General features: G+C 37.3%; 1 protein-coding gene across 1 annotated transcript; it reads right to left on the bottom strand.

The window, feature by feature from the left end:
* Window positions 1-38,289: 38,289 nt before the first annotated feature.
* On the bottom strand, window positions 38,290-71,879 carry Nepl16 (Neprilysin-like 16). Its single transcript, XM_085948319.1, has 16 exons — window positions 71,673-71,879; window positions 67,848-68,033; window positions 64,488-64,612; window positions 63,135-63,265; window positions 62,866-62,967; window positions 62,432-62,655; window positions 60,814-60,927; window positions 60,588-60,719; window positions 60,124-60,219; window positions 58,890-59,014; window positions 56,519-56,708; window positions 54,655-54,831; window positions 53,579-53,735; window positions 52,503-52,783; window positions 39,353-39,588; window positions 38,290-38,550 (listed from the first exon to the last, which is right to left on the bottom strand). The coding sequence occupies exons 1-16, from the start codon at window positions 71,766-71,768 to the stop codon at window positions 38,451-38,453; spliced, it is 2,472 nt and encodes an 823-aa protein (XP_085804445.1). The 5' UTR covers window positions 71,769-71,879; the 3' UTR covers window positions 38,290-38,450.
* Between the last annotated feature and the right edge of the window lie 210 nt (window positions 71,880-72,089).

The raw sequence follows: 72,089 nt of genomic DNA, 5'->3' as shown, positions 1-72,089 counted from the left end.
TGCACAATTTTGATGTATCGCCCAAAATATACCAAAACTGACTTATGGTTTCAGGGTTTAATTGATTTTTAAAAACTAACCAACACCATCTGTAAATTGTAGTCTTAGTTCAATAAAAACAAATACGTACGACTACCAAAGTTTAATGTGCACTATTTAAGGCGGCTCAAAACAGTCTACCTCTTCCCTTAGCTACTGATACCCAGTGGCGCACCCAGGATTTAATATTGGGGGGGGCCCAAGGAGGAGAATGTAAATTAGTCCCATAGGCTCTTTTTCTTCTTCACAGTCTAATTTCTCGTTTATCGGTCTTTTGTCTATTGCACTCGGTGTACCTACACCATAGTCCCCACATCCTGAAACGGGCCCTCAGGCTAGGCTATTTGGCAGCCCCCCTACCTACCGCTAAGATTAAAGGCAGTGTGAAACACTAAATAACGTTTTCCAAATTGTGTTTTAGTTCAAATTAAGGGTACTTATACGGTGAATTATTGGCGATTTTTAATACATCTACTTTAATAATGGAGCTGTCGAGTATCGACACATAATAATCAAAAAATATATTGCACAATTATATAAGTAATTGAAAATGTTTATGGCCATTAAAGTTAATTTACGATGTGTGTTTATCTCACTTATCTGGTCAACCCGACACGCCCCCCATAACCCGGGCCCCCAGGCTAGAGCCATGTCAGCCCTCCCAAGCTATGACCTACACCACTCCGGAATTCGGGTTGACACGGAGAATTTTTTGACAGTTCCATTAGGGATTGGGTTTCTAAAAAAATCCGACATTAGTATTTCGAAATTTTTGTGTTAGAAATTAAAATCTAAGAAAATTTTCTAAAAAGGGTGCTGAAGAATAATTACAAATCATTTTTTTGCCGTCTTTTTATTTGTCTAAGCCCAAAGGTATAGTTTATTGGCTTTCAATTTCAATGTTTAAAACGGGGGTTTGTTAAAGTTTGGTAAAAGTTTAAAATGTTTTAAAATGGGGGTGCCAGGGCCCCTTGCACCCCTCCCCCTGGGTGCGCCACTGACTGTTGTTCACTAAAGACTAAAATTTTTGGGGAGGTGAGCCTTGAATTTTTATTTTCTGATTTCGGGGGCCCGTGGTATGAAAAAGTTTGAGAAGCACTGGTCTAGACTCAAGAGCTACAATATTTATGCCAAATTCCACCGAAAAAAATGTTCTTTTGATTTACACCACCGCCGACTGTGGTGGTTGTAGTCGTTCTTTTCGCCGAATTTTTATTGTCGATTTTTTAATATTGAGGTTCCAAAATATTAATTGACAATGGACAAAATAAAGTATTATTGCATTTAACTTATACACAAACCTCTTCAACACAATACAGACTAATTTCTCGTTTATCGGTCGTTTGTCTATTGCACTCGGTGTACACCACTCCGGAATTCGAGTGGACACCGAGAATTTTTTGACAGTTTTATTAGGGATTGGGTTTCTAAAAAACCCCGACATTTTCGAAATTTTTGTGTTAGAAATTAAAATCTAAGAAATTTTTCTATAAATGTGCTGGTGAATTACATTCTGATAATTTTTATTTTGGGGGGTGCCAGGGCCCCCTGCCCCCCCCCCCCCCCCCCCCCTGGGTGCGCCACTGCTGATACCCACCTAGTTATAGGTATATTATAATATCAAACTAAACTATGCATATTATATGCTATTTTATCAAGATATTTTTACATCATATTTATTTGGCTTTTAACCACATTAGTAAAAAATACTTTTTTTAAAACATGGCGATGGAATGTGTAACAATGTGTTAATTACTATATTATGGAATAACTGGCTCCTAGATGAGCGAGTGATGACCAAAAATTATATAAATGGAACCTTCAAATACTCTTCATTTCACGGGGTTCGAGGTTTTCAAGATTTAGAATCAAGGGTTCCGGTGTCAGAAACTTTTAACTCGACCTCTATCGAATCATGTAGCTTTATTTGTCTTAGCAGACACAACAACAATAATAATCATCATTATCAGCCTGAATCTATCCACTGCTGGATGAAGGCCTCTTCAACCTGCTTCCACTTCTCTCGGTCTTGTGCATTGCGTTGCCACGTACTTCCGCAGAACTTTATCGTTTCATCGATCCAGCGGCCTCTAGGTCTACCTTGCGGACGTTTTGTACATTTATTCCCGGAGATAAGGCGGATTTTTATTCTTGGATACCACTGGATGACTATGTTTGTCCAACGATTGTCTCTTCTTCGAGCTATGTGTCCAGCCCATCTCCGTTGAGGGCTTTATAAAACTCTATTACATCGCAAACCCTTGTCTGCTTCCTTATCCACTCATTCCTCTTTTTCTCCTTTCGCGTTATGCCCAGCATGTACCTCTCCATACCACGTTGTGCTACTCTATGTTTCTGGATCTCTCTTTTACTTAGGGTCCATATTTCACACGCATATGTGATCACGGGAAGCACACACTGGTTGAACACTTTGCGCTTTAGACACAGTGGAAGGTCGATAGGTGTAACTTTTCACCTGTTCGAGCTGAGTGCCATTGATGAGGATCTATTGTTGGCCCGCTTAGCAGTTAAACATGACTTTCGTCTTTGTTACATTTATTTTCAAACATACTTTGTTGCTTACTTCAGCGAGTTCCTGCATTCTGCTTTGGAGGTCTTTTGAGTCATGTGAGAAAATTACTATGTCATCGGCAAAGCGCAGATGACTCAGGTATTCTCAATTTATGGGGATCTCTTTGTCATTCCAGTCAAATTGCCTGAATAAGTCTTCAAGGGTAGCTGATAATGGTAGCTGATGGTAGATGATACCCAGCGGAATCCGATCCCGCATCCATCGGATTCTGTCTAATATTAAGCTTTACCAATAAGCCACCTACACCATATGTGATCAAACCTACTTTGTTGCTTACTTCAGCGAGTTCCTGCATTCTGCTTTGGAGGTCTTTTGAGTCTTGCGAGAAAAAATAATAATACCTGAACGCTATTACTGAACTAAGCGTTCACTAAGAGTTGTTTTCAGTTCCGGTAAATGCATGGCTGTTTGTTATATCTTATTTGCAAAAGTGAGTAGGATATATTCTCTCCAGTTTTGTGTATAACAATTGGCAACATTACCCAGGGCATGGCAGGGCATGACAAGGCAGGGCTGGAAATAGAACCGGAACTTAACTATTAAACTCTAAGAACCCCTTAATTATTTTGGAACAGGCACTGTAGCTGAGACCATTGATCCCAACTCTTAGAGAAAATGGCAGGTTACCGGAAGTTACATTATTTTATTGATTTTTGTCAACAATCGCGTATGTTAGAGTCAGTGATCCCAATAAAGTGTGCCGAATAAATGTTATTATACATTCGAACTGTTTTACAAAAGTATTTGTATCAGTGTATTCGAACGGCTTATAAACAGTGACGTCCCGTGGGGGTAGGCAGATTGGGCGTCGCTTGGGGGCGGCAGTTACTCGAAGGGCGGCAAATGGAGAATCATTTGGAATATAATATAGAAATAGCTAAGTAGTTAAACTTAGTAATAACGAAAACACCTGTCCATTAAAAAAATAGCTCACTGGTTTTGTCGGGTTCGCGATATCTAGTATACTTCCGTTGCCCTTCGACGTCCTTGGTGACTAGAAACGACACGTGCAGATTTGCGAATAATTACAGTCTGATATTTTGTTATTAAGGTATCCATACAATACAAGTACAACTCATTTCTTAGATATGGGACTCATTACAGGATAATAAAAATACTGTATAAAAAATGGGGCCGCATTTTGGCGCTGCCTAGGGCGGCATTTTATCTAGGGACGTCACTGCTTATAAATATAATATTATGCAGTATAGTAGACTCCTACTTTTTACCACATTTTTATTAGCTCGTATTCTTGTTTGTCCAGTATAAATTTTTTCTTGTTTGTCCAATACAAATCTTGCAATAATCGATTTTTAACTAACTTCCCGACTAGCTAGACATTTGAAGCTTTTAGAATATATCATAACACGGTGACAATGCATTCTTTTTTATACTTTTAGCCATCTTGAAGCAGAATTGAATTCATTTTCAGTTAATTCTGTTTTGTATGGAAAGCTATTTCGGAAAAAAATCGTAAAAAGTAAAACACTATTATTGGTTGCTACGGGAGTCCTCAACTAAATTATTAAAATATATGAAATATCAAAATGACATTTCAGTATTCTATATTTATTCATTATTTCTATGAAGTACAAAAAAAGTATTTATTAATACATAGAATTGTCAAGTTTATATGATTCAACAGAAAATATAAAAACGTGGTATATAAAAAGTTCTTTTTATCTTGTAATTATTTAGTGTTGAGATTTAAATTATATAGTACATTATATCTATGAACCTACGTATTACTAGTTAGTTATAAGTATGTTGATATTTACGAGTATATAACAGGAACCGAACTCCGGTAGTTTCAATGTTTCATTTGATGGAACCGAACATAATTCAATTTTTCCACATGAACCGAACGCTTTTAAAAAAATAAGGGTTCTAACAGCTCTGATAGTAACGCCAAAAATAATGGCATATAACGTCGTAAAAGGGCGTAATTGCTCGTGGGAGAATTTCTCGTGAGGATAATTAACAAAGTTTTGCCTACGAAAGAGTTTCTGGACCTCAGATCGGGTTTGGAATGCTCATTGCTTGATGCAAGTATTAAATAGTTGTCAAAAGCTTCCCGGTCGTTCGGCCAGGTGTAATATGTCACGTTACCCTTTACTATGTCGCACACGGGTTTGTGTTGATCATATTATTTTACTTTTTACGTCGCACTTTCAGTTCAAAGCTTTGCATTGAGCGATTGCACAATTTTATTGCATCAGTGACAGTTTAAGCTGCGCTATCGCCGACTGATAGCGATTAATGAACGGTACAAAAAAACATAATTAGATATGTACTTACTTACCTAAAAAAATATATATTAAATATTAGACGTTAGTAAATGATTGATGATATTGTGTCTGCTTACGAAAACGTGAGTTGCGGGTTTGAATTCTCATTTTGGTAAATGCACCTGTTGTTTTTCTATGTATGTTTGGCAGTGGCGAAGGGTGACTTTTGGAAAGAGGTAGGCCGTGGAGTAACCAAGCTTATCAGTTATATTTACAGGAAAGAATAAGAAGATAACCCTATATTACTACTAATGAATAGGTACACTAAATCGATGAAATTTCAAAATCTCAATTAGTTTGATATAATTAGTTTATAAATAAGCAATTCGATTGAATTATGTATTTTTCCTAAACATTTATTGAAAATATTCATTGTTGTGTATAATAATATTATGTTCCATAACAATTTATAATTTAACCCGTAAAGCTAGACATTTTAAAACACTTCTATATTTAAAAGACAGACTTAGGTATTAATAACTGATAAATAAAAATCGCGAGATAAATTATTTTATATTTTTAACAACAATCAATATTTAGGTATATGTGATTGAATCCCATGGAAATTATTTTTTAAATTATCTTATTATTAATTATTTTGAATAAATGTGCGGATGTAGGCGCTAACTAAACAGCCTATGATTTCGGAATAAAAAGACAGACAGAGACTGGCGTCAGTGGCGTCACGTGACTAAAAACGCATACAAACCACATCTTAAATTCCCATCGAATATTTCATAACATAGTTGAATCCATGCGGCAGTAGTTATGGTTATAAGCCTTACTAATTTATAAAATAAAGCTATGTACTTCTGAAGTTTGACGATAGATGACTATCAATTACCTTGGGTTTTTCAGTGTATTTATTTTTTTTAATTTAAATTATTTGCTTGAAGATCTATTTTTCTTAGTAGGTAGGCTTTAAATAATCGCCTACTATGGAGCCTTCGCCACTGAATTGTTTGGTGCCAGAGCATTAACCTAGCCGGTTGATCACATGACTAACATCCATTTCTATTTCTGCTTGAAAAATCTGTTCCATCTTTTCAAATTTTGAGATGAAGCGATTGCCTCCTCCTCTTCGCCAATTCGCCAAAATCTCCATTGTATTACATTGAATTAAATTAAATACATTTAAAATTGCAAAACTGAATAGCTAGTCTACTAATTACACCAGTTTTGTCGAAACATTTTCCGTAGATATTTATTTTTATTCAGCGAGACAACTTTCCAAGTATTAAGTACAATAAAATGAATAAATAGGAATTCACACAAAATATTACTATCAAGCGCAGAAAAGCTGCATACTTTGGCCATAGTTTTAACTGGGCAGCAGAAGCGTAAAGCCCCAACTCAAAATAGACGTTAAGACGATACTTCAGTGAAACGGCAAATAATTTTCAACTATATGCGCCACGAAATTTTGGACTCGCTGGCATTCGGAGAACGAACGTCGAGGTGTGAATACGTCAATTTGTTTCGTGATGGCGATGGGGGTATTAATTCTTAAATCGTGTAAAGTCGACTAAAAACGTTACCTATTTACTTGAAAAAGAAAACATGTCAATGAATATATTACTATTGTTACTAATAGAACATTAAATGGACGCATATTGGATTTATATGACAAATTATGTTTCGTTCGGCATGCGTCATTTGCACCCGCGACCCGCAATCCGCGCATCGCCTAGCTACTATCTTTTTATACCGTCCCTCAACTGAGGTATAGTCTTAAGGCTTTGCTGACAGCACTCTCAATTTTCGCTACGCTCTTGGCCTCGATTACTATGTGAAAAGCAGTCATCTCTTCAACTATCTTTTGTCATACAAACTATCTTACTTACTATTATGCTATCTATATAAAACGCGAATTATAAAATAATAATATTTCTTAAAATATATAATAACATCATATAAGTACGTACTTAATTCTTTTTTTACTTTCGACCATGTTCGATCCTAATAGGATGGCCTCCATGGGCCTCCATAGAGTGGAGGTTTGTTTTTACGAGAAATGGATGTCAGCCACTTGCTCAACCTATTAGGTCCATACTCTGACTCATACACAAATTGAAAAACAATATGTGTACTAGCCAGACCTAGGATTCGAACCTGGGATACACGACGCTTTAGGCCGACGCTTACGAGATGCATTATAAAAACAAATATCGAGCGAATATATTGTATTTACAGCCTTTAGGTACTCTGATAGGTAGATATCTACTGTGAGGTATTTTTTTTTTTGAATTATTAATAACCATGTCCTTGCTTTTTCGTACAAGGTGGTTATTAGTATTTTTAAACAATCACAAACACCCAGGCTTTGAGAAAAACACATAAATATTCTGTCCTCACCGGGAGTCGAACGCAGAACTCTCCGGTGGAAGGCCTGCGCCATACGCACAGCACCACGAGAGCCGCCTTACTGTAAGGTAATTATGTCGTTGACCGGATATGACTAGAATAAAGCAGTTAACAATAGTATAAATTCTCACTTGAACTGTAGTGTCCTGAATCTGTGCAGAAAAAAAAGATGAGGGATTTTCCACTCAGAATTCATAAGTCCAAATTAGTTCCTTAAAAATAATTGACTTTCTTTGACTTTAAAGGACATGTTAATGACGACTTTAAAATTTGCTTCACTTCGGTACTATCGTAATCTTGTTATAGGTATTACGTTTGATACATACAAAGTGCCAGAGTTTTTAAATAATCATTTTATTTTAAATGGGCTATCTGCAAAGAGTCTGGCCTCGCTTTTTAGTCTCTCATTTGTAATTCAAAATATCAATTACTAACGACATCATTCTTTGATTGTTTGTTATTATTTTTGAAGCAATTTGTTTCCGCTGCCGGCCACCGGGGGCGCTCCCCACCCTCTTTGGGCAACCTCTTTTGCTAACAGAACCATTCCTTTTATCAATCAATCAAAGGGAAAACTTTCGTAATCATTAATTTATCTTGGAAGGAAAATATGATTCGTATTACTTGTTGTTGTTTTGTTTCACCTTGTTAGCGACTCCGCAAAGACATTTAATGTGCGGACACCAGGCTTTCGTGCAAAATATTTGGTAATCGTGTTCAAATCTTGTCTGCTGTCCACAAAAATAGAAGAACTGATCTACAAATTTACAGCTAGAACATTTCGCGAACTCCTTCAGAAACATCAGAGTGCTGGACAGTTGCACAGGTGAAAAAGCTTTCGAAACGACGATCCTGCGACCAAGTCGACCCAGGTAAGGACGGAATAAGGTTGGTACGTTATAAATATAGCATAATAATGTGAGAATCACACATCATATTATCTCGGTTGCACAGTTTTGGTGGAGATTAGGGATTCCAATCCCGGGATCCCGAGCTATTTTCGCTACCTATGAATCCCGGGATTGGTAAACATAATCCCGAAAATTTCGGGATTGATTTTTTTTATCAAATTTTATGGAAAATAAAATAAAAACGAAAATATAACAGAAAAAAATACTTTTAATAACATATAACTAAATTAGAAATAAACTGAGTTTTAATGAAGTTTGATTTATACCCATATGTAAGTTTTCGATTAATTTTATTTTTTCACATAAATTAATAAAAATGAGAAAGATTGGAATTAGATTTATAAAGCGGAAAGGTATGGCCTTTCACCACTATTTTCTTTACTATTTTAAATCTCGCTAACCCATTCATTAAGTCTTTACTATCAGAAACAGCAATCTCATATTAAATTCACATTATTATTTATATTATAATATTATTTACTCCATTAAACTTATGTATTTTCAAGATTGAACGTACACAATATTTACAATAAAAATGTCTTAAATAGTATAAATTATACTAGATTTATTTTTGACCGATTTTATCAATGTTATTTGTAAATATTAAAAAAATATATTAGCTATGGAAAAAATGCCAATCCCGGGATTGTCAAATTGTAATCCCGAAATCCCGGAATCAGAATTTTGGCTCGGGATTGGATTACCTAGTGGGGATGAAGACTTTGCGATTTGAGCGCAATTCGAAAAATAATTGGACGGCGAGGATTTGATCTGTTGATAACTTTCAACGCCAATGCTGAGTGCGTCGGTATCCAGGATTGATGATGCCAGATTAGGATCTGCTCCTCGAACTGCTGCCACGTTTGAGCTGTGTCTTTGACACCAGGTTCGAACGGCCAGTTTTACAAGAATATTATTGATAATTTTATGTCAGTTGGAGACAGATCATCTCACCTGAAAATAATTCAATAAATATTCTATACACAAGACTGCTTTCGGCTGCTACGGCAGCTATCGAGGGTAGGTTTGTATCGAAGTATTAGCATTATTAGCTAATACTTCGATACAAACCTACCCTAGATAGCTGTCGTAGTGGCCGAAAGAAGTATTTTGTATAGAATAGATGCGCGCATCGCTTGCAACCCACAGGTCAGCGGCGGAACTCGGTTTTATGCCAGTGTTTAATGGGCATATCCGGAAAGAAAATTACGGATGTGTCACAAAGCCAGCTGGAACGGATTTTGAAATTGAAAAGGTGGTCACCGCACATTTTTCCATTGCGTCAAATTCGCTCGACAGTACACGCAGGCGTATTTGTCTTTGAATTGTAGTCGACAAATATTTATTTTTCAATGTCGAACTTCGTCTCAAAGAGAATCCTCGACTCGCTCTCTTAGCAAAATCGTCTTAACGAATTTTATTTCCACCCCTCTCCCCCTTTCTCCCCCCTTTCAAGTCGACTCTCACTTTGAGCCGCCCCAATCTCTATTTGTTTCTTCCATCGCGTGTTTGAGTTGAACACTTTTTCCTTCTTTCGCATTTCGTGTAACAAGTTGTGTTAACAAATCATAACTCTACGGGGTGATATAAGAGACACCAGTACAATTATTATTATTAGTAGACCAAACAACGTCATCACGAATGTAACAAATTCTAAGTAGACTTTCTTATTCTAGTAGATACAATTAACGATGTTTCATGAACACTCATTAAACCCGGCAATAAAGCTTCTGTCTGTCTGACGTAAATAAACTTCTGGGCAAGTTCCACAATCCTGCTTGAATTTCCACATACGTATTTATTTGTAAAGGTATATTTTTTGATAGTTATAAATATATAAAAGTTGAGATGCATAGACTTGTAAACACAGTGACGGTTTAAGCTAAGTGGAAACATGTCCGGAAATTTGTACGTATGCAGTTCGCCGTGAAATGTTGTATCGGAAATATATAGTCGTAGGTATATTAAAGACCATCTCTTTGGGTCGTATCTATGGGTGAGATAAAATTCATATTTAAATAAATCACGGCTCTTATCGGTTTATAGGAAGCCAGCGGCAAAAAAATAAAAATAGCCGATTTACTGGATTATTTGTTAGGTTAGATTAGATTAATGTTGGTTAGGTGAGGTTTTCAGTATTAAATTCATGATGTTTGCCAAAACTTGCGGCTATGAAAATTGAATTAATGTTTATATTGAATCTAATAAAATTGGAGACCGTATGTAGTATAGTATACGGACATCTCTGTCCAATAGAAAGCTCACGGCGAACCAATTAAAAGTAAAAAATGTTTTGCGTACAATTTACATGTAGCCAAGTGAAAGCACTGATTTAGTGGATCCTGCGATAAAAATTAAACAATAATTAAACTTTTAATAATCTACTACCGTATAGGCGTATAACCAACACAATCAGTATTTTTAATAGCTGTTTCAGAATCACACCCAAATATATTTAATTTTGTTAATATTTGGATATTTATTTCATGTAATGGTAAGTGTATAAATTATTATAGACAATATATATTATTGAATAATATTATATTGTTTCCGAGAGACATTATTACTTGCATGCACAAAGAGTGGTTTTGATTTAGTGTGGTCGTATATTCACCGTGGGCTTCCCAAGAAATATACAATTTCCATAAAAAGGTAATTTATTTAGCGAGTGCAGCAACTTTTCGGTAATTTACTGCACTCTTGCCTTGCAATATTCACTTCACTTTATTCATAATGCTAATGTGTGCACCATTACACACCAGCATCATCATTCTTGGCTCCACAAACCGAGAGGTTTTCTTCTTTCCTTTCTTCAATTCCTAACCTCCCGGTCACGATCCGCCTATAGAAGCCTCAAAGGTCGAACTTCTCCACTCTTCAAAACTTTAACATGACGCTCTCATGTGTGTATAGTGTTGTACGTAGGTACCGGTAGTCCCAGAAGTACCCGACCTGACGTATGATAGCAGTTGTTGTTTGAAAATAATAACTATGATAGAAAGTACCAATCTTATAAAGCCTAAGTTTGAAGTCTGACAGCCATCAACAATGAACGCTCTCAGTGAATTTGTAAACATGGAAAAAATTGGTCATAGTTATGTGATACAATACTTTCATTTGAAATGCTTCAGCCCAACCAATATCAAAGTGGCGCTAGATTCTACTTTGGGAGTGTCTGCTCCTTTGTTTACAACAGTAACATATTGGGTGGCTGAGTTTAATCGAGCTCGAACGAGCTGCCAAGACGAACATCGCAGTGGTATGATGTGAGGTGACCATGCCAGAAATGGTGACGAAAATCCACAAAATGGTATTGGATGAACGTCGACTGAAATTGCGCGAGCTAGGAGATATGGTAAGCATTTCGAAAAGTGCTGTACATCACACATTGGCTGAAAATTTGGACATGAGAAAGCTGTGCGCAAGGTGGGTGCCGCGATTACTCACAATGGAACAAAAATAGCATCGTGAGGATGTTTCAATCGAGTATTTCACAGCAATAAAGCAGAGTTTTTGCGTCTATTCATAACCATGGATGAAACATGGGTCCATCACTCAAACATTCCTCAGACATCAGTCAAAACAATCGACTGAAAGGGGTGAATCGGCTCCAAAGAAGGCGAAGACAGTTCCATCTGCAGGCAAGGTCATAGCGTCAGTTTTTTGGGATGTGCGTGGGGTAATTTCCATTTATTATCTTCAGAAAGTAAAATCAATCAACGGCGTGTATTATGCAAACTTATTGCAGCGTTTGAGTGATGATATCAAGAAAAAACAACCGAATTTGGCGAAAAAGAAAGTTTCGTTTCATCAGGACAATTCATCAGTTCACACATCCGTTATCGCGATGGCCAAAATCAATTAGTTAAAGTTCGAATTGATTCCTCACGCACCCTGTTCGCCAGATTTAGCCCTCTCGGATTTGTTTGAGGTGGAGTCTGCGGTTGATGGCTATTTTGAGGAGCTCGACGATTCTCACTATAAACAGGGTATCGAAGCTATTGCACATCGCTGGGAAAAGTGTATCGACCTAAAAGGAGACTACGTAGAGAAATAAAAATATTTTTTCCCATTTTTTTTGTGTTTTCTTTGTTAGGTCGGGTACTTCTGGGACTACCCTCGTATACCTGCCACCCCAGGAATACGTCCGAGTTGCATAGAATGTCACTAATCACTAATCACTAATTATCCATTTTGTATGCCTATTTAGCGTGACGTCACGAGACGGATAACATGGATATCTGACAGCTATCATATTTTAATCAGTAATGAAATAAATATTTTTTACTGTTTTCAAATTTACTTATCCCCAATAATCCCGATAATTACTTTGACTAAATATTATAAACGCAAACTCGAAAGACTAGCAGTACACCAGTTGCAACAGAAACTGTTAAAATTTATTGAAATTAGCATGAATAATTAATAATAATTCAAATAATTACTAATATATTATAGTTGGCACTCTTCATCAGTGCCATTCTTCAGTGAATTTACAGAGATGGTGCACGTTCAAAATATTCTGCAAATGACGAAACCATAGACTTAATTTTCGCCGTGACAGCGTGACAGAAGGCGACATGCACCATGACATGCACCTCAATGTGGGTTGCGCTTTACATTTTTTTGTCATAACATAAGTACCTACTCAAATGTAGGATGTGAAAGCTGTCAGCGCTGCAGGTGTAAAACAAGGTTTACAATACGTCATAAATATTATTTTTTACATTGAGTCCAACAAGTTTCGTATTTTTTTTCCTAGATGCCTTTATGGATACCTCACATTTACTATCGAGGTTTCTTAAGGACTTTGGCACGCAAACTATTCTACTTGATGCTAGTCAAATGAAAATTGTGCCGGCTGAGAGAATATGCCTTATTGAAAACTATTCTTCTACCCGCATCGGGTATTGCTAATTTGAACTCGGCCAGGACCTATGAAACCGCCTTGCAAAAACCCTGGAAAATTCTTTGTAGCGCAAGGCGGTGATGATTCTGATGAATATTTTGTCGTATTCATTGGGAACTGAGGACTGCGGTTTGTAGTCGAGTTTTTTCCCGTGGTAAAATAAATGTCACATAGGACTGATATTCTGAGCATATACTTATCCTATCTTATATGATTGCAGTCACTGGATCTGAAAGGCATGAATCATCATTACATGTCACCATTTATTATTTTTATTCTTTTATTACATTAATACAGAAATTAAAAAGTGCATCTCTTCCGGCATCGTTTACCATGGTCCCCGGAAGGTCTCGAATGTCCGCATCTGCCATCTGTAATAAAAAGTTCAGGTTGTGCCGCTCCTTGCTAAAGATTTGACAATCTAGGAGTAAATGTAGGACGTCCTGGTCGCTTCCGTCGTCGCATGGACACTTTCCATCAGATGTTATTTTAAACCGGTGCAGGTATGCTCGCATGACTCCGTGACCTGTAAGTCATATCAAAACACAGCCCCTTATGCACCCTGACGTCTCGTGCTGCTGAAATCGAAGGTAAAAACTTTCGGGTCAACTCCCCTGTCGATGAGTTTGTGTATCGTGAGTTCCATTCGTTTTTCACCATATCTGAAATTGTAATTTTTGCGTAGCTCAGAGGAAATTCGTCATAAGCTATCGCGGTCTTGGGTTCAGAGGCGCCATGCCGAGCCAATTTGTCGGCTCTTTCGTTTCCTTCTATCCCGGTGTGTCCCCTTATCCACTTGAAGTGCACCTCGGGGTGGCGCCGTCTCAGTATTGCGGACTCGCTGTGAATAGAAAAGACAATCGGATTAGTAGACAAGGGATCTCCAATTGCTTGGATTGAGCTTTTGGAATCCGAATAAATACAAATACTATGGTTTTCGGTGAGCTTTCGTTGGATTGGATCTGAGCCTGCCCACTCCAGAGTGCATTGGATGACATAGAGTTCGGCCTGCATTACCGTACAATAACTGGCAAGGCGGTACTTACGAGCCGCTATCTAACCCTGCACCAGTACCGCCATCAATTTTGCTCCCATCCGTGAAAATCGGCATGTTATTGCATTCGTTGCTTTCCAACGTTGCAGGATAAGAAACCACTTCAGAAAATAGTCTAGCCGGATGTGGCAGCCTTCTATAGTCCATCGGTTTTTCGTAAAGCCTATCGTCAGGCAGAAAACCTGCGAGGCCCTCCTCGCCCTTCTTAGCTTTGTAAGTGAGAGCGATTTGTTTTAAACGTAAATCTAGAGGCATAAGTCCTGCTAGAGCTTGCGTTGAATTTAGCGAAACCGTGCGGTAAGCTCTGCATATTCGTATCGCTAGTGCTCGCTGAACCGTATTGAGTTTTTTTGCTATGTTTTTCCGTTTGGCAGCTTCATACCATATGCTGGCCGCATACGTGATCATAGCCTCAATAGCACACGTGTAGAGAATTCGAAGAGCTTCAGAAGATACACCCCATGTGGGTTTGGCCATTCTTGCTAGTTTGAGCGAAGTCACCGCTGCTCTTTTGCAGATGCTGTCCGCGTGCTTTGACCAATTTAGTTTGTCATCGATTACTACCCCTAAAAGTTTTAAATCCATAGAAAAAGATAGAGGTTGCCCATTCATCACCAGCGAAGGCGGAGAGACGCGCCTCCTAGTCAAGAATAAGGCCTTCGTTTTCTCCGCGGGGAAAGACAGTTTGACCTTCCTTCCCCAGGCCTCGACGCTCTCCAACACGCTGTTAGTCATGGTTTCTAGAGAACCAAGTTCTTTGGATTCCACAATCAGCAATACATCATCAGCAAAGGCATGTGCGTGTACACCTTCAGGAAACGGCATAGAGAGAAGATCGTCAAGAACTATGTTCCACAGGACAGGGCCGCAAGACGAACCTAACAAGTTTCGTATTAAACTTTCATAAAATATTATAATGTAACTGGATTTAATTTCTTTTTAATAAGTTACCAATCGGGACGCTATATTTATGTTTGCGTTTTTTATAGTGGGCTGTAATTTTTGTATGATTGTGATGGTGGATGTGGGTGCTGGGGGGGGGGCGGTTACACAAGATTTAGTCCAGGCAATAACCTTATTGATGTTCAGTTGTCTGGCTGAAGCTGGTACCTTGTGCATGCACTCGCACGGTACACTTGGGTTTATAATATGATAAACAGTTTGACAGGTGGTTTCATATACTGAGTTTGCGTGGAGACTCGAACAGAATTGTTATTGCTTCCACGACGGTTACACTGTACACGCTCGTGGTCTGCACTTAACCAAATATTTTTCAATCACAATCGACTAATGACCCATTGCGCCTAAACTTGTGACAATAACTTTGGATTATAGGTAGGAGGGAAATATTGGGATGAGAGCAACCATAATTCGCCCAACCACCAGACGGAGCGATAATCTCGGAGATTTCATGAACCGTAGCCAGGGCTCGAAATGGACCGGAACGCACCAGAGCACCGTTCCGGTTCGTGAAATATGTAAAGTTATCGCTCCGTCTCATGGACAAAATAATTTGACCGTTTGAGCTAGATATGCCATAAATATAACAAAAAATCTAGCACACTTATGTTCATAAAATACACATCAAATTTGATAACCTTGTTAATATCCCCAGAAAATTTTCGAGCCCTCCGGTTCGTAAACTTTTCCATTTCGAGCGCTGACCGCAGCTAACACTTAACCACAGACAGTGGAATTGGATAAAAATAGTTTTACAAATAATTAGGTGTAGGTAGGTAGGTACTAAGGATATTTTGGATTAACCGGTAATATTATGTACAATCATCCAATGACATACATGACACTTCTTTCTGGGCATATGATAAGACATAATAATTTTAACGAGTCTACATACGTAATTTCGAGAAATATGTTTAATCAAATCTATTTATGTACATAGCTAGCCTATTATAAACTCAATAACAATGGTAATATTAAGTATAATATATTATATATATAAGGAAACAAAGATATATGTAGGCGTTTCATTAAGAAATAATAATAAGTTATTCATTAAGACTAAACAAAACCATATAAGTACATAATAATATTACACCTACATGTCATGCATCGTAAAGTGAATAAAAACAATATTATCGATTTATAAAAAGACTGTAACATAAAATCAACTTTATTTAGATTTAAAAAAAACACTTCTTAGAAAATTGTAGGTATAGTTGTAGATACTATTAGCAATAAAGGATCGATCCAAGTCTTTTAATTTCAATGTTTGACCGAGGATCACTCATCCTTCGGAGCAACAGCATTTCTTTTCAAAATATTTTTCTTTTGGCTTCTGAAAAAACATTAAATATTATAAAATCCAAAGAATTCGGCCAGACAATAATAAAAATAATATTTTCGTTGTATATAGGTAGGTAATATCTCTACAGAAGCCACTGACTAATCTGAAAGCTTGTCCAGGGTGGTACAGGACCGGCAAAACTTCAAAATTTGAGTGTCATTTCCACACCCAGTGGTGGAACTTCAATATCTGTCCATGAAAAATATTATCAGCTAACCATATAAAGGTCGGTATTATACAACAGTACTTCTCAAACTGGGGGGCGCTGCTCCCTAGGGGACCCTGGACCTCCTGCCAGGGAGCCGCGAAATAGTTCAGTAAATGAAGATAAAATCATAAAAACGTGATTAATAATATCTCTCTTTGCAATACAACTCGATGAATCTACTGATATTACACACTACGCACAGTTAGTGGCTTTTGTTAGATATCATTATTATTCCAAAATTCATGACGATTTGCTGTTCTGTAGGGAACTTTTGGTGACACCAAAAGGAATAGATCCACTATAATCTAGAAAATCATGATAAATAATTACAAGATAAAAAGAACTTTTTATATACCACGTTTTTAAATTTTCTGTTGAATCCTATAAACTTGACAATTCTATATATTAATAATTTAGGACAAATAAGGCAATGTCAACAAATCATTTTTTTGCTATTTTGCAACAAACAAACAAATATAGAATACTGAAATGTCATTTTGATTTCCATAGTCTTCTTCTTCTTCCACGGCGCTTCCGGGGTGGGATTTGGCCTCCTTCACAACCGCTCTCCACTCACTCCGGTCTCTCGCCACACTTCTCCAGTTACCGGGTCTTCCTATATGAAGCCAGTCCACTTCTACGGCGTCGGCCCATCTCCTTCTTGGACGGCCTCTGGGTCTCTTCCGTTGGGGTAGCCACTTCGTCATAATCCTTGGCGCTCTAACTTAAGGCATTCTCTCCACATGTCCCGCCCATCGTAGTCTTTGGGACATACAGTACGTTATGATTGTTTGCTGTTATATATATATATATATATATATATATATATTAATAATTTAGTTGCTAGGACCACCCTAAAAGAATGCATTGGCATCGTGTTCTGATATATTCTAAAACTTTCAAATGTCTAGCTAGTCGGGAAGTTAGTTAAAAATTGATTGCAAGATTTGTACTGGATAAACAACCACCGGACAAACAAGAATACGAGCTAAGAAAAACGTGGTAAAATGTACATATAATAATAATTAATGGCAGCGCTCGAAATGGAAAAGTTTACGAACCGGAGCGCTCGAAAATTTTCTGAGAATATTAACATGGTTATCAAATTTTATGGGTATTTAATAAACATAAGTGTGCTAGATTTTTTGTTATGTGCAATATCTAGCTCAGACGGTCAACATTTATTATAACCACGAGACGGAGCGATAACTTTACAGATTCCACGAACCGGAACGGCGCTCCGGTCCATTTCGAGACCTGATTAATGGTAAATAAAGTACTGTTGGGGAGGGGGAGCCTTGGATTTTTTTTTCTGATTTCGGTGGCCGTGGTATAAAAAAGTTTGAGAAGCATCACAGCAATACGCCATTGCATATTTATTAGTGAAAGACTTTGCTTATTTGAATAAATTTATTTTGGTGATAATTAAAATTGGCCCTTTTATTGTTTTATAGTAAAACCTTCTCAGAATTTCTCAGATCCCCATCTTACTTGATATGATGCAAGGGATGCATTATTTATTTTGATGCAAGGGATGCATATTTCATGGCATTAAAATGCATTAAATGGTTTTGTCTCAATTGATCGATGCATTTGAGTCACCTTCAATGCATACTTTGACAGACCGTGATAGGAGAATGTATCTGCTTACAATTAACTCAATTTTATATGGTTATTGGTATCAAAAATATATTAATTTGAAAATATATAATTGCATTCAAAATGGGCCACTATGCAATTTAACCACTACTAAAATCTAACCTAACCCAACCTCTGCTCGAACCGGAGGCAGATTTGAACAAAAATGAACCTAGCCTTTGCATCGGTTTACAAGCGTCGCCTACGCATTAGGCATAAAGCCCACCAAGAAAGCGCTCGGTACGCTCACTACTGAGTAGGCCCCCTCCCTCCCGCGCATTACCCTTCACCTATGTAATAAGGGGCTCAAGCAGCACAAAATAATTATTATTATCAGCGTCTCTCATAACAAAGCAATAAAAATATTATTAAATTTCTCGGGGCTTGTAATTAAAATCGGACACGCAATAACTAAACAAAGAGTTCGCTGTTCTTAAATAATGGCTTTTCGCCCGTTGCATCGACGACGCTTCGAGGAGCGTGATTTTGCTCGCCGTTTTCAATGAATGGACTACGTTGTATTTTCGTTAATTCGTATCGCCGAGAAGCCAAAAAACGATGACTCATGGGGCAGGCGGGCATAATGCGTCGTCAAATCCAGTGTGCGCTAGCGTATTTGATTACGTTGTATTTTCGTTGATTTACGCGCTACTTGTGAAATTTTGCGCGAGAGCCCCACTTGCTGCGTTAGGTGGGTTTTACGCCTTATACTTAACGGTGATAAAACTGCCTATGCATCCGATACTGAAAATTGTATTAGTTGTTATTCAAAATAAAGTATAGACTGCCGTATGCCGATGATACTGTGGTGATTGCCGATAGTTTAAAGAGTTTACATCAACTGGTAGAAAAGGTTAATGAGGTCAGTAATTCTTATGGTTTAAAAATGAACCTCAAGAAAAAACTATTACTAGTATCAAAAACAGCGACCCCAGACACCAACACAATTTTTGTCATTAACAGCGAACCAATCGAACGTGTGGCCCATTATAAATATTTAGGTACATGGGTCAATGAGAAATGGGACCAGTCTCAGGAAATAAAAACTAGAATTGAGATCGCAAGGAGCGCCTTTCTCAAAATGAGACGCCTCCTTAGCAATCGAGACCTTAACCTAGGTGTTGTGAGACTGCGTATGGTACGTTGTTATGTTCTCTCAATTCTTTTCTATGGTATGGAAGTATGGACGCTAAACCAAGAGATGTCACGGAGTCTTGAAGCTTTCGAGATGTGGCTGTATAGACGCATTCTCAAAATTCCTTGGACTGACCGGGTGACAAATGTTAAAGTTCTCAATCGAATGGGGAAGGACCGAAAAGTTCTGCGTAGTATCAAAACCAGGAAACTACAATACCTCGGCCACATTATGAGAGGACAAAAATACAGCATTCCCCAACTTGTCATTCAAGGAAAGATCAACGGTAAACGTAGCAGAGGACGCCGCCGCATTTCGTGGCTTAAGCAGGGGTCGAAATGGACCGGAACGCACCGGAGCGCCGTTACGATTAATAAAATCTCGTAGGAAAATAATTTGACCCATTTGGTCATAAAACAAAAAATCTAACACTTACTTTTATAAAATACTCATAAATTTTGATAACTAGGTTAATATTTTCATAAAATCATCGAGCGCTCCGGTTCGTAAAATTTTCCATTTCGAGCGCTGGGCTTAAGGTAATACATCAGTGAAACGGCAAATAATTTTAGGCTATAGGCTATAACTATAGGCGCGACGAAATTTTGGACTCGCTGCCATTCGGAGAGAGAACGTCGAGCTGGAAACACGTCAATTAGTTTCGTGAGGGCGACGGGCGTATTAATTCTTAAATCGTGTAAAGATGACTAAAAACGTTACCCATTTACTTTAAAAAGAAAACATGTCAATGAATATATTATTATTGTTACTGATAGAACAATAAACAGAACATTAAATGGACACATGTTGGATTTATATGACAAATTATATTTCGTTTGACATGCGTCATTTGCACCCGCGACCCGCAATCCGCGCATCGCCTAGCCACGATTTTTTTAGACCATGCCTCAACTGAGGTATAGCCTTAAGAACCTCCGTGATTGGTACGAGTGCAGCTCCACTGAACTGTTCCGGGTAGCAGATAACAAAGATAAGATCGCCTTGATGGTGGCCGACCTCCGCTAGGGGATGGCACAATAAGAAGAAAGTATAGACATTATAAATGAACTTATTCACCTGATGTTTAATATTGATACAAGGATAAGCAGGTGACGGTAAAACTCGTCCATTCTTTTTCATCTCTTCACTTGATACGTAGTTGAAGGTAAACTTCTCGGCATTAAGCGGACGGGGGATGTGCAAACGAACCATTCCTCTGTCATCATTGCAGGTCCAGTACTAATTATATAAGTAGATACATTACTTTGAAGTTATTAAATTAAAAGATCACGTCGATTAGGTGCAATAATAACAATACCTGAAACATGGGTTGGTCTGGTGAAAATGTAACGGTGTCATCACGCAAAGCAGTTGTGAATCCTCGAACGGAGTATCTTAGACTCGCCCGCAGTCCCTCGGCTCCACCCAGCGATGCCTCTCTTTCGAACACGGTTAGGTAAGCCACTCTGCGCTTAATGCCACCCGACTCTTCTTAAGTCATTTGAAAATATTAGCAGGATCGACTGATACAATACATTTTAATTTTAATTGGTAACGGTTTTGTACTACAATGGATCTCTACGGAAGTACAAAACACATATTAATATTTTACAATTCAACATTGTTCAATTTTATGCTAGTTACTGGTAATCAAAATTCTAATAATAATAAGGCCCGTTTCAGATGGGACACCAGTGTCGCGCTCGTATATAATAAGGAGGCCTTTGTATTCGAATAAAAAAGCCTTTGTATTATGTTTATGAACGCCCCGAGCTAATGAGTCAAAGCATGTCCGGTACACTTTTCCGTCGGCCGCTACATTCTCAAGCCGCCGATACACATGTTTTTATGACCGCAGCCAGTTTTATGTTCTAATTTATATCGCAAACTTATGCGTTGACTCATTCATTAGCTTTGGGCGTTCATAAACATAATACAAAGGCCCCTTTATTAGAATACAAAGGCCTCCTTATTATATACGAGCGCGTCACCGGTGTCCCGTCTGAAACGGGGGTAATTGTAGTGAAGACTCGGTATAAAGTGATTATTTAGCGTTTAGGTACCTACGTCCTACGTTGATACAAATACAAGCATTTAACATATTTGACCCATGTTTGGAGCAACAGGTGAATGTAAAACTTTAATAAACCAATAACTATAATGTAGTATATAATTAAACTGTACATGTTTCATCAATATTGGTCCAGTAGGTTTTTAGTTATAAACAGTAAATAAGTTAGTAAAGATATAAATTGATGTAAATAACCATCAATATTGAACATACATAATTCTGAAAACACTCGTGAGAAAATATAGTCAATAGAAAAAATCTTTTTGAAAAAAGTAAGACACCTGGCAGGAATCAAACCTGCGTCTCTTGGGTATCACGCCCTGTGCATTACCACTATGCTACGACTGCCATGCTTCATTACGACAAATTTTAATTTGAGTTAAATTGAGTTAAGCTAGGCGATCTGTTTTTGTATTCTAAAATAAAGTATTTAATACTAACCGACGTCACGGATCACTCCAATATTATCTGTTGTAACTTACTTGAACTTGCTACATAATAATTTTAATTAACTATTTCTTTTATTCAACGAATAATTCACAAGATTTAAGTATGTACCATTCTAATTAATGAACATACATAATTCTGAAAAACACTTCTGAGAAAATATTATAACCAATAGAAAAAATCTTTTTGAAAAAAGTAAGACACCCGGCAGGAATCGAACTTGGGTATCACGCCCTGTGCATAAAAAAAACCATCAATATGTTTAATTTTATCCAACTATTTACTGTTAGTTTACCAAATGATTGATCATTTGTGAGAACGCTATTCTCTTTGTCGACCGAGGTGCTTTGCTGTGAAGCAATATCCATTTTATTGCCATCAGTTGACAATCTGCCGCTTGCAACAGAGACGGTTCTGTAAATACTTGAGGTTTGTGTCTTCTGCAAATATTAAATTATACAACAAATTATAAATTGTAAATGCATAGCAGATACACTAAAAGTAGTACAATGTTTTTTAAGCGGTGTGTGCCAACTTCCAAGTAATACTTATAAATAACAAAACATCAAACCTTCTAACCGAGCCACACGCATGCCAACGAAACAATATCAACATTAAACATTGCTAAGGAAAGCACTAAGTGTGTTTATTGTTATATTATTATTTTTAATGCGGTATGTGTTTAAGAATTATTAAAATGATATACAGTCGAGCTCGGTTATTACAATCACAGATATAGCGAGATCTCGGATGTAACGAGGAAACATTCGAGACAGCTTAAAACTGACCTGGTACCATCAGAATATGACTATTCTTCAGTCTATAAACCAGACAGGAAACGATTGAGTACAAAGGATGATGCCCAAAGGGAGGTTGATTTATTCTTCAGCTCGATACTGAAATAATCTCATCGCCGTGGAATTGAAATTTAAGAGCAAGATGGGATATAGTCTTAATTAACAATGTAAAGTATATATTGGATTATAACTATGTATTCAGAAAGAAAAAAATTGTTTTAAATCAACCATTCTTAAAATTTAATACCGTATCGGGTCGACCCGGTATTTATTTACTTTAATTTTCTTTTCAAATTATACTTCTGTCACTTATTCACCTATAGAGATACGGAACTCTAAAAATGATTTATTAATGACCTGATATAATATATAATGAACTAACTTTTTTTTTACGCAAATTTGTTGACTATAGGGAGCATCATATCTAATTATTATTACATCAATGCTCGTTATGCCCGATGCATACTTTAGAAAAAGAGTTGAAATTCTACCATGAAGATATTTTGTGAAGGGGGAACATGCTCAGCGTAGGTCAAAATGGAGCTTTTGTTCTATTTTCAAAGCATAACCATATACCTAACCTAACCTAACCGATTTTTTTTTTTTTTTAAACGGTACATGTTCAAACACGCGCATTAACATCATTTTACTCCCTACTTCAATTATAGTTTGTCAATTTATGGCTACGGCCGTATGTTGTAGCTTAACCACTGGGGAATGCCAAAAGAAATGGCGTATTTCAAAAAAACACTACCTTATTCTTAGGTCAATAATTATTATAAAGCAATCATTATTCGTAGGATGTTTATCACACTTGAATGGTCAAAGACATAGCTTATAATGAGTATCTTTAGAATTATCTTCAAATGTGTTAATCTTGCCCATTTTATGAATAATAAAATGCCTAATTCTTGTCACATTTGGGATCACAGATATTATCAATATAATTTTTTATCGTAAATATTTCACTATAATAATGTCAATATAAATTATGCTGATGGTTTTATAAATGTGTTTAAATATTAATAAATGTAAAAATCTTAACACCACTGCACATTTATGTACTGAAATATGACTATATTCTAAAACATTAGAGCAAGAGGTTTAAAAGAATACTATTTTATGTAATAAAAATACTTTATGCAGTCATCAAATGTTTAAAATAAATATAAAGGATAATATGGCTTCAAAATTATGTAAATAGATTATCTACAACGTTTAAGGTATGTCCAGTATCATGCTTTGAAAATAGAAAAAAAGCTAAATTTTGACCCACGCTGAGCACGTCCGCCCTTAACTGGTAGATATTTTTATGATCTCCATTACGTATTAATTATGTTTTGATAACAAAATCACTCACAGCTAACGACTCTTTACTTTTTTCTAGTTCTTTGATAACAAATAAGGTGTCATCTTCTTCGGTCTTTCTTGAATATGGACATTCGCAGTCATATTTTGGGAGGAACTAAAAGTCAATTTAATAGAAAATTATGGTACCGTTTCTAATATACGCATGTCACCTTAGACCTATTCATTTAAATTACCAGTTTATCATCATCCTCTCCTTCTTCAGGAGTACAGCACATGCAGCATAGAATGAATAACTTCACAACTCCTTTATACATCATGACTCCGGGAATCAACAGAAAGAATACAGAATTCAAAAACAACTCGGCTGTACTGAAACAAACAAATATAATATTTTACTCTGCACATAGAATCGTGTGGACGAGTGACACTATGTCGTAATTGATAAGTCAAATTGAATTTATTGAAAAGAAATAAGTTTACGGTGACAAAGTCCTGACGACACGCTTTCCGGTGACAGGATGCACGGGCCATCCGTCCTCATCGTAGGCCACGGTGTATTTCGATAGGTCAGGCTCGGTGTACCGTTGCAATCGCGGGGGATCTTGCATGAAATAATCCAGTCCCCACACTCCCACTTCGGTCATACAAAAATGTCCTACCAAGCCTTTTAATAATCCTTCAATAAGAAAATGAATATTGTATTATTACTCTACACTACAACATGGCATGGCTGCGCTTTCATAGTATATCTAGAGCAAAAGGTGGAAGCAGAGGTCGGAAATATAGGAACATATGAAAAATATGACATTTAGACATTTTCACAAAATCAGTAGCCCGTATCTCTGTTCGAACATTGGTTACTTGACATTATTTACTCCCTCCCGAGCCCCTCAATTTGGATGTTTAAGCTTATTGTGCTGCAAGAAATATTATTGACACGTAGGTCCACATAATAGAATTATATAGATTATTATATGAGCTATATTAAACTGAAACTAAACAAGTTTCGACATAGAAACCACTTGAACAGTGATAACTAAATAATAAGTAATATCCTACACTAAGCTCTACCTTGTAAATAATATCTAGGTACAGTCAAAACAAAACAATGATTCGGTGGGTCCATGGTGTGCATGCGGATGGGGAGCCGTACTAAATACCTGGCAGCCGATGAGCGCGTATCTGTAGGAACCTATTCGTACGTATTCGTACACATACAATCCACAAACCAAATCATTGTTTTGTTTTTACTGTACCTATGTAATGCAGAGTAGAGAGTGACTGCAGTAGGAACTTATTATATAATTATTAATATTGATAAAATAGGTATATTATAATATTATTATGTAATTTAAAATAACAATATTTCTAGACTCAGGAGAGAATATAATATCACCTGTGTGGAAAACGAACAATTAAAAAATTGTTAATCGGGCCCTACCGACTGATTTTTAAGAAATTTTAGAGAAACAATTAGAAAAACATATTCATATTTTTAAATCTACCAATTTATTCTTATTTTATTGATTGTTAATTTAAAATATCACTTTTTACTTTGAAAGACATGTCAACAAATATCTTACAACTATTCCTTGTCAAAAGAATAATATGGAAGATAAAAACCTCATTACTTAGTGGTTTAAGTGTGAAAAATGATATTATTTTATTCCAGCAATAGCATTCGAGGTTTTGTATACATTGGTAATAGGTCTGATGATTGTCATCCTCCGGTAGAGAAAGAAAAGGCAAGTATCTCACCAATTGCGATCATCAAGAATGCTGCTATGAATAGATATGAGACTCCGACTCCACTCGCTTCCTCATCTGTAGTTTGAGAACTGTTATTACTATCAGACAATAAATTGGCATTGTGCTCAAATGATTTATATCCATTTTCTAAAGCCATTACTCCTCAACATTCATTTTACATTATCTTCTAATAGTTTTCTCAATCTAGTCAATATATTGTTGTGTTAAATATTTCATTTTTCAAATTATATTGATAAATTTATTGATTGTCTATTGTTATATTTTGACAGATCATTTTTCAAAACAGTATTGCCATAACAGCTTGTAACTGATCGCAGAGCAGGTTTTTTCTATAAAATAATTTATGTGATCATTTTTATTTGACTAATTAAATAATAATATACACATACATCGTAAAACGATGTAATAGGCTAAACGAGTGACTAACATCAATTTCTCTCAAAAAGAAAAATCTGTTAAGAAACCTCTTCGTGAGGCGGTCTGGCGCATCTATTCTATACACAAAACTGCTTTCGGCCGCTACGGCAGCTATCTAGGGTAGGTTTGTATCAAAGTATTAGCAGTTATTGTAAAATTACAATAAGTTAGCCCTGTCAAACAGTCAAAACTGTCTATCTCGCTCTAAAATTTAGCATTGCCAAGAGAGGTGCTGTTGAAACATAGCACTTATTGTAACAATTACAACTAACTTATTGTAAGTGCTAATACAAAGTGCGATACAAAGCTACCCTAGATGCATAAGATTTTTGAGCCAATTAAAAAAATATAATATATTATTATATGTCTAGAATTCACCACAAATAAAGTGAAAAATGAAAGCTCTCTAAAAATACTCATTAAATGTATAATATTAATGAGCTGCAATTATAATCTTAATAAGCTATTACTTCACTTACAAGATAATACTTCATTAGGATGCTTCATTCATAATATGAAATCAAATTTTAGGTAGGGAATATTATATTGTTACAATATGATAACATCTATTGGGGTAGAGAATGCTCCCCACCCATTACTTACTTGATTACCAAATAAGGAAAAAAATATTGTAAGCACGGAGATGACAAAAAGGTATGGCGGCGACGGTGTCGTAAATGGTGGTGTGGACATGGTTGAGGGGACTGGAGTGAGCACTCCGCTAGATGGGCTGACATCGACGCGAGAATGTGATACCGGTGAGCCACTTCTTTATGTCACAGGCCACACTAAAATGGCAGCAGCCACAATCCCACTCGTGTTTTGCAATTACAAAATGAAGGGAGATCTTATTTATAGAAATTATTCAATAATATGATTATAACCAACCATATTATAATATCGAAGTACAAGCTATCTTTCGACAGTCTATAAAAGTTGTTAAATTTTTCTGTATAGGTATATATTATGTATGTAATGCCTGGTCCGAAAATATACATTTTGTAAGTTCACATCATTAACAACATTTTAGAAAATATTATTAAATCTGTATATGAACATTTATGTATATTTACAAACATTTAAAATGTTCTAATACAATAATTATTTATGTTTTTTGAAGTTATACTTCTTCAGGCGCGTTTGGAAAATCAGATCAGAGTGTATTTTTGGCGTGTGACATGTCACACATAATTTATTTTTTCACACGAAAAAAATCGCACTCGATTGGATTCGAACCACGATTGTTCGGTTATCAGCCGAACGCACTGCCTTTACACCACAGTATGATAATGCAATCGTGACGATTATACAGTATAATATCACAGTTTATTCCGTTGCCTAGGCAGCGAATTTATTTTTATTATGTACGAAGAATTGTTCCGTTGCCTAGGAAATGAATCTATTATTGTTGGCCAAAATAAAATAAAAACAACGAGAAATAATTAAATAATTTATTTAATGATACTTTATTGTTTGACAGATCTGGAACATGACATCTCGCGCAATGATGTGATCATAGCCAACCATAGTGACCATAGAATAACGTCGTGGTAAATGCAATAGGTCGTATGTCAAAAAAATTTCAATTTTGTTTTATTGCACCATAGTGACCAGCCCAGTCATCTACACCATCTCCAATAGGTCTTATGTCGTTAGACCAATAAGAAGTCGACTATCCCAACACTTGCAAAAAGACGAACCGACACGTCATTGATATTGGTCACGCCAAACAGTCGTATGTCAGAGCTCATCATAATGATAATAATGTTTTTGTTTGTTTTTATTCCTTGTTCTTGACTTTATACTAAATAATTCGTCAAATAATACGATGTAAGTAATTTACCAATCACTGTTTTTTAAAATCTACTTTATAATTACATTATTGTTGTCCGATTTAGTAAAATTTTCAAGATTCTTTCTACAAATAATCTAACATTACTTTTTGTCTCAAACTAAAGAAAAATTCTCCGCCGTATATATGGACCGATCAGGGACGGCACCAATTGGAGAAGAAGATATATTGCTGAGCTCTACGGGCTATACGAAGATTGCAGCGCAGTTCAATCAATTAAGATTGGGGGACTGCGATGGCTAGGTCATGTGCACCGTATGAATGTACGTACGTATGATGTCCGGCAATCCAATCGGGCGTAGAAGAAGAGGCAGGCCAAAGATTCGCTGGTTGGATGGAGCTGCCAATGACTGCCGTGTTCTAAGGGTACCAAATTGGAAAGCGGCCACACTGGATAGGGACAGGTGGAGGGAGCTGTTGGAGGAGGCCAAGACCCACACCGGGTTGTCGTGCCCCTGATGATGATGATGACTTTTTGTCTCATTTATTTATTGCCAAAGTAATTATTTGTTCACCAATCACGATTGACAGTTTTAATAAGACACTGTTTATTTAGTTAAAAATTATTTAGTAAAAAGCTATTAAAATGATTAATGGAAGTTGTGGGCGGTACTTGGTATCTTTAGCAGTCAGCAACATTACTTCAGTTCAGAAATAGAACTCGATTTAGCTGAGGTTAATAATACTTTGACTATCAAAACTCCAATTTTAGAACAAGCAGAATCATTGCTGAGGCAACCTTCGGACATAATGATAGCAGAGAACATTGTATCAACACAATCAGCCCTGAAATAAAATATAGATTGTGATATGACGATGACTGAACATCTAAGTGGAACATTTACTATCTGATATCAGTAGTGACTCTGAAGCTCTGTATCAACCTGAATCAAATCAATCAAGCTCATCAGAAGACTTAGAGGAGTTTGCTATGCAGTCTGACACCCATGGTGACGAACCTACTGAGCAAGTCAATCAAAGAAAACGAAAAGGGCAAAGCAATAATTGTAAAGAGTGGAAGAGGCAAAAAAAACTCTCAACTGCTTAGACTATAGATACATCTCAACTGCTCAACTCAACTCAATCAGCTCAACTGCGATTGCTAGGCAAGTCTTATGCGGGTTTTGAGAAGCATGAAGAGTCCGGCAAGGGCGGCAAGTATAGACAGACGTCTAAAAAAGATTCTATGACCATAGGTCCACGTTGTGGTGGGCATAGTGACATGCTCAAAAGGGTGGGCCAAAAATAGCCTTTAAGTGCGATACAATCAGTGATGAACAACGCAGCTTGCTATTCACAAATTTTTGGAAGAAAACAAAATAATACTACCTACTGTTTAAATAAAAAAATTACTTTTCTAAAAAAAAGTATTCTTTTAAAACTGTTCTTTTTTCTTTTAAGTAGGTATTTACCTGCTCTGTTTTATGCAAATACATAATTAAACTATGCTATTTTTAAATAAATCTTTTTAAAAATTATTGTGTGTTATTTTGAATATTAACGTTTAATCTTTTCTTTTAAACATTGAAATCGTTTTTATACAAGTGCCTAATTAAACAGAGATTTATAATAAAAAAAAAACTTTTTCATTAGTTTAAGCTTACTTTTTAAACGTTTATGTACAAGTGTATAATAATATGTCTATATTAATATAATATTATATTTTGTTTCATTATAAATACCTAATTTCAGTGTTTTCAATTTAGGTATGTTTGCATAAAAATTGGACTTATGTCAACAAAAGTGGCCAACATTGACGATCAAATAGTTGTATGTCAACCTAACTTTCTTATTATTCATCTTACATCAAAATAATGATAACAGTCTTAACAGGGAACAAATTCTACCAAGTAAATAAATTTGTGAAAAAAATCGGTGCATTGGGGTTAAGATGGGATAGTTTTTTGTCTCTCCTGAAAAGTTTGGTATCTTTGACATACGACCTATTGCATTTACCACGACGATAAGGAGTATGAATTATTTTGCTTGGTGAAAAATATTCTTTTGCGTTGTGAATTGTACATACTCTTATTTATATTCGATTAGCTGTCAAAACTAAACTTAATATTTTTAAGTGTAATAGGTACGTTACTTTTGTTTGGTATTACATATTTTAGTTTATGTGAAAACTATTTTCTAACTGTTTGAATATTTTTGGTTGATGTGAATTTTGACTAACGCGGTGTGCGATTATTTTATTTTATTACGCCAAAGAAGTATAACTTCTAACGCGCTTAGATAAGTACACACACCGATATTTTTTGTGTTCTTCTTTTACAGATTTTATTGATATGGACTAGGCTTAACTCTTTAAATATGTACTTTAAATATGTACTAATATTTACAAAAAACGTACCTATTATTATTGTTTTCATTTTGCCAGATGCATCCAATAATGTAAAAGCGTTTCCGGCATTATGCCTAAACAGTGGACTCACTGTTTAAATTCCCCGATAAAGCTCTCAACAAACGTAACTGCTTACTTGATTGATATATTTGTGCAATTTTTTTCATAAGTATACATGAGCGTGTTTATGATAATATCGCACAAGTATTTCGACTTTACAAGCAACATGAAAATGTTTAAATTTCTATATTATACACTATAGAATGTGTGCAGCACAGACTAGTGCAGGTCTAAGCTAGCCGCATTTTTATTTACAACGTTTTTCTTATCTCGTATTCTTATTTCTACGGTGGTTGTTTGTCCGGTACAAATCTTGAAATCGATTTTTAACTTACTTCCCGACTAGTAGACATTTGAAACTTTTAGAATATATCAGAGCACGATGCCAATGCATTTTTTTAATACTTTTAGCCATCTTTAAGTAGAACTCAATTCATTTTCAGTTAATTCTGTTTTGTATGAAAAGTTATCTCGGAAAAAATCCGTAATCCAATTCACTATTATTGGTTGCTAGTCTGGAGTCCTAGCAACTAAATTATTAATATTAATATATACGTGCGTTACTATGGAAATCAATATGACATTTCAGTATTATTTCTATCAAGTACAAATTTTTTTGATCATTTAAGCTAGTCAAGTCAAGTTTATATGATTCAACAGAAAATTTAAAAACTTTGTAAATAAAAAGTTCTTTTTATCTTGTAATTATTCTTCATTCCGTTCTTCGACGACACAGTTCAAGCGTAAGCTGGCAATGTTCAAGTGTTCTTATGATATATGGAAGTTATACGGTCATCATATCGTCACTGTTCTGGCAGAAGACACTAATTCGAAAAAATGACATATTGAGTTAGTACCAAAATGTTCCTTATTTCAAACTTTACCGTCTGGAAACCTTCTTAATAAATAAACAGTCTTTATTTTAAAGTCATCCTTTTTACGATTACTTAATAAACTCACATGATAGACCATTATTGCAAACATTTTAACAACTTCAAAGTCAAATTACTCAAAACTAGTATTCTCCAGTTAGTGTGTTCTGCCAGAACAAAGACGATATATACTTGTACAAAAAAAATCCACAAGCATACCGCTCATGTTTGCAGTTTCATTTTGTAACCGGCTTTAGGTACCTTGCATATTAGCAATGCCAAATTAAAACTCAAATTAAATCTCATAGCATGGGTGTAGGTATAAATAAAAAGAATTGCATTGAATTACTCAACATTTTATTGTTGTTATCACAGAGGGATGTTACAATAGTTAGTTAATGGAATGTGAACGAGGACTGCTTCTGCATCTCCTAACTTCGACTTGAATCTTATACACTAACAAAATACTTTTTTTTGCAATACCATTCAAATGCTACAATAGTTTCCCCCAAATAATTTGACAATTTCCCATAATTTAAAGAAGCTCAATATCGAGTCGTATTTTACGCACAGCATCACAATCGAATCCATTTTAATTCTATCGACAAACAAAACCATTTGCATAATAAAAAATGCACAATTATATATTTTACATGAACATCATGTTATATTTTAAATTAAACTCCTCGAAATCAATCGAATCCGATAGGTGTATAGACAGATCGTGAAGTGAATTAAATGACTGACCTCATTTTGCGTGCTGTGCATAATTCTGACAAAAATTTAACAATTGATTAATATTTTATAAACAACAAACTCTCATTTTGTCAACAATTTTATTAAATATGTATCTTAAAAGGCAGGGGGCGGCAAAAACTGCGTCAGACTTAAGGATAATGCTTTTAATTGCTCCAATTTAAAGTTTAATAACAATTTTAGACGCACAATCAAAATGTCGGTACAGAAAGTCAACATAACAGAACAACTATTTGAATATTACATCTATTTATATATTGTAAACAAAGGTGCTGAAAGATGTCTTTATACTATTAATAAATAAAATTATTATAATTCTTTCATAAATGGACAGTAACTACTTCACTATTATTATAGTAAACAGCAAACTATATCACACAAAACACAAATCCAGCTAAAAGTATCTAATTTAATAGAATTAAGATTTACTAAAACATTACGATTAAATAATGGGTGAAAATGTCAATAATTTATGAAATATTTCAGTGTATTTTAATTTGAACGTCATCTTGTAAATATACTTTGTAATATTATATACACTTTGTGTTGCTATAGCCATTTCAAATTAAATACCAATAAATTATGATAATAGTGTCTTAGGCCTTCCGCACACGGAGATACTCAAAGAAGATGCCACCGGTAGGTGATTGAAGTCAGAAATTATGCAGGCATGCATTATTTCTCAACTTCTCAATTTTGTTTTGACGTTTATGTTGCTTTCAGTTACAAGTTTGAGATGCACCGGTACCCCCACATTCTTTAAAACATTCCAGACGTATTCTCCAATTCTTCGGCCACATGGTAAGAAGAGATCCGAACGGTCCGGAGAGAAAAGTGATCTCCAATGGCTTCGAAGAGAAGAGGTCGCAAGGGGGTAGATGGAGTGACACCATTAAAAAAGTCAACTGAATCAAAAATAACTGAAGCAACAAGAACAGCGCAGGACCGCTCTAGATGTCAGATGGAAGGAGATTGTTGGCAATGCTCTTAATTTTAGCCATCACCGTCCTCAGAAATGAGGCAAAGGATATGAAAGGAGAGGTTTCAGTTTATAACTAGTAACCTAGCAACTAGCATGTCGCGTCTCTTGTGATAAATCACTGAGTGACACGTGTCAGAAACTGTTAGAAAAGTAGTCGCGCCGTGAGCGAACCCCCATTAATATCCATCGGTTGGTAATTTAAATTTCACATCGTCTTCTTTCAAGTCACGTCTTTTTTGATGAGTAGAATTATTATTGTGGGCGAAAGGTCTCAGTAGCACAGTTTTAAAGATTCTTTAGATGTTTCTTATAATAACAATAATATGAAGTACATACCTACGCAATGACAAAATTTGGAAACTGTCAAATGTAATTGATTTTTTTCTAATGGTTATATTACATTCTAATACTTTTTATTAAGGAATATCTAAAATTGTCTTTTCAATAAGTTGTACTATTTTTTGATTAAGGATTTATTAATAATAGGACTGTGAACAATGTTCAGATTACAAATAGTAAATAATCGATTCATTCATTCATTAGGGTGGAGTGTTTCAGTAGGTACCAAAATGTTATGTCTCCTAATTCTGTCAGTAGATGGCATCGGTGACCGTATCACCGCTACTGACTCCACCTAAACGTCTGTATTATATTCAGCATACATACACATGTTATACAGATGAAAATAATTTACAAATTTAATACACATTAAATACATAATATATTTTGTATAATCATTAAAAATATTCATAATTTAAAATATGTAATCGACATATTATTATCACTGAAGCAATGAAGAGAAATAAATTTTGAATGATTCACAAATGAAATACATATACCTATGTACTGAAATGACAATCTTTAAAATGAAGCAAACGTGAAACTATCTCTAGAATCCGCAATCTACTACAATAAAACTTTCATCTAACGCGGAGCCCAGAATCCTTATTTTATAAATGAAGCCTAACTTTATAATAATAATTTATCAGGAAAAGAATTAAATGTACTAGTAAGTATGTATAATATATCTATTATAAATACTGGAAAGAGATAATTATTATTCTATTATGAATATTTATGAAATGCTTATCACGACTATTAAAAGAAATGTTCAGTGAACACCTCTCTAATTTTATTATTGACAAGATTTTCAAATTTTACTAATCTTCCAATATCATATTGTCTCTGTTCTGGCAGAACACACTAACTGGAGAATACTAGTTTTGAGTAATTTGACTTTGAAGTCATTAAAATGTTTGAAATAGTCTATTATGTGAGTTTATTAAGTAATCGTTAAAAGGATGACTTTAAAATAAAGACTATTTATTTATTAAGAAGGTTTCCAGACGGTAAAGTTTGAAATAAGGAACATTTTGGTATAACTAACTCAATATGTCATTTTTTTCGAATTAGTGTCTTCTGCCAGAACAGTGACGATATTATCTGAGTCAATAATAATTAGAACCCAAATAATCAAAACTTCGGCTTTCATATTATTACCTATGTAATTACACTAATTTAGTAAGTTGTCCACAACTTTTTTCTGAATTAAATAAACTTTTAATAACAATCCTGTCGACACGTGAAGGTATCGTAACAGAAGGATTTTCAAATAAATTAAAATATACTTATAAAATGTGAATCAAAAATCATCGACAAAACATTAGTATTAGTTGCCGTGTAGTTTAATTTCATAGTCTTTAGGGAATTATTATTGCAATGCAATATTTGCATGAGACTGTCACCATTCTTTGCGGTAATGATAATTACATCATGTCATTATATTTTATGTGATTGACAATCTTCTATAAATACATTGCGTACTCTTACACTGTTGACAACAAAACCTTAGGAAGGTTTTGAACTCTCAGGTTATTTGGTAATTAACTTTCGAAACATATTTTTTTGTCGGATAGATCGCCTTGAAATCACATTACGGCCCCTTAGAGTCAAAGAAACCTATCTTAATTTTTAACAATTTTGAGTTACGTATGGTACTGGACATTAAATGACATGTTATGTTAAGTGACAAAGAAACTTATCAAAAAATTCAATGGATAAAAGATAAGTCAATACATATCTCCTGCAAACACTTTCTTGTTAATGTCTGTGGAATGTAAATTTACTTGTGTTTGGGGTCTCCTGTAAAGTAGAGAAAAATGAAATACGTTTCTTTGGCCCTAAGGGGCCGATCAATAATATACTCCTGTACTGTGCCAGCTTTCTATAAGTGAAAACAGAAAACGTTGCAGTGTGGCCTATAATAAACTAAAATATTTATTTTATATAATTTTTTTATATTTTGGAGCGTTTTTAACGTCCGCAGTTCAGGACTTCTCGATTATTGGAAGAAGTATTATTTTGTGAACCTAAAACTATAGAGTAAAAATTATAATTAAAAGATTAGCTAGGTCCTAGATGAATATTAATATTGGCACAGACTGTTTTATAATGTGAAATTTATTACATTTCCTTATTATTTTATATTCAAATATGACTCGAGTTATTCATGATTATCTTAATGTTACCTACGTACATAATAATCCTGTAAGTGAGCGATAAGATTCGAAAATGCATAAAACTTGTGATTTGGCATTTTTTACAAAAATTACTATCTACGTTATTCAAAAGACGGCTGTCGATTCGGATTTCTGAGCTCCGCCCCTAGCCTACTCCGCTTACTTCTATTATTTGCATTAATTTAGGTACTGGAAGCATTGCGATACATTTTATATGGAACAATACGAAACTAGGATGCCGTCACACACACACTACATTGTGTCTAATACTCGAACAAGTGGAACTAATTAAGCTCTAATACCTTTAATAATCGATTAACTCCCTCTCGCCGGCGCAATAAACTGCCACTCGACGATCGACACTCGGAAAGCAGAATACGCTTCCGTGTTTTTAACGAATCATCTCGCGCCAAAAACTTGTATCAAAACTTGAAATACACATTATTGTCGGCCGGAATTCGACGCTCGGAGGCGACGCATTTCATTTCTAACGATTTTAAAAGCTTCAAACTATCCATTATGGCACGTATTGATGATTTTATAACTTGGTCGTGAGCAGGGATTCCAATATTAACCCCTAACATAATATAATAGCAACAATAATTGCAAAATACTTTCGATTGCTTATTTTCATGACTATAATAATAATTAATGTAAGATGATAAAATTTCCAGTTAAACCTCTCCTTCACAGAAACAGCAATTCAAAAAATTAAATCAACCGATTCATCATTATATAAATCATATCTATTTCAGGCGATACATGTAATGCATACAATAAAATTTCAAATGATAGATAAAGATGTATAATGAAAAGGTATTGTTTCATCATATCATTTCATCTACATAAATTATTATGTCAATTTAATAATTAATTATGTATTTTTATTTCACTTAAAAGAAAACATAATAATATATAAGCAAAATTTCTAAAAATAAGATAGGACACAAACCTCACATCAGTCATCGTCAGGGTGAGTGCTCTTATCCTTTGAGCTATCGGTCCGCCTATCACTATCATGCAAATCAAATCTATTATTCAAACTTGGTTATTAAAGATATACAAATATTTATTTTCAGTTTGATATTTTATGATAAATAAATAGTTTACGACTTTGCAAGTAATGTGGAATAATAAAAAAAAGAATCTCCTGTCGGTTCCTTTATGTAAAATAGTTTCTAGTGATTATTTGTATGGAAAATGTCATAAAGTGAAAAGGAACCAACTGTATTATTGATTAATATCCTAAGATATTTTACTGTATTTTATATTTTTTTACTGGTAATATATATAGATATATTAATAGTCACAGTATTTAATAGTTTTCATGTTCACAACATTTACATAAAGTATCTAAAAACATGTACAGACTTTGAAGCTCAATATCTGCATTCAGCAATTTTTCAGTTGGGTCCTTTATGTTTATCTCAATCCAACTATGACGTCTTTAGACTCAGGAGCGATAGGTAAAAGGATTAATGCACTCATTCAGATAATAAATGATGTGAGATTCGAGTTCCGCAGAATATTTCTGATGTTTGTGTTTTCTGATGTATTTCAAAATAATTTATTTTCAATAATAAGAATCTAACATTGCTTAATGTTGCATGTATTCGGTATCGAATAAAAAAATAATAATTCAGTATGGCATTTTAAATATTGGATACAATAATAATCTCACAGGTACGCAGTGTCGGCGCATACCGATGTAGATAAGACTTCCACGGTGATCGATCACTATCTTTACGATTAAAGTAAATAAAATCATTTCAAAATAATATCCTCTTAAATGCAATCTGAAATGGAGTAGATGTAACTTTAATACACGATTAATTATTCAGCTGAAAATACTGTTGAACGATAAATATAATAATTTTATTCAATTTTCAAGAATAATTATTATTTGTTAGCCAATAATTTAAAATATTTTTGCAAACATTCGATCACAGCATATTTGCATATCAACAAATAGAGGTACGCCGAGGATCCAGTCAAACATGACAGCGTCCCTGTATAAATTAATTTGTCTCATTCTATTCACATTAGTTATTAGTTAAATCTAATCGCCGCATGAATTGTCATTATCTACTCATTCGAGGAAGACCCTCCCCCCGTGTGGGCGTAGCGAAGCCCCTACTCGGCGATATGCAGATAAAATTATTGACAATGAATGCAAAATAGGAATTGTTCCGTCGAAATTTCAGAAAGATTACACAATAAATGTTACTCGGAGGAACACACAATTTCATTTTACGAAATATCGCTTTCCTAACAATAAAAGACTTAACCTGAACAATAAAACCGAAATCTTTGTTCTTGTTTGGACCAATTTCCTGTTGAATTCAAGGCACAAATTAAGACCAAAAAATTTCACAATCACCGTAACGGCGTAACCCATAACATTTACTTTATACAAAAATATCTCAATCCGATTATATTTCACTCAAATTTGCCTGTCATATTTTTGCTGATTTATTACTGACATTATTTCAATGAAATCTTTTGATCAATTTCTCAACATTGACAGATTACTATTCCCTCCTCGGAAATACAAACTATTAGGTACTAAGTACCATTACCCAACCAAAATGTATACTTCATCTTCGTAATTGATGCTAATTCAATTATTCTTCTTCTTCTTCTTCTATCGAATGGCGAATGTTTGTGGGGATTTTATTTATAAGAATTCACTTTCAAATCGAATCTTCACAATACACATAATTATTATTCAAAATGAACGTAAACAATTCTGAAATTATTAGTTCTCATTTTGCTTTAGTAGTATTTTTGCAGGACGTGGCGGTTTCACCAGATGACACACTTATTGGCGGGGTTCATGGGACTTCCGGCGGGACATTGAAATACTTCTGCGAATGACGCAGCGTTGCGGACCAAAGTGTTCACTCTGAAATGAGACATGAAACCGTTTTTAGATCATTACATTATACATAATTAATAATTGACACTACGATTATTTATATACGCCATGAAGTATCGGGCGCCTCCAGGAAACTTTTCCATTCTAAAACTGCATGACGCAACTCTGGTACGTTGGGATGAAACTAACATATTATATTGATTGACTTTTGATGTCTAGAAAGCAGATTAAGTCAATGTTCCAAGTTGAAAGAGTGATTGCAGAGGGGTGCATGAATTATGCCACATGCCCAAGTATTGTAGTCCAATGCAACATAAAGGGTATCCTCAAGGCAACTGATGGACGATCTTTATTGCAACATAGTAGAGTGGTATGATCTGGACATGACAGTAGCATCAATGTCTTCCTTTTAAAATGCCTCAAATAATATTAAAACTTATGTAAAGCACACCTAATATAATTATTTTGGCTTCTACCCCCTAACGCTGTATGTACTATGAAATTATGGCAGTGCATGAAATAGCAGGTGGATTTTTAGTTCCCTGGACCAGTTGCATTTGAAGTGTACGCCGCAGTCTATTCAGAAAAAAATTATATTTTTAGAAAATCTAAATTCTAAATTATGCATCTGTTTTCTTCAAACGATATCATTATGGCAGCCATTTGTCTTTCATTTCAGAAGATAGTTGTTTAGTTTAGCGCTATGTCCTTTGAAATGAAAAAGTTTGAAAACCACCGGCCTAGATAGTCGCTGTGATCTATCAGCCACAATACTGAAGAACCACTTATACACAAGTAGGTATGATGTATTCGCTGAATGATGGCTCACCTTTCCGGTGCCGTCATGTGAAAATCGTTCTCCACAGCAACGATGTAATCTTCAGGGGAGAGGCGAGTGCAGTACATCTGTGCCATAGCCAAGTAGAAAATCTTGACAGGAGGCAGAGGAAGCGGAGGCAGGGAGGTCCCTCCCGAAGGTCCAGCCGCGTTACGCCACGCACCCCACGCTACACGGGCTCCCCCCACGTCTGCGGCTGTTTCCTCACGGGTCGCGTTTCCATCAAACTAAGTGAAAAAAAATACAAATTGTTCATGAAAATCGCCAAAAGAGTGAATCCTGCTAATGCGTGATGAAAAATAATTATTATGGATTAGAATATTAAAAAAAAATTGTATCGAGATCAGTCGAGCTCGAGCTAAAGAGCTTATGATTAGCATACAAGTATACTATCAATTAGGTACACTATTCCGCCCATTAAATGCTTACAAGATTATTCTCAATAAAATGTTTACAATATCATTTACAAGTGTATCTACATATAACGTACATGTTACATTTATGTTTTTATTTAGTCTATTCTGTTGATATTATTTAGATACTCTAACCATTGATTCTTGGAGGTGCCTCGTGGTGTCCATATGCTACAACTATGGGGCGGATATGGCCGAAGAAGAAGAAGAACCATTGATTACGACTAGCTCAAGTATCCGATCGATATAGATTTATCTTAGTAAACAAAACAATAATAATTACATTTTTCAATATCAAGATCATTGTTCAATATGTTGAAATGAAAATAATTCTGACAGTAGTAAAAGTCAAACAAAAGAACACAAAATTAAACTCGATTTCGAAATTCAAAATATGCAAACTTATCATAGGTACCCCATTTCTATGTGCATGGATTTACTGCTGACAGTATGCAGATAACAAAAAAATGCAGGTTTAATCAGGTATATCGTGCAAGTTGCAAGATTACATGCATCGATGAAAAAAGTTCAGAAGCGTAATAGCGCCTGTACACGTGTATGGAATTACTGTCGGTAGTAGTACTTATTTTAAACTATCATGATGATACCTCCACGTTTCTACGGGCATGGAGGACCCCTTAATAGTAAATCACGAGCGAAGATATGGATGCCACATTCATGTTTCTCATATCCCGCCAAAATCCTTCCATCGCCGTTTTATGCATAAAATGCTCTTTAGTAATCAACTATAAATGTTGCTTCTTTTGGGCTCAATTCTTAGAAATCTCTGTAACTTTCAGTCTGCCTGCCAAAAAGGTAGCTTGGACGACCCTTACGGTAAAACCCAGGCAAAAGCCAAACATTCGCCGCATGCAAGAATGATAGAGAGGGGTGGTCGTTCAGGGGTAGATTGAAAGAGACAGCGATAAAGCTCAAAAGAAGGAGAGCTAGCCGCAACACTGCAGGTAGAAAGTTAGTTAGCGTAAGACTCCCAAACGCGACAGGCTGTGTGCCCTGTGGGAGCTTAATTTTTAATTGACAGCCTAGGCGCCCGTTTTTAATAAATTTAGGGCTGTTAAAAATTTATAAAGTGTGAGATTGTTAATGTGTAGTAATATTGTGTTGTGTATGTAATGTGTGTTGTGTAATTTTTTTCGTGAACCTAACTAATTAGGTAATAAAACTTTCGGCAACGATTGGTGCTACGAACAACGTGCGTTCATCATTTTTCCATCCCGTCAATCCTGCATTTACCCCCAACTGTCAAGACCTACCGTGCACTGAACGTGCTCTACCGGACTAAAAACCAGCTACTATTGACCGCCTTGAACTATTCTGAGCTAGTCGAAGGGTGGAAGCTGGTCGTGTGTCTCCCGCGTTCTGCCGACGGCACGCTACGAGGGCCTCATTGACGCCCGGTTGACCGGCGAGTCGAGCTCTGAGGTCGGATCGGCCGTGCGGCCCCGACTCCCCTCCCTACCCGGACTTCCGGGGTGTCAAGCTTGGCGAGCCCAACGTGGACCTGTGACAGTACTTGTCATGTTGGCAAGCATCTGTCAGAAATAGGGCAGTGAAGAACTGAAGGAGCTTCACCGAACCGATATCCTGAAATGAAGAGTCAGTGCTAAATTCAGTGTTATAAATTTAGTGTGCTTAAAGTATTAGACAGTTGACGTGGACAGTGACATTTTGACATTTGTGACAGTGGGAGGACGGTTGTTGTGGTTGACGACTGTAATTTTGACGCTTGTGGTGTTGTGATCGTCCGCCATCTTGAAAATGCTGAGTCTGTTGACACCCGCCATCTTGGATCGGTTGTGAGTGTTGTTATTTGTCGCTTTTGACAGCTGTCATCTGTCAGTTGGACATATTTTTTTTTTTTTCTTCAAGTTATATTTTTCTCTTATTTTGTAATACGAACAATTGTCGATGCATACAAATGCAGTGAAAACATTTAATCATGATGGATTTTTAAATTAAACTTTTAATATTTTCATAAAAGTTTTAATTTTTTTTCAAATTTATTTTTTTAATTTTCGTCTTTCATGAACCGTACGTGCTCGAGAATACGATAATAACGATAAAATAGTGAACTCCAACTTTTACTATTTTCGATTTTTCATATTAAATTATAAGTGCTATTTTCTAATGAATAATCAGAATACAAACTTAACAGTGGCTATTCAACTCAGCGAGTGAAAAGTAAAAAGCTGATGATAACCCGTTCAAAATCGGGAGGAATCGAAATACCGCAGTGGCGATTAATCGATTTAAATCGCATCAACATGCCTATCGACTCTCCTGTAACGGAAGCAAGCGACATGTCCGTGAGTGAGCTCCAGTGTGGACAGGTGTTCACGCCACCTAGCTCGGAGATAATAGAAAAATCGAGGCCCGTGGCCGCCCCGCCCAGGGAGCCGTCACCACGACGATGTGGGCCGAAGCCAGAATTAGAAGTTACATTCGACGGCGGTGCGCGATTACTCGTGAAGACGTTCTTAGAAGCGTGTGAGGCTCATTTCAAAGTAGCTAAGAGCCCGGAAATGATGTGGACTTCCATCGCCTTAAAACAACTACGCGGGGAAGCTAGAAATTGGGCGAATACCGTGACGCCTACCATAAGTTGGCGCATCTTTACGCATAAGATGCACAATTATTTTGAATCACCGATCAGGCGCCATGAGCAGGAAACAGAGCTCAAACGGAAGCGACAAGGGCCGAAGGAGGATGCCTTCGAGTTCCTTTGGGGGAAGAAAGAGTTGTCAGACATACTCCTTCCGACAACTCCGAGCGCCACATTGGCGCTGTTATTTTATAGGCTATTGTCAGAGAGGGATCAGGCGCGCGTAGACCAGCGGCCCTGGAAGACCCTCGAACAATTGGCCGAAGTAGCTGCCAAACTGGAACCCAGACCAGAGCCGCTACCGGACTATGACGAAGATGCAACACCACCCCGTGGCAACAACGCCACAAAGAAGCAGGCACCGCAATTGAACTGCAGATGTAGGTGCACCAGCGGATGCGCTGAACGGTCGACTCAACCGCGCGAAAACTGGAGGACAGGTCAACAGAAAAACGGCGCGGCTGGAAAACGGCGACCGGAGGGGCCAGACGGAACGGGCGGTGGCGCGAGCCATGCCCGCGACGAACGGACTAGTGGTGATGCGGTGGCCAGCGATAAAAGAGGATGGAGGAATTACCGTGGTGGTCCGTCATCGAAAGTACTGACGTGCTACGAGTGTCGGGGTACGGGGCACTATGCCTCTGACTGCCCAGACAGAGTTCCGGCGGCCGCCCAAGAATGAGGAAAGCTGGCGGATCCTTCGCACCCGCGTAGGCTCAGGCGGAGTGCAGGGATGACCGCCCTGTACGTACAAAGCGGCGACGTGAGTAAAAACAATTCTGCTTATCAAAGTGAACGTGCCGCCGCTGCACGTAGTGGGAATAAAATGTCGGGCTTAAAAAACCCCAATGTATGGACTGAAAGCCGGCGACCCGGAAGCTCGGGTGAACGCACGGCGGCAACCCGGCGAGGCGCCCGTTGCATTAATAAGACTTTAATTAATAATATAGAGAATAAGAATAAAATTATGTATAAAGATACTCTGCCGGGGTTAGGACGATTCCGTGTGGGCGAAGCGCCTCGATTTAAACGTGCCGATTATGCGGCTTATTATTACAGTGCACCGCCCTTGAAAGGGGCGGGGCGAGGCGACGTCTACGCGGGGGGCGTCACCACCGGTGAAGCGGGCGGTGGCTCAGAGGAGCGAAATTTTCATAGCGAAATCAATTACGTCGATAAATTTCGCATTGAACTGGACGTTGATTGTTGCCGTTGCCACCGTGCGCTTAACCCGCTGAACGGTACTAATGCCATGTTAAAAATCCACTATGCTGGTGAAGATTTAGTTTTAGGAATACCAACTCACCTTAATTACCAGAACCCGCTAGAATCGCCGTGCATTTGTAATTTGCGATCCATACAGATAAATATCTATGACGCGAGGGCTAGCGCTGTAGCCTTAAGCTCGCGTTACCCTCGTGCCGATAATTTACGCATTCTGATACATCCACCCCAAGTTAATTTTAACGGAACCACCAGCGCAGAGGGTGTCGACGGATTGTTTTATACCGACGACCCTAGTGAGTTGATATTTTATAAAATGTCCGCCGCGACTGGCGCAATGAATATTGTTTCTAGTTGTAGCTATTCGAATAAGCATAGTTTACTGCCTGTTATTGAGAGGAGTGGTTTAGTTAAGGGGCTATTAGGATATCAAGGTGACCTAAGGATAGAATTGTAAATAGCGAAGGCCGTCACTAGGAATAGTCACAATAGTTGTAAATTTTTCTCCTATTTCCGTGACTTTCCGCCACCGGACTATGAAATGACGATGGCCGAGAGGCGTAGATTTGTGCTCAAAAACCCACAGTACGCTCCGAATTTTGAACCATCTCTAGGCTCCGTTAGAAGAACTGATACCGAGGGTGATGGCGTAACGCCGGATAAGGGGGTGAGCGTCCGTAAATTGACGCAAGCGGCCGAGCCCGATAACAGCGTCGCGTGTGGTGTTAGTGTTAGATTTAGTGATGAAATATCTAAGTTAAGTGATAGCGTAATCAGTGATGAAATAAGATCTCCATTAAATAATGTTTATGATCCGTGTCCTATGACTGGTGTTGAACGTGGGAGTAAACCAATGGCTGTGTCGTGTACGGCGGACAGAGAGACAGGCGGTAAAGGGAAATTAGTACCGGCGTACGGCGCTTGGCGCAGCGAAGTGGTACAACGTAACGCACCTGTACTGTTGCGCATACCGTTACGATTGGACGGCGTAGACAAAGATCTTGAAGCCGTCGTAGACACGGGCGCGACTCATACCCTCATACGGAGTGACCTGATATGTCCGCAGCTCACGCCGCGGGGCGCTCGCATGACGCTGACGACGGCGGGCGGGAGCCCGATACACGCGATGGGAGAGGTGACCCTGAAGGGCTACTTGAGGGATGACCGATTCACGATGCAGGCCATGGCCTTGAAGAGCCTCCACGTAGATTTGCTACTTGGATTGGATTGGCTAGACGCCCAGGAGGGGGTCATTGACATGAAACGGAGATGTCTACACTACGGGCAGCTTCAGCGCAGGACGATTTATTGCGCTCCGTCACGTGCACCGACACCCTGCGGGCCGATTACGGTGGCCGAGCTCGCGGACGACATACCGGTTAAAGCACGGGAAGCACTGGCAAAGGTGTTAAATGATTATGCCGATCGATTTGCGGAGACCGGACCGCCATGTCGTACTACCGAGTTCCGTATCCACCTCAAGGATGAAACGCCATTTAGAGTGAGGCCTTATAGACAATCGGAGGAGAAGAGGAGGCTCATTCAAGAGGAAATTGAGCTGATGTTGGCGGATAACGTCATCGAGCCGAGTAATTCTCCCTATTCCAGCCCGATTGTGATCGTTCCGAAGAAAGATGGCAAGGCAAGATTCTGTGTGGATTACCGACGGCTTAATGCCGCCACCCGCGAAGAGGCGACAACGATACCTTTGATATTGGAAACGTTGAAGGATTTGGGGACCGCGAAGATATTTTCCTCTCTGGATCTTCGTCATGGCTATTGGCAGTTACCCCTCCACCCTTCGACGAAACCACTGACGGCTTTTACCACGGCTGACGGGAGCTGTTACCAGTTTCGCGTCTTGCCGTTTGGCGCCCGCGGCGCAGTGGGGTCCTTTCAGCGCCTGATGAGTCAGGAGGTGCTGGTCGGACTTATCAATAAGATATGTCTGGTATATCTCGACGACATAATCGTGTACAGCCAGACGTGGGAGGAACACGCCAACCACTTGCGAATGGTGATGGAACGCCTGCAACGACATGAGTTGCGTGTAGCCGCTGCCAAGTGTCATATTGGGAGACGGGAAGTCAACTATCTTGGACACCGTGTTACAGCAACAGGCAACGAACCACAAGGTCATCACTTGGCCGAAATTGAAGCGGCAGCAGCACCAAAAACGCGCCGAGAAGTAAGGGCTTTTCTGGGGCTATGCGGGTGGTTACGGGAGTATATACCACGCTTTGCGGAAATCGCAGCGCCCATTACTCGGCTGTTGAGGATTACAGTTAAATTCCGTTGGACAGAGGCGGCCGATGAGGCTTTCCGGCAGGTAAAGCGCGCGTTTGCACAACCCCTGCGACTCGCCAGGCCCGATTTTGCTCGGCCGTATTGCCTACAAACTGATGCGAGCGGACACGGTATCGCCGCAGTCCTGTTCCAACCTAGAAGCGATGGTGGGCAGGATGTTATTTCGTACGCCAGCAAGAGGTTGAATGATGCCGAGACGCGATACCATTCCAATGAGTTAGAAACGCTGGCCGCCGTTTGGGGAATTAACCGGTACCGAGGGTACCTGGAAGATCGGAAATTCACCTTGATTACCGATAACCAAGCGCTAACATGGTTAAATACAGCCAAAAACCAACGCGGAAAACTCGCGCGATGGGCGATGATGCTATCTGAATTTCATTTCACCACCGAGCATTGTCCGGGCTCCGAAAATTATCTAGCCGACCATCTGTCTAGATACCCGCAGGAACCAGCTGGACAAGTAATAAGCCCCGGAGAGGAAGGCGAAAGAATGGGTGTGCCGACGCGCCCGAATGAACGCTTGGCTATGTTGACAGAAGTGCGACACGTCGCCGACATCGTCTTGGAAAGACAGAAGGCCGATCGTACGACTGCCGATGTAATAGCGCATTTGCAAAGGAGCCGCGGGGTGGATCCGAAGTACCCTAGCTTAGTGCTAAGAGACGGTATGCTACTGAGGTTATGTGCCCATCATGAGCCGACGATCGTCGTACCGTCGAGTGTCCGAAAAGAGGTGATGCATGCGTTTCATGACGAGAGGGATCACCCTGGAGCGGAAGAAACGGAATTGACGATAAGGCGAAAATTTTATTGGAAGGCACAGAGGGCAGATGTGGAAGGGTACGTGAGAAGTTGCGTCATCTGCGCCACGCGGAAGCGCGGCGCATTACAGACAGCTGCGCCGCAGACTTCGCACGTCGAAGCCAAGAGGGCGTGGGAGGTCATTGCGCTAGATCTTATGGGGCCCTACCCCACAACGAGACACCGGAACAGGTTTGTTCTTGTCGTGACCGACTTATTCTCGCGCTGGCTCGAGGCATTTGCGGTGAGGACGGCCAAGGTGGCGACGATTATACCACTACTTGAGGAACGCGTCTTACAACAACATGGGTACCCCCGCGCGATCCTAACAGATAACGGACCGCAGTTTCTCCACCCGCGGTGGGCACAATCGTTAGAAGAATGGGGAGCGGATCACTGGACCACGGCCGTCTACAACCCGCGTGCGAACCCTACAGAGAGGCGTAATCAAGAAATAAAGAAGTGCTTGAGGATGAGAATACAAGGTCGCGATCAGAACCGGTGGGACACGTACTTACCTGAGATTTTATTCAATCTACGGTGCCGGCGTAACGCCGCCACCGGATTAACGCCCGCCGAAGTAGCGTTAGGGAGAGAAATGACGCGACCAGGTGATTGGAGACACCCTATACCGGTAGACCCGAGTTTGACGGACACATTCGACCGAGATGAAATCGACGCCGAAGTTCAGCGCCGACAACGGGCGTATTTCGACGGGCGTCGTGACGCCGGTACTGGTAGACCACCGACGTACGAAATCGGTGAAAAGATCTATGTGAAACGACACCCGATGCCGCGTTCGAGGGAATGCGCGGGCTTACTACCGAGGTGGTCGGGACCACATACTATACTTATGCGTGCGGGAGCGAAAGGATATTGGGTAGAACGGCGCAATAAACCTGTCAAGGTGCACGTCGATGAGATAAGGAAAATAGTGCCCAGGGGGCCTGATGTAGAATGGGAGAGGGTAGAGGCGCAGGTGCCGACGGAGCCTACGCCGCCGCTTCGTGACAATGATGTTAGTGCCGAGGGTTCAGCAAACGAGCCCGCTGATAGTGCGGATAGGGCGGTACCCAGCGCATCTGACCAATAGGAGTCCTCGCCCTCGAACTGTAAAAGTAATTCGTTAAAAAAAAAAAAAAAAAAAAAATGTGTAACTTAGTGACGTAATTACCCGTAATGGCCAACTGCTAGTTAGGGTTAGAAGTAGAATACTAGGATTACTTACGAATATAATAATGTGTGACATCGCTGTAGAATAGGCAAGCGGGATGCCTTTAATTTCAAACGATAGGTATCTTGGTGGGATACCTATTCCCATGCTGGCGCGCAGAGCTTGAGCCCCTATGCGTGGCCGGTGGGGTGTGCTATTGCATATTGTTTTCTTTTAAATTTAAAAAAAAAAAAAAAAAAAAAAGAGATGTCTAAATATACCTGATTAGATAAGTTATAGCGGTAGAATATAGTTACTAGGAGCTGTGGGTGCGTATATTCTAGGTAGAAATAAGTGGCCGACACCGGCAACATTGTAGATATAAATGTTGATTATATAACCCAGGAGAAACCGGAAGGTGAGAGGAATGATGTGACACGGGTCAGCGATTGACGTAGCTATCTTGGAAAATGTAGGAGGGTGAAGTAGCGAAGTAGTGTAGTGTTGAAGTAGGCGATGAGGATAGGCCTTCAGCGGAGCTAAAACGGGCGATGCTCCACCATCTACTCTTTCGAAGAAGAGTGGATACGGGTGGTGTGGAATCTACCCTTATAGTTAGAAATTCAAGGTATTTATATAAAGGTGCAAGGGGGGGCCTTCACCGAGAAGGATATAAATCGAGGAGGTTTCAGACCACGGAAATCGGTGGGGATAGCCACCGTAGACGTACGCGACCTAAAACGGTGCGTAGAAATAAACAGGTAGAAATTAAAATAGCACGGACTGCCGCCATACGAGTCGAAAACGTCGTTGACGCAATCGCTCGCAACCTAGCGATGTGGGTACTTCAGTTACCCGCCTTCTTCTTGCGGTTCGAAACGTAGGTAGGAAGCTTGCATCAGGGTCACCTCATGGCGGAGGGACGAGTTTTTAAGGTTTTATACTTTGTTTATTGATTGTAATTGTGGTTTTCATCCTAGTTATGTCTTGAATTTCTGTTGTGATTTAAAAATATGTTGTTACTAGCGTAGTGAGGCAGGAATGATAGAGTTCTACCCAGAAGTCGATTGCTGTTAAATTGTCTTCTTTTTCTTTTATTGTAATGTGTAATAGATGTTGCTTTGTGATTATGCCTGTCAAAACATAATTTCTCGCAAATGTAGCGTCACCGAGTAAGAATACCGGTGTGCGTAATTGGTAGCGAACTGAAGGTGATGAGCCTGTAACGATGTCGTTCATGCCAGATTCCACCTTGTAAGATTGTGCTTTGTTTTTGTAACCGCTACTTAGGTGACAGGATATACTGAGGCTGGTTATCACTGTCCACCGCGGGGGCACTGCAGCGAGGTATACTCTGCTGGTGGTTGAACGATGGGGGGCGATGTTCACGCTCTGAGCATGTGGGCGAGGGATCGACCACGCAAAGGTCTGTCTGAACCACTCGCCTCAGCTAGGGGCGTCCGTCGACCCTCCCTCGGGATATGAACGGTGGGGGATAGTCTCGTTGGTAAACCCAAAGTAGCGGTAAACGGTTGGGTGTTGCGACCAAATGGCGAGGACCCAGAATAACCGTGTGTGAGTGCTGCTTAGTGCTTGTTTATAACCATGAAAGTTGTAAGCTTAAAATAGAAGTCGCGAATGTAGCTGCGTCATGGAGACTCGTGACGTGTGCGAAAGGTAGCGAAAGGCATTGTTTAAAAAAAAAAAAATATTTTTGTAATGGAAAAGGGTCGTTATTAATAAGATTAATTAATAAGCTCTTCAAGCAGGATACGGAGGCGGACAATGACGTCCGGTCTTGTAATGTAAATTCCTTATAGATACGAATTATATTTCATGTCTGAAAAAAAAACTATGTGAACTTAGGTTGCTCATGGCGACGCCCCGATGCCTTTCTTGAATTGTAATGAATTACTTGCGAGAATATAATTTTAAACTGACCCTAAGAAGGGCCCGTTATATGTAAACTTATTGAGTTTGGTCATGTCACCGTCAATAAAGTAAATGGGGCAAGGAGCACACCGCTGTGTTGCGGTAATACGAGCGAGGATGGAGGGACGATGGCGGGAAACAGAATGGGCACTTCGCTCGAATCTGAATGGGGCCGCTTGATACCTCCACGTTTCTACGGGCATGGAGGACCCCTTAATAGTAAATCACGAGCGAAGATATGGATGCCACATTCATGTTTCTCATATCCCGCCAAAATCCTTCCATCGCCGTTTTATGCATAAAATGCTCTTTAGTAATCAACTATAAATGTTGCTTCTTTTGGGCTCAATTCTTAGAAATCTCTGTAACTTTCAGTCTGCCTGCCAAAAAGGTAGCTTGGACGACCCTTACGGTAAAACCCAGGCAAAAGCCAAACATTCGCCGCATGCAAGAATGATAGAGAGGGGTGGTCGTTCAGGGGTAGATTGAAAGAGACAGCGATAAAGCTCAAAAGAAGGAGAGCTAGCCGCAACACTGCAGGTAGAAAGTTAGTTAGCGTAAGACTCCCAAACGCGACAGGCTGTGTGCCCTGTGGGAGCTTAATTTTTAATTGACAGCCTAGGCGCCCGTTTTTAATAAATTTAGGGCTGTTAAAAATTTATAAAGTGTGAGATTGTTAATGTGTAGTAATATTGTGTTGTGTATGTAATGTGTGTTGTGTAATTTTTTTCGTGAACCTAACTAATTAGGTAATAAAACTTTCGGCAACGATTGGTGCTACGAACAACGTGCGTTCATCATTTTTCCATCCCGTCAATCCTGCATTTACCCCCAACTGTCAAGACCTACCGTGCACTGAACGTGCTCTACCGGACTAAAAACCAGCTACTATTGACCGCCTTGAACTATTCTGAGCTAGTCGAAGGGTGGAAGCTGGTCGTGTGTCTCCCGCGTTCTGCCGACGGCACGCTACGAGGGCCTCATTGACGCCCGGTTGACCGGCGAGTCGAGCTCTGAGGTCGGATCGGCCGTGCGGCCCCGACTCCCCTCCCTACCCGGACTTCCGGGGTGTCAATGAGAATAACTGTTTACACGTAAAAGTGCTGACTGTCTCTTCAGACTCATTCTTCAAGAGTAAGCGAGACGCGATGTTGTCATTTTATACTACTATTTGACAGGACGTATTGAAAATCGGTTAACCTCAAATGAGTAGTTCGTTTTTTTACCGGCTGGTTCGCCATTATTGTTCTACTGCGCAGGTGCATATCTTACTTGCGCGTAAAAAATCATCACAATTCGGAAGCTTCCAAACTTGTTTGATTCATGCACGCAATCTTGCTAACTGCAGGATAATACATGTTTCCCCATACGTTTCACAGTAAATGCACGTGTAAACGGGGTATTATTTTCACGCGACAATTGGACTGTGCAATATCTGTGCCAGCACAGTAGAACGATAATGGTGGACCTGCAGGAGAAAAAATTAACTACATTACATAGAGACTCATTTTCACATTTACCGATTTTCACAACGTGTCAAATAGTAGCATACAATGACAACATTGCATCTCACTTCCACTTGAAGAATGACATTGGCGAGACAGTCAGCACATTTGCGTGTAAACATTTATCGCAATAGTTTAAAATACACACTATTGGTGCCAGCAAAACCTTGCACGTGTACAGGCGCTATTGGTCTATGGTCATAATTCGAATATGGAAGGAACAAACATATTCTCTATTTTATATATGTAGGTATATACATAGATTATTAATAAAATTCATAGTATGTGCTACATCCCCTATTACATAATATTAAACTTATTATTAATAATATTATTACAACACAACAATGAGGCAGTTTTGTATATGAGGCGTCTAATTACAAAAAGCGACAAATCCACAATTCAATATTTTCGGGAAACAACGTTTTTATGTTTCAAGCTTCAATTATTTGTTTTAACGTGAGATTATTTTTTCCGTTGTATTCTATGTCGAAATTAGAACCAAATGGCAATTTGTTTCAGCCGATAAACTCTTAAATGTAATAAATATAGACAAAATAAAATTGGACGTAGCGCTATTTGTACCTCACTTTTTAGTTTACTCCGCATAAGGCACATATTTCCGTGGCACTGTCATGAGTTTACCAGATCCTACAGCATGGGAGACGCCCTTTTCAAAATTGAACGTTCTCCTATTGGTTGACTTAAACACGCGCGAAATCAACCAAGCTTAATATGAAACACGGACTTAGCGCTTTTTGTAATAAATCGAGACTTAAAATATTTTTTTTTTTTGGGTTATGTCGGGTTTTGGAATTTATAGATCAATAAAAATTATACAGAGAATACGTGCGTATTTTATCTCGATTTTGACCAAATGTGGACTTATCGCTTTTTGGAATTAGACGCCTCATATGTAAAATCTCGCTGTGCTATTCGTCCTTTCCATGGTGTAATGGTTAGTACTCTGAACTTTAGAACCAGAACGGGGATCAAATCTCGGTGGGTTCCTGGATTTATTTTGAATAAAAATAAAAATTAAATTGCCACAATATTTAAAAAAAAATATATATATACACTTTACTATGGCTGATACTTATAATCTACAATTGTATTATTTATTTTCACACTAACATAGGTTACGAGGATAAAGTTTAAAATTAATTAACAATTATATCACCTCCAATCGCATATCGTAGCCCATGAACCGGAAGTCTCTGGCCTTGTGGTGCTTGGTCAAGCAGTTGAGTCGCTCCCGGAGAGCGGCGGCAGACTCGGATCCCGACCACACGCCCGCCGCCTCATCCGTCCCGGTCCCGTCTCCCCCCGTGGCGGTCGGACCTCCGTCGTCTAATGCGTGCAGCATCTCATGAGCCACCACGTTGCCCACCGTGCCGTATGCCACTGATGGCGGACCACCGCGCACAAAGTGTGGCTGCGTCAAGAGAGCGAGGGGAACAACTGGAACGTGCAATTTTGCTTTATCTTCAGTATTTTACAGATTTAATTCACTGAACATAAAAATATTATATTTTACTTTTTTATAAGATATTTCACAAAAAAAAACCATGATGCACTAATTACTGAGCCGCGGATCGAACTTTGTGATGAATGCCACGGCTTCATTGTCAACCTCACTGTCCTCTAAGCCACGCTTGAGTGACAAAATGCGCGTAAAACAAAGTAGGTATGTAAAATAAACTACATACAACATGGCATCGCAGAAGAAAGAACAAATATCATAAAGGTAAAACGACTGTCGCTAAATTATTATAATTATCATATGATTATAATATACATTTCTTTTCATGTATATAATATACAGTGATTTCAGTGGTGTAGCCATAGGCTTAATAACAAACAACAAACAAGATGCCTTCATTTCACTATATGACACTAATTTTGTCGGAAAATTGGCAAATTTATTTAACACATCTATCTGGGGTTGGACTATGATTAAATTATAATTGACAGATCGCTGTCTCAACAGAATATAAAACAAAATTATTATTTAAATAAATGGATACGTTAATTAAAATTTATTTTTCTCAAGAAGGTGGGCTTTAAATAATCCCGTAGTATGAAGTCTTAGCCACTGTACAGTATAGAGATGATGCTCCTCGATTAGATGGAAAGAATTTTCCCATTACGGAAATATTATGTTCTTAACTGAATAGCACCCGAACGATGAATAAAATGTATTACCGTGTTGCACTACAGAAAGTGTGATGGATTAAATTGATCGGGATCACTCACCCACCGCATTGTCGTCTGCCTCGTAGAAGGCGTTGACCACGAAGGGATACGGCCAGGACAGATTCATGTAGAGGCCGTCCGCCGCCCGCATCTGCAGCTCGCGCACCTCCCGGTGTCGCCGCACTACATTCTCGAAGAAATCTTCCGACACGTTCAACTGTTCCCCGACAAAATGTATTCCATAAATTTACAATTTATAGACTGCAATCATGAGATTTCTTCTAGATATGCTTTCGTTTCACTCATTAGATCATTCAATTTTCTATTTGAAGACATTTTTCTATGATTAATTGTAATTTTTATTGTAAAATACATTTATATTGGCTGGACCTACATTGAAATTCGTAACGTGGAAGTGTCATACTGAAGTGTCACGTTTTTGATTGTAACAAACAATATAAAATACATTTAGTTGCGATCGTGGGGTCTTGAATCGTACAATCTACCCTAAATAACTAGGGTAGTTGGGTACTGTACTAAAATAAAAAACTAAAATATTATTTGTAATAATAAAACCAAACCTACAAAATGATGTCTTCATTAAAACTATATTAAAAAAATATCAACATGGTCAAAGAAGAAGACCAAATACTCCATGACATTAATTAAGAAGACAAAGTTAAGTTTGTTATTTTTAAAAGTATTTTTCTAGTATTGCAAATTGAGGAGCTGAAGATTGAAATAATACAAGTGCACCGGTGACTGAGTTGAGTAAATCGATTTCAAAGTTAAATCGGTACCATAATTGCTAACCTAACTTGTTTTTACATACATGTCACCTGTACTCCTTAAATCCTCAGCGCCTCAAATAGATATGTAATTTATAGATCCAAACATTTTCCTTTCTATTTACTTAAGTGCGCTGGATCGTCCAGGATGGAGGAAGTTTTTGAAGGAGGCCAAGACCGACCAAGGGTTGTAGTGCCATAAATAATGATGATTTACGTAAGTAGGTACAATTTTTTCCATATTTATTGTATAATTTTAGATATAATTATTTCTTTTTCACAGTTGCTCCCTCTCCACAATCCATGAAATAATTGTCATTATAAAAGAAGAAAAGAAGATGAACTCACGGTGAGCATCAGGCGATCCACGAAGGTGACGTTCCGGAGGGGCGGCCAGGCGATGAAGTTAGCACTCATGCCAGAGAGGCGGCGTAGAGCTCGACGTTTGGTGGGCGGCAGCAGCCACGCGGCGCGCTGCACTCGCCACTCCAGCGACTGCTTCAGCTGCCCGAACATCTCCGCCGCCTGACAACACCGCACTGAACGCACTTTAAAATTACACATTGCCGGACCTGCCTACTGGCCACACATCTGACGCGGGCCCCAAGATTTAAAACGAGATACACGCATTTAGATAAAAGCTCTCTATTGTGGCTAAGGCCATCAAAAAAGTATAGATATTTTTTGATAGATAGGTGCCTTAATACTTCAATACTTCAATACTACAATATTGTATTGACCTACAAATCAAAAAAGAAGGAATGAGCATATATACAAATCACGGCAATCAGAAAGGCCGGCAAATATAGCCGACATTGCGTGGTACACAAACATAAAATACACAAAATTACACACACAAAGTTTATACGCATACGTACAGACCATGTGATATTTGTTTACGCAAAATCGTCGCTTTACAAAATGGCGAATTTGATTGCCCGTTTTTATACTACAATGAATCAGTACGTTCCTTCCATTCTTCTTTTATTCGTTGATATTGACAAATTTCTTCCGATACAATACATCATTATCAGCTGCATTAATTTTTTGCCAAATTGGATCATTCAATGCATTTTCCCTATTTGGCATATTTAAATGCTGATTGACCACGTAGGTATTAGAATATTTTATAATACCTATCATTTTCATCAAAATAAGAATATTAGCAACCCTTCACTTTTACATGTTAAATAACACATAACGAAGTATGTACATACCTATAACAGGATATATTTTTGTCAATCTGAGCATTCGGATATCGCTCAGTTATAGAATATTCAATTGCGGATCAAAAAATTGGTTGTTTAAACCCCACTCCCATCTTTTTTATGGATTTCACAATTTGAATCGACTATGACTAAAGGTATTGAAGAAAACCTTCTTAAATATTATAGAACATGGACAGCAAAAAGTGCATGCGTCATTGCAGGTTCATTTGAATAGAATTTCACACGTCTTCCACGGTGACATTTATTTTCCAATTCAGAGGACATTTGAAACGATAATCAGTCACGATATTATATTAAGCAGATAAGCAGCCAATTATACAACACTTCAGCATTATTTTTTTATTTGAAATATCATTTAAGTAAATAGTGTAAAAACAATGAATATCAAAAAGTGGCAGTCATTTCTTGAGTTAGGAAAACGGAAATGCCAACTTGGTGATATTAATAATATCTGTACACTTTACCTAAGTTCATTTGAGAAATAGTGTTTTATGGTCAAAATTCTTTGACTGTGACGCTTTTTCAGAACACATCAGCCGGATTCAATCTACCGGCGAATTTGGTAAACGGCACATAAAAAAGTTCCTTAAGACCGTACTTCAGTGAAACGGAAAATAGTTTTCAACAGTAGGTGCGACGAAATTTCTCACGCGTCACCAATCGGAGACTGACTGTCGAGGTGTGCGCACGTCGATTTGTTTTGTCATGGCGTCGGATGAAAATATTCTTAAATCGTGTAAAGATGACTAAAAAACTTTACGTATGTACTTAAAAAAGAAAACATGTCAATGTATATACTATCATTATTAGTAATATAACAATAAACATAACATTAAATGGACGGGTTGGATTTTTATGACAAATTATATTTCGTTCGGCACTCGTCATTTGCCCAATCCTCGCATCGCCTAGCCACGATCTTTTTAGACCATGCCCCAACTGATATATAATTATAATTGTTTTGGCTAAAGCAGTCATCTTACCCTATGATGAATTTCGTTCAAGTATTCATGCGAGTATCGTGTGAGGTACAGGGCGGAGACGGCTTGTGAGAAGGCTTTCGTGGTGACATGCGTGCAAAACAGGTTCCGATCGTCCGCCGCGGCACTGTGGTTTGCTATCACATACAAAAAGTCTCGGGCAAACAGTGCCAATAGAGCATTCTGCACCACCCTGCAATCAAAAATTCACAAAATTAAGACATCGCTCAACTTGACATTGTTATTCATATGTGTATCATTTCTCTTTTAAAGGTATAATTTCTAGAAATTGTAGGACCTATAAGAATGATAATATAAGACATCTTTAATGACTCGCCAACGTCTTAGGAAAACGGAAACTGCCGTTTGTGTTTCTAAAACCCTCCAAATACATTTGATATAATACAGGAGTAGCAGGCTTCAAAATTAAATTTAATATGAACAAAAATATAACAAAAAAAAATACTTTTAATCACATAAAAATTCAAGATTATTAGATAATTTTATTAGAGTTTGAATGAAGTTTGATTTACAATATAAATATATTATCCAAATGATTACATAATAAGCTAATTCATTTTATAATTCCACATAAATTAATAATAACTACAAGATAAAAAGAACTTTTTATATACCACGTTTTTAAATTATCTGTTGAATCATACAAACTTGACTAGCTTAAACGATCAAAAAAATTTGTACTTGATAGAAATAATACTGAAATGTCATATTGATTTCCATAGTAACGCACGTATATATTAATAATAATAATTTAGTTGCTAGGACCCACTTAGCAACCAATAATAGTTTTACTTTTTACAAATTTCTTCCGAAATAACTTTTCATACAAAACAGATTTAACTGAAAATGAAATCAATTCTACTTAAAGATGGCTAAAAGTATTAAAAAAAATGCATTGGCATCGTGTTCTGATATATCCTAAACGTTTCAAATGTCTAGCTAGTCGGGAAGTTAGTTAAAAATCGATTGCAAGATTTGTACCGGACAAATAAGAATACGACCTAAGAAAAACGTAAAAAATTAGAAAAAATATATTTATCCATTTTGGTATCATTTTTTTGATCCATATTTGTTTGCAAGAAACACTATGTACCGGACAAACAACCACCGGACAAATAAGAATACGAGCTAAGAAAAAGGTTGTAAAAATGACAAATGTGGAAAAAAATGACTGCTTTGCACTTTTAACATAAGTGATTTCTTTATCACCTCATACAATTTACGACAGTTTCATAAGTTGGCTGACTAACTGCACTTATGAATCGGAAAGACTATAAATGAGTGATTTATGATTGAGTATATGAGTTTTTTGAAATCACACAATCATTTATCGTGTACTATCAAAAACAGCAATCTCATATTATAATAAATATTATGTGTACCTACACAAAAAAAACACATCCAATCCTAATAAGTAGGGAATCCAATCCCGGAATTGGAGACAATTTTCGATACCTATGAATCCCGGGATTAGTAAACATAACCCCGAAACTATCGGGATTGATTTTTTATTGTCTATCGTAATAGATTTTTGGGTTTCCACCGCATGTTCTTCTTCTTTCTTTTCTCGAAGTTTCGGGCTCATAGCAGTTTCTCTTCAGAATGGCCTCTGCAACGAACCCGAAACGTCAAGAAAATAACGAAGAAGAACACTCTAAACAGGTGAAAACCCAAAAACCTATTACTATAACAGACAACCGTGAAAGTGTTAAACATTATAGTTATAGTTATTGCCTAATTGCCTTCTACGACAATAAGGGCTCCATATTTTTTCTCCTTTGATGACTCTGGATGACAGTAAATGGTACAATAATATATATGACCTCTCATTGATTTCTTAAAGTGCGGCCACACCGGCAACAAGTCGCGCGACAACTCGTTAAATTTTACGATAATTATCATAATTGCTTAAGAAATTTTACGATAATTATCATGCTTATCGTAAAATTTAACGAGTTGTCGCGCGACTTGTTTTCGGTGTGGACCCGGCATTAGATATAAATAAATTGAGACCATAAGTTGTTTGTTACTAAAATGCTACTACATAATATAATTGGTGATGCACATTGGGAGGGAAATCACGTAATAATTCAACCAAGTTGCTTGAGATATCAATATATTCCAGTTGTGTGATGGTCAATTTAGATGAAGACTGTTTTATAAATAATTTAATTTACAAAATTCGCTCACTTAAAAACAAAATCAAAAAATCACCCCGCCGTATACTATGAATTAAACGTCATGTTGTGAGTGCCTTACAGAACGTGTTAATAATGAATAGGTAAATTGAAACTGAATCGTTATCTGTGGACAAGTTTTCTATAGTAAAAACCATAATAATATGATGACGTACCGTTTTTGAAATCGTGAGATCATTTCTGACACGGAGTGTAAATATTGCTTACTTATCACATAAATGTTGCCGGCTGCGTGTTTCTCGCTCGGGAAGATTTCCTTGAACAAGTTACCCCACGTTAGCTGAAAATCACATACACATCACACATTATTATATTACGCCTGAATCAACAAAACGCGAGCCTAATACTACAAGGTTCTAAGTGTTCGTCCTTGAAAAAAAAACCCAACAATGAACTAGTATTCTAAGCTGCCTCATTGTTACTTTTGTTTCTCCAAGGACAAACACTTAGAACCTTGTAGTTCTCCACTCGCGAAAAGCTATTAAATTTTAACATTCAAGGTGAAGTCAGATATTTTAACCAAGTTTTTTTCTCATTCAATCCTGCACAAGGTGACTTATTAAATTTATTACGCCTGCAATTTTACCGATCATAATATTTTAACTAGATATTAGAACTTAATCTAAATAATATTAACATATCGGGAGCCTAATACTACAAGGTTCTAAGTGTTCATCCTTGAGAAAACAAACCCAACAATGAAGTACTATTCCTAGCTGCCTCATTGTTACTTTTGTTTTGCCAAGGACAAACACTTAGAACCTTGTAGTTCTCCACTAGCGATATTCCTTCAAAAATCTATATAATTTGCATAATGCATACTCTAGTGTATGCCGACTGAGATCATGGGAAGTCGCTCACAGGACACTCTCGGCACATCATTTAATGGTGCCTAACGTTCGTTACCCCATGGTACTTGCCTGCATAACCGATGTGGAGACGTTGCGGATGGTGGAGGGAAAACCGAATACAATCTGATATGAAATCTTAATTTTTTGTGGATTAAGCAAATTGACGACTAAGTACCTATATGAAAATATATAAAATTTTATATTTTTGAGCAATTAGGTAAGTACCTATTCGAAGCGGGTTTATTCAACTTATATCCGTGTATGGCGTGAATATGTCGATAAGTCTAAAAACATCAATTCTCAAGGCAGCTCTTTGTAAGGTTGGTATTCGCACTCATTCGTTTTCATTGAACTAACACTACAAATTGCAGATAGTGTCGGCTAGTTTTTAAAATTCAATTAACACTGCGTAAACCAAACGATCATAGTGGTCGAAGACAAGAGAAAAAAAGATTATTCCCGATGAATGTACACAGGTCCTGCCTTCACACATCATCAGTTATGAGAAAAATAGAATGGAGTAAGAACAAGAGCTCACGAATGGATAATCCTGCTGAAGTGTTTGGAGGTCATACGGTTGGGCGGTCATGGCCTCTTGGATGTGCTCTCGCAACTCTTTCCGTCTCGGAATCAACTGGAACAAAGACACCGACAATACCGACGTCTCAATTATTTCATAAAACGATATTTGATATCAATCTATTTTCATTTTGCTCAACGATGAGAGAGTATGAAAGAAACAATATATGAATATACTTACCTATTTTAATTTTCTCATGTGAAAATTAAGAGCGGATCCCGTCCAAGAGATTTGATTTTTATGCTGTGTGTTCAGTTCGGGCTCACTCGCATCATAGCGATATGAAATCTCATTAACTGAAAACTGCTGCCAATAGGCCTCCAATGAACGGCCCTGATTGTCTTATTTACATTTAGTCGTATATTGTCTACATTTCAAGCCTATCCTATATAGTAAATCAACATTCCCATCGCTGCACCGACCTGCTCAGAAGTGGTCGCGAACAGCAAAATCTGTTGAGTATCGATGGCTTTCTGTTTGGCGGGCATTTCTTTGGGCAACATCCCCGTCACCACCCGTTCCAGGCTGAACAGTTTCTTCTCTAAGTGTTTGTCCTGAAACAGCAAAGACATTCTCTCGATTATGATACGATATATCCATTGATAAGGAAATAAATTCACATTGAATTCAGTGTCGTGATAAACTTACTTTAATGTATGTGTAATAAACACTTTCCTTGTTGACTTCTCTTCGTCTCCTTGAAGATCTGTGTTGAGCATGGACATGGACATTTCTGTATTTTGAATGGCCAAAGTGGGTGGACTGAAAATAGTTAAAAACATTAAATTTTTTAAAGGCGGCATCTAATCTCATATACTTATGTATAATAAATTGACAAAGATTAACTTATGAATAAATTCTTATTTCATGTCAATTCTCACCAATGATTTGTCATTTGCCAAGTTAGTCATTGGTGTCAACAATCGTGTACCAATTTGGCATTTTGTCATGTTGTTTTACAAAAAAATTTAATTAATGCACCACTAATCACTATTCTTTATATCGTCAATGTCCAACCGGTAATTCAAGTTATATAATGACTGTGATTCTATAATACTTGAAGGCAACCTAGTACATATAGTCTCATTTTCATTCAATTTGTCATCTGCGGTGCAATTCTGTTTGCTTTTGATTAAGGTGACGCATCAGTGAAACGCCAAATAATTTCCAACTGTAGGCGCGACGAAATTTTGGACTCGCTGCCATTCACTGAGAGAATCTCGAGCCAGAAGCACGTCACTTTGCTGCGTGATGGCGACGGGTCAATTAATTCTAAAATCGTGTAAAGATGACTAAAAACGTTACCCATTTACTTTAAAAAGAAAACATGTCAATGAATATATTATTATTGTTACTAATAGAACAATAAACAGAACATAAAATGAACGTATGTTGGATTTATATGAAAAATAATATTTCGTTTGACAGGTGTCATTTGCACCCGCGACCCGCAGTCCGCGCATCGCCTAGCAACGATCTTTTTAGACCGTGCCTCAACTAATGCATGGCCTTAACACAACACAATGATGATACTCGCGCTACAATCCATATTTTTTGAAGTTATACTTCTTTTGGCGCGTTTGGGAAATCAGATCAGAGTGTATTTTTGGCGTGTGACATATAACATATTATAATTTATTTTTTCACACGAAAAAAACGCACTCGATTGGATTCGAACCACCGATTGTTCGGTTATCAGCAGAATGCACTACCTTTACGCCACAGTATGATACTCCAATCGTGACGATTATACAGTATAATATTATAGTTTAGAATTATTCCGTTGCCTAGGCAGCGAATTTATTATTGTCGGCCATTTACAATTCCTTACATAAACAAACGATTAAACGTGAGAGTGACAAATGGTACTTTAAAAATAAAAACAACGAGAAACCATTATATAATTTAGTAATATAAGTTAAAGTGTATAGAAACAAACCAACGGCATTCCAATAAGCGGTCCTTTTTCTTGAGTGTGTAATTTAACAAGATAATTAAGATCTAGTCAAAGAATCTAGTTTATCACAAGTTTTGTTTTTGTTTTGTTACGCCAAAGAAGTATAACTTCTAACGCGCGTACATAAGTACACACACCAATTTTTTTAGGAGTTAGAATAGATTAACTATCAGTGACAAAAAAGTAGGACGTCACTGTTTTATATTGTACTTAACTAAATAATTTCAATAATAAATGATTTCAAATCATCCACTTATCGTATGTACATGTAATGATATATTTCTTATGAATGATGTTTCGTCGGCTCACCTCAAACATATCATCGCCGTAAAATGACCTCTGACTGGAAATATCTCTCGGTAAGTCAATGACGATGGCATAGCTGGACTTATTCTGGAAATCCCGATCCAGGTACACGTCTAGTAGCGGCGCTCCGTTGGCCTTCAAGATGTTCGCTACCAGAGGAGTTATGTCGTTGGGACCCAAAGACCCTTGCGGAAGATACCCTCCCAGTTTGTCTATCACCATAAACACTGAAAAGACAACAATTATTATTTTGTAAACATCTAATTTATCGAATGCATCCGCAATGGGCATCGACACTTTTACTATTTTCATTTTTATATTAATTATTGCTCTATTCTTTTTTTAGGGTTCAATTTTCTTTTTCCTTTTTTATTTCTTTCTTAAAAACAAACACAAGATTTCACCGGGTTTTTATAATATCAAAAAAAGTCACTCACTCGGTGACATGTCGACAGGTTTATCGAAAGACACGAGGCAGCTCGAATAGAAAGCTCCGAGTTTCATAAATCGTCCACTCGTCGCGTTGAGAGATAGCAATTCTGAAAAACACCGAGACAAAATTGATAACAGAATGTTTCGTCACTCACAAATAAATCATTTCAAACGATTCTTTTCGACAAATTCAAATCAGTTTTTTTAAATATAGTATGATCTTAATGATCCTTGTAAAATATTTTCACAAGATACAGTAGATGGAGTCACTCACGCTGTATTTGAAGATTGATAGTGGTCTGAATGGTAGAAAAACTTAAATCCATCCCCAGCGCGGGCATAGGTCGACGACCTTTCGCTTTGTGAGCGTCCACCCAGCCGCCGCAGGCAAACTTATAGAAATCCCTGGAAACAACATCATCCGCACGGTTAGTCAGTCAGTTAGTTGGTTGGTTTCATCTATGTAAAGTAATCTAAATGACAAAAAGTAACCTAAGGTGTTAACCTGAAGGTTTCAATATACTTAATGAATTTATTTATACAAATTAATGACTGTTTCAATTTTCATCTTTGGACTGGCCATTTTATTACAATCTGACAATCCATTCATACATAATCTTGGCTATCGTACAATTTTTAGGTTAAGTAGGTATATAAGCTTTAAAACAGATGAACCTCCATGAGTGTTGGAGGGATTTGTTGTTAACCATTTAATCAGCCGATTAGACCCACGCCGTGTAGGTATATCCAAATACATACCTACATTGATTTCCAAATAACCTATGTAGGTATGTACAGTAAAACTGCAATGTAACTGTTGTCTGTTAAAGATTGAAAGAAGTTTGTATGAGGTTGTCTGTTAAAATCGAAAATCCATTCAAGAAAAACTGTTTTTCAGATACAACAAATAATAATATTAAATAATTATGATTTATTTTCAATGTAATTAAAAAAACAATGAATTTATGATGAAATATTCACATTTGTTTATGGCTACCAAAACATTAAAAAAAAGTTTAAACTTTATAAAACGCAAAACAAATCTATTTCAGTGCTATGGGCGAGTTAACTCACGATAGAATGTACTTATGCCTATAATGTCGAGGGTCCCAGGTTCGAATCCTGGGTCTGGCAAGTACACATATTGTTTTTCAATTTGTGTATGAGTCAGAGTATGGACCTAATAGGTTGAGCAAGTGGCTGACATCCATTTCTCGTAAAAATAAAATCTGTTAACACAAACTTCCACTCTGTGGAGGCCCATATGCTCCTATTAGGATCGCACATGGTCGAAAGAAAAAAAGAAAGAATGTAAGTACTTAACTGTCAAGCAATGAGCGAGTTAACTCATGACATCTTGTCAACAACGTGTATATTTCCAAAACAATATTAATTATCATTAAAGTCTGAAGATATTCATGAAAAACTCACTCCACAAAGATGACATGTTGATTTGGTAAGTTTCATTCATAGTAAGTAATGATTCTATGCATATTTCATACCTATTTTTATCGAGTGATTTATTTTATTCCCAAAATAATAAAATATCGACCTAGTAAAATTTACTTGGCAGTGAAAAAGATAAAAAAATGTTTTAGTCAATTCAGATATGGCGCAGCGACCTCACCGGCAGGGGTCGATGTCCCACGACAGAGAAAACTTAATTCTGCGGGCGATATCTTTGCACTCGGGCGTGTCACATACGGGAACGGGGTTATTCACACTTTTGTCTGCAAAACAATCTTCCTCGTCCTAAAAACAAACAAACATAATACAGTGTGACCACATTTAAAAAAGTAAATATTACTATACACGGGCCCCGTTAACCTGACCCGCCTGTTCTTCGAGTCAACTGGACTCCGGCGACTTCACAAGGTATATACAGCAGAACTACTTGCCGACATGACCTGAGAAAACGCAAGAAGACCGGCGAGCCACAGGGATTCTCAACGACGCCGCACGGTGTCTATATGCTCAAACTGAGGAGTGGACATAATCAAAGAAGAAATACGACCACGATGACAAAAATATGACGCCGGCAAATTACGATTTTTCAAGGTAGGCGGACGTTACCAATAAATATATATAGGGAGCATCAGTAGTTTATTCTGCCAAGATACAGAACCAACCTGCCATTGGTAATGCCAATTGGGAGGGCGATAACTATGTTCAACCAAATTGCTTCGGGTGTTGATATATTCCACTTGCGTGAGGGTGAGTTTAGGTGAACGCTATTTTATAAATTCTTAAAATAGGGTCTCCTTAGCTAACTCGGTGTACTTCTTTGAACTACTATAGATGTATAATTGTATTTTCACTGCATTTGTATGTTTATAAATTATGTTCTCTTTTTATATTTTCATTTTTATCCATTTTATTACTTTTTTTTTTCTTTATAATACTGTTTCATGTCATGTTTTGAATGTCTTAAACTTATAATTTGTAATGTCCACAATATGTAAAATAAATTAATTGAATTCTCTATTAAAAAGGAGTTATGATCTGCGGACTAATAAAACCATTAATTTGAATATTGAATATTCTAGAATAATAATATGTAGATTCACGCTCCTTGGATGGTTTTAAGTACAAACTTAATCAATTATGTACATATTGCTACATTATTTTGAACGAGGTGTAGTACACTGTACATAATAGTTACCACTTACCAGTGACATCTAGTGGTGGAATTAGAAGAACAGACTACAATAGTGTTTCATCTACTTTTCATCTGTGACAGGATATTCAAATCTAACAGAAATGTCTGTGACTACAGGCTTTTCTACCACTTGACATAATATGTCAATCATATAGGTACAAAATAAGAGCTAATTTATGTATAGATTTGCTGGAGAAAGCACTAAATCAATCCTATATCACTTTATAAATTGACAATTCAATACCTAGTAGTAATTCCATTCCCTAATGGCCTAATACCAGAGTACTCCCTCCGCTGCCATATATTAAAAAATAAGTATTATAAAAGATTTATATAATTTAAAAGTAGATTTTAGACATCAATTATGATCAAAAATGTATGTTAGTTAATGATAACATCAATGCGTTTAGACACTACATTCTGGTAGACAATATTATTTAAATTTTATATTTGTTTTGATATACTTAGGTATTTTACTATTTGCTATATTATGTCAGTCAGATATATTGTCATTTCAAAAAAGTAAAAGGACGCTTTAAAAGACACTTGTAAAATCTGTGCTTGCCTACACCTCAGAAACCTGGATATTAACCCATAGCTTACGGGCCGCACAAAATTGTGTTTTTGCTAATTACTTTTCAAATGCAAATTAACATGTTAATTACAAAATTAATTAAAAGTGCCCGTAAGCATTGTGTTAACTATGCGAAATGAACGAGCACTGAACATTTATGTGAAGTATGTTTTAGAACAAGTCATATTAAGACCAAGATCATTCATTCAATCCATCACGCACTGAAATAGATTCGCTAATTTTCTCATAATTTCAAATACAATATTTAGCTGTATATAAAAAATTTACTAATAACTGATAACTTAACTTAATGAGCTATAAAATATTGTATAGAATACTGAAAAAAAAACCCTCCCAATGGAGGAACATAAAAATAATAAGTCGATACTACATGTTTTTGTTTTATTCATGAAATAGCATGACCTTCAAAAGGTCTTTCTTGCAATAATATTATTGCTTCTATATATTATGTCTAAGATAATTGACATATCATATCAGTAGGCAAAGAAGTTGGCAGTGAGCCAATAATGTTTGGCAACGCTTCTCTGCAATGGAAAATTGCGAATTTTCTGGAAAAACAAACTATGTAATATTTTTGTTTTTTTTCCTTTTATAGAACTTTTCAATGTATGAGAAGAATACGTAGGTATGTAATGCTTTGCTCTATACGAGTGATTCCCAACCTTTTTTGTTTGGCTGAACCTTGTAATATTTTTGTAAATCTTGAGGAACCTTCGTCAGGATGACATATACTATTAAGTGGAGATGTTTATTACAACTGAATATTCCAAAGAAATACTTTTTTTTAATCAACAAATAATTCACAAGATTTGAGAATGTAATATCGTCGGCTTAATTCTAACATATCGTAAGTCATTTTTCTTCATATTTCATGTTTTGGTGATTTCGATTTACAAGTATGATAACGCATCTATTTCATTCGTTTAATATCCAAATATGCAAGTGGAAGGGAGATAGAATCATGTAAACATTGTAAACTAACATAACGTATCTCAGTAGTGTCGTATATTATCTATGGTAGTGTCTCGACAGCCAGTCGAACATTACGTATGTCATAAGTTTGCAAGCTATAATGTCAGTGAGTTAGCTGCGTTTGACTCGATAATAACACGTAACTCATACGCTTGATAGTTCTAATAACATGTAAGTCATGTAGATACATTATAATTTAAAAATTATTAAGACGATACATCAGTGAAACGGCAAATAATTTCAACTATAAGCGAGACGAAATTTTGGACTCGCTGGCATTCGGAGAACGAACGTCGAGGTGTGAATACATCAATTTGTTTCGTGATGGCGACAGGGGTATTAATTCTTAAATCGTGTAAAGATGACTAAAAACTTTACCCATTTACTTGAAAAGTTGCCTCCTGAACACATAGGTTAAACTGACTTACGATATGTTAGAATTAAGCCGACGATATAGGTACCCACCTACTATAAAATATCTTTCAGGTACCTAAGAATCAAAAAGATATGAAAAGGAATCAAAAATAAACTATATTAACTGATCTCAAGTCGACAACTGGCAACTCAAGCGGAAGGAACTCAATGTGGACAACAATAAAGAATAGAGAAGGAAAAGAACCATCCCGGAATGTCAGCAGAGACAGCAGTCGTATAAAGAATACTCGAAAGGCTAAAATCGGTACCTCCTTGACAGTTAAGCCGCGGTCCCCTCTTTGACGGTTTTATCAATTGTATGAATGGATGACACAAAGGTGACTCACCGGTATGGTGCAATCCTTGTAGGGCTGTTCGTTGGCGGGCACGTTGGAGATGAGGAAGAGGACGGGCGAGGCCACCAGCAAAGAGGTTACCAGGAGTGTGACCACGGTCAGCGACGCCTTATGCACGCTGTTGTTGGTCTGCAACCAGTAGCACGGCATGCAACACACCCAGCTGCCCGCCCACATCTGTGATTCACACCATTTTCTTTATCGTGTCCGGTATATACTGGATTTAGTAGTATAATTTTACAGCTTATTCACACACATTACAATATAAAACACATAATTATGAAATAAACTAGAAAGACAGACAAACACAAAAATGTAGGTATGTCAGTATTGACTACCACAACATTAATATTCACGATAAATTGAAAATGTAAATAGGTTCATACCTTTCGGTATGCAGGTAAGTACTCATTATTACTTACCATAGTTATTATAAAACATGTATTATTAATTAATGTCAAATTATATATTTCAATCCAATTGGACTCACTGCACACACTCAAGAAATTAACTAATCTATCTAAAAAAATGCATGTGAATACAAAATTACTATTCTGTCAAATGCAAAGTATATTAGTATATGTGCTGCACGAACAACTCGTCATCCGGTACCAATGATGTACTGCCATCTGTTGCCGGTACAAAAGATCATGGCGATAATGTATTATGGTGAACTGTACATGGGCGCCGCTAGGATTTTTTATAAGGTGGTTGGTGCATGTAAGAAAACTCATATTATTATACCACCAAATGTTGGATATTTCGCATAGGCGTCGCAGTTTATAATATTTTGTTTAAGTTTATGTTTTGATTTTTTATGTTAGAACTTCTCCAATAAATAATACTGTTATATTTATATAACTACCTAATATAAAATAATTATCTAAAAAAAATTATGAACCAAAGGTGGTGCGCTTGCACCACCTTGCACCACCTTGCACCACGCTGCCGGCGCCCTTGGAATGCATAATATTATTATGTACAATTTTGGTACATATATAACCTATCTTTTACCAGCCAAAGTTGATAAGCGTCCTGCTTTTTGATACATGTAGGTAAGTACATACAACAGTAATCAAAAACATTAGAGAGTAAAAAAGAATGAGTTCAACATGGTTTTACTTATTAGTCTGGCCATAGATTAATTATTATTAATTATAATTATTATTAAAAGTATAGAGTGGTTACATAGCTACATGTGATACTTGTGATACTAATGAAGTCACCTATCACCTTACACTGAAGCTATGTGACACGGAGAAGTAACGTAAATTATCATTCTATCTCCAAGGGTCTCCATCGTTGATATAAAAAATATACCTTTGTATAAAAATATCAACACTAATGGAATAGGTCAAAGACAGAGCCGGATTGACAAGCCGGGCCCGAAAAATAAAATAAATCCATAAACTAAACCTTGAGGCGGAGCCTCCGTGCCACCCTCCACCAATGTAGGTATTTACTTTCGTATTAAAATATTTTGATACCGAGGATCTAGAGATAGAGTTAGTGGATGGGTTTGTGCAATACGTTGAACAGTCAAAAACCCCATAAATGTACAAACTTCAAGATTCCAGAAAATGGGAGCACAATACATGCAACTAATAAAATTGCCAAGGGGAAAGGTCATTTTTCACAAATAATAGATTTTCATGAATGATAAGTGATTTTGCAAACAAAAAGGTAAGAACAAAACTTTAACAAGTTGGGATTTTTGGGGCCCACAATACGTATTAGCCCATTACCCCTTCAACTGTAAATCCGGCCCTGATCAGACATATGACGAAAATTTGTCAGTAATCACCCTTGTCGCAACGATGGTAGAGTCCATATTACTTAACTGCATACCATATTGTATTTTTAATGTAAACATTTGGCTGCACACAGCAGAATGGGACGATAATGCTGTATGGAAATGAATACAGCTTCGCAAACTGACCCTTATTTACAATACACATAGAGTTCACTCTTCAATCAGTTCCATCCGTGAACTCAGGCAGATTCAGATTTTTATAGATATTTTCTTCATACATAACTACTATCATCAATATTCTCCATAGAGAATTATTCAGTATCCATATTAACATTCAAATAATTTAGGAATGGTTGTTAGCAATTCGTCCACCGTTGCAGAATTTGAAGATTTGAATTTGATTTTTATATTTTGTTACCCTTAGCTTAGACCAGGGGTCGGCAAACCGCGGCTCTTTGGGTATTGGCGTGCGGTTCTTTGCCAAATTCCCAATTCACATTTTTTTACAAAAAAGGTATGATTGTTGTCGTTTTAAATCCGCCCATTGCAAAAGTCGACAGATTAATTTTTTCCCCATTTCATATTGACACGAGCACTTTGAAATATATTTTTTTGTGGATTTAACAAGCAAAGAGTTATGTAGCTCCAAATTTGTAGGTCTTGCCACCAAAATTGAGGATTTGGAGAGAGAAAAATGCAATTTAATTTCACAACTCAGCGGAGCGCTCTAAAAGATTACATAATAAGGTAGATACTATGATTTTTAATACATGGTATAGCTTTTAGAACTCATATTCGAGTCTACATAATGTGTATGTGAACAATCATTTTCAAACATGAATAATATAAATAGCATTTAGATAAGCCAAATAACCGATGGGAATTTGGAGTCGCGCATATAATTGAAAACTATAAGTTACATGGATGTAACTCATTTTCTGTAAAAAATATATTTTTAATTTCAACAATAAAAAAACTTATATTTGCGTTAGTTTTATTCGAAAATCTTCTTCACTTGATAAATAAACAATAACATTCACTGAAATAAATCATATTTATAAAAATATATATATGGCTCTCGAAAAAAATTTTAACCATTGTGATACTCATATTTGGCTCTTTTGGTCCAAAAGTTTGCTGAACCCTGGCTTAGACTATGCTACTACATACTGTGAGAAACATTAAATACCATCATTTTACACCAAATATGTATGTAAGTAAGCGAAAATACTACCTATAACTTTCAAGGATTCAAGATGAAAATGTTCCTGTACAAAATTACTGATATCTTAAATTTCAATTGTAACAAATGTACCTAATAATTGTAAAAAATATAAAAAAACAAAACTTAACTTTTTAAATGACATTCACTCTCAAGCAGAGTATATGGGCCCTCACAGAGTAGAAATATCGTGGAAATCATATTGTCTCTATGAGGATGCTTGTTAGCCATTCCCCAAACCCCATGAATTAAATATTAATTCACTAGATGAAGTTTAGTAAGGACATATTATTGAAAAACACAAAATGCATTTTTCCCCAGCCATTGATTGGATCGAACCCATATCACATGGCTTCGGAGATGGCCGCTCTACCAACTCGTCCACCGTAAGTGCAATTTTTATTAAATTTAAGATGACATTTCCCCTTGATAAAGGTCAAAGTGAATACCTACGCTAGCATACTTTTTAAAGGAGTCGCTTGTTAGCCATTCTATTTTTTCATAGATTTTAAAATCATATGAATTTTATCGAAGTGACGGTATTCGAAACCGCAATCCTCCGATATGAAACGCCACTCGTCGCAATATTATTGTTTTAGTACTTCGATGAGAATATTAAATCACCCAATTGCGGTAAAAATAACAATGAATAATTGTCAATCGATAGGCGCGCATTTGCCGCGAAAGTATGCGGCGTCAACGATAAACCGATTTAAAATTCGAACGAAGAAGCCGGAGTTCTATTTTTGAAATGACACTGGCGTAATCCCTCGCGAAAGAATCGCGATGTCATAACATAACTCATAACATAACAATATGACAGAGTCGGCTCACGGCTCACCTGTCGGCCGTTGTGCTCGACGTGCACGTCGTGGAGGTCGCTGGCCGCGTCCGGCGGGTGCGGGTGCGGGTGCGCCGCCCTCGGAGGGTCGTCCATCGCGACGGCGAGGAATCCGGTCGGAGACGTCTCGCCTCCCGACCCCGGCAAGGGGTAGGAAGCGACAGCGACGCGACTCGGCGGAAGCGACGTCGATTCGCTACTGGATCGGGTCTCAAATGAGGACGAGATCCGTTCCCCTCAGTGCGCAAGCGGCGAGCGACTAGTGGCAGCCACCCCCCGCTAGATGGAACCGCGCGCCGCGCCGGCGAGCTGTCACCCCGCGTTTACGTTTCAATCGATTTACATTCCAGTGAGAGCGGAATTTAACCCTAATTTTATTTTACATAATTACATATTCGTACATCAAATTATCTTGTA

This window comes from Rhyacophila brunnea, unplaced genomic scaffold (genome assembly GCF_057557595.1).
Source record: "Rhyacophila brunnea isolate RB1 unplaced genomic scaffold, BYU_Rbru_1.0 scaffold_20, whole genome shotgun sequence".
NCBI lineage: Eukaryota > Metazoa > Arthropoda > Insecta > Trichoptera > Rhyacophilidae > Rhyacophila > Rhyacophila brunnea.
This window is presented reverse-complemented; position numbering and strand designations above follow the sequence as displayed.

Bases quoted from the DNA above. Each gene is read 5' to 3' on its own strand.
- Nepl16 (XM_085948319.1), bottom strand. From the start codon at position 71,768: ATGGACGACCCTCCGAGGGCGGCGCACCCGCACCCGCACCCGCCGGAC. The intron at 53,736-54,654 runs GTGAGTTCATCT...GTCGGGGAACAG, and splicing joins TGGATCGCCTGATGCTCACC to TTGAACGTGTCGGAAGATTT. The intron at 52,784-53,578 runs GTGAGTGATCCC...TGCACGTTCCAG, and splicing joins GGCAGACGACAATGCGGTGG to TTGTTCCCCTCGCTCTCTTG.